Source organism: Bufo bufo, chromosome 8 (genome assembly GCF_905171765.1).
Source record: "Bufo bufo chromosome 8, aBufBuf1.1, whole genome shotgun sequence".
NCBI lineage: Eukaryota > Metazoa > Chordata > Amphibia > Anura > Bufonidae > Bufo > Bufo bufo.
Window position 1 is genome coordinate 49814031 of NC_053396.1, and position 72089 is coordinate 49886119.

Consider the following 72089-nt stretch of genomic DNA (forward strand, 5'->3'; position numbering starts at 1 on the left):
AGCAGAGTCTGGAACTTTTCCTTCCAGTCTCTAACCCTCTCTGAAAGACAAGGGGGAGTTTAGTGTTGGTGAGTCAGTCTAGCGCCTACCCCCTCCTGGGGAAAGGTTCTATGTTGGCTAGCAGAGAGATGCCTGCTCTGCTAGCTCCAGAGGCCCTGCCTCTAAAGTGCATTTTGGTTGCTTGTCCCCTCCTGGGCTTGCATTGCCTTAAAGGGAACTTGTCACCTGGATTTTGTGTATAGAGCTGAAGACATGGGTTGCTAGATGGCCACTAGCACATCCGCAATACCCAGTCCCCATAGCTCTGTGTGCTTTTATTGTGTAAAAAAAACTGATTTGATACATATGCAAATTAACCTGAGATTGAAAATATGACTCTTCTCTGGTCACACAAGTAAGATATGACTCTTTTATGTTATTTTGCATATGTATCAAATCGTTTTTTTACACAATAAAAGCACACAGAGCTATGGGGACTGGGTATTGCGGATGTGCTAGCGGCCATCTAGCAACCCATGTCCTCAGCTCTATACCCCAAATCCCGGTGACAGGTTCCCTTTAACCCCTTAAGGACTTAGGACGTACCGGTACACTATGTTTGCCGGACTCAGGGCGTATCGGTACATCCTAAGTTTAAAACTAGATTGCGGCGCTGCAGGCAGTGATCGGAAAAGGATGTCCGCTGAAATCATTCAGAGGGCATCCTGTCACAACGCCGGAGGGGGGTCCGGTGGTCCCCCCCCCCCCCCCGTGTCGGCGATCGCCGCAAACCGCAGGTCAATTCAGACCTGCGGTTTGCGGCTGTTACCTTATGCGACGGCGGTGATCGGAGGTGCCATCGGGTCCCCATGCGGCTGTAGGGGGGACCCGGTGGCATGGAAGGCAGTGCGATGCCTTCCTTAGGCATCTGCGCTGCCTTCCGGTGACGAGCCTGTGAGATCCAGCCCACTGGATCTCACAGGCCGGAAGATGTATGAGTAATAGACACAGTATTACTCATACAGCCAATGCATTCCAATACAGAAGTATTGGAATGCATTGTAAAAGGGATTAGACCCCCAAAAGTTGAAGTCCCAAAGTGGGACAAAAAATAAAAATAAAGTTGAAAAAATAAAGTTTTCCCCCCCAAAAATTAAAAGTTTCAAGTAAAAATAAACAAAAAACGTCATTTTCCCCAAATAAAGTTAAAAAAAAATTGGTAAAAAATAAGGGGGGAAAAAAAGTTGACATATTAGGTATCGCCGCATCCGTATCGACCGGATGTATGTCATCTCACATTATTCTGAGATGACATAAAATACATTAGATGACAGGTATACGCCGCGTCCGTATCGACCGGATCTATAAACATTTCACATGACCTAACCCCTCAGATGAACACCGTAAAAAATAAAAAATAAAAACTGTGCTAAATAAACAATTTTTTTGTCACCTTACATCACAAAAAGAACAACAGCAAGCGATCAAAAAGGCGTTTGCCCGCAAAAATAGTACCAATCTAACCGTCACCTCATCCTGCAAAAAATAAGCCCCTACCTGAGATAATCGCCCAAAAACTAAAAAAACTATGGCTCAGAATATGGAGACACTAAAACATAATTTTTTTTTGTTTCAAAAATGATATTATTGTGTAAAACTTACATAAATAAAAAAAAGTATACATATTAGGTATCGCCGCGTCCGTATCGACCGGCTCTATAAAAATATCACATGACCTAACCCCTCAGATAAACACCGTAAAAAAATTAAAATAAAAACTGTGCTAAATAAACCATTTTTTGTCACCTTACATCACAAAAAGTGTAATAGCAAGCGATCAAAAAGTCATATGCACCCCAAAATAGTGCCAATCAAACAGTCATCTCAAAATGAGACCCTATCGCCCAAAAACTGAAAAAACTATGGCTCTCAGAATATGGAGACACTAAAACATCATATTTTTTTTTATAGGTTATGTGTGTTCGGTGGCTCACCAATTGGGTACAATAAAATGGGTGCACACTTCACTGGACTCACCCGTCCCAAGAGAAGCGAAATTAAATTGGAATATGGAAGGGCACTCACTAAATGGGAAAAATTATAAAATTTATAAAATTGCATAGAAATATCCACTTGAACAATAAGATAAAACAATGATGATGATAAAATAATATAATATAATGGCACAACAATATCAAACACCAGACATGAAAACAAATGTATGCGCAATCTTAAATACGCTGCCTGATGATTGCACAAACCTAATGATACATGACCCGCTGAATAGGATCCAGACAAAAGCTGAATTAGAGGTCCACACTTTCCATAGAAAACAATAGTGTAACTGATAAATCCACAATTATATAATTGTCAGATGGTAGGGTATAGTTCACAGATTACACAGACCTGCTGTGTCCCATAAATAGAATCCAGATGGTAATAGGTGGACAGCAAAGATGGTTAATAGCAGGATCGTGTTAATATAGTGAGTTAGGGATATAGTTCCCCTCAATTCAGGTACACGGTATTAGCAGGGCCGGACTGGCCATAGGGCAGACCGGGCATTTGCCCACTGGGTCGGGCCGCCTGGTGGGCCGGGCCGAACACAATCAGCCGGGCCGCAGCAGCCGGGCAGGAGTGGAGATGAGCGCTTCCATTGTGGAACAGCGATACAGATGAATAGTGCCACATTATGGAGGGCACTATGGAGACGGGGAAGGAGCACTATGGGGGCATCTTCTGGGGGGACTAAATAGGAGTATTTTATACTGGCACAAATTATAAGGTCACTATGGGCACCTAAGCTCAACTGGTGGCACTAAGTGTTTTTTGTAGTGGCACACAGTACGGGTCATTGGAACACATGAGGGCACTCTGGGGACATTGGCTCTACTGGGGGCATTAAGAGGAGGTATTTCTTTTTTTACTGCCACACAACGGGGCATTTTTTGTACTGGTGCACATTATAAGGGGGGGGTTCTACTGTCAAACATTATAAAGAGAATTATTACTATCGGGGCATTATGGTGGGCTTTATTACAACTGGTGGACTATGGGAGCATTATTACTTGTGGGACACAATTACTGTTGGGGGCGCTGTAGGAGCACTATTACTACTAAATGCACTCTGGCAAAGAAATAATTACTATTGTTGGGACTTTGGGAGCACCATTACTTTGGGGGCACCCTGGCACAGCATCAGCTTAGCACAGTATAGTTTTGGGGAGCACAGCATCAGCTTAGCACAGTTCTTTTTGCAGTGCAGTTTTGGGGAGCACAGCTTCTCAGTATTGGGTGTGCATGATGGGATGTTAATTGGATGATGATGGAAAAGTAGGAAACTAAGATGTCTGTCAAACTCTGCAGAGACGTGAGATGGCTGAAAGAAATGATCACGGTGGTCTGGTCTGAATGGAGAAGATGAAGAAAGAGAACATCTACATCAGAGGAGACGTCACTGGATATAAGAGGTATGGGGCCCTGTATGAGGCTACTTTCACATCTGCGTTAGTGATCCTGGCAGGCTGTTCCAGCTGAGAATTCACTGGATCCGGCACTGCTGGATGCAGACAGAATGCCCGCCAGCCCCATTGACTATAATGGGGTACGGCAGAGATCCGGCCACAATCTGGGAAAAATGCAGAGAATCAGCGGGACATAAACCGCTGCATGCTGTGCTTTGTGTCCAGTCGATTCCTTGCATTTTCTGCCGGATTAGGTAGCCGGATCGTACTAAGACCCCTAATGTCACCTGGGGACCCCCAAAGAAGCTTGTGTGTTGGCTGAAGCCTTCCTATCTTACTGGTGGCTGGCCCTGCCTCTCAATTGTGCTTCCGATTTTGGCTCCGCCCTTAGACTGCAAGGGGGTGGGGCCTGTTGGGGGTCATGTGATTGGGCTGCTCAGTCAAAAATGCCCAGGCCTATTTTTTGTCCCAGTCCGGCCCTGCTTCCAGCTATCTACACTACAATGTTCATGGCTGACTGCTGTATGTGTCTGCTGGCTGAGGCTAGGTGTAGGTGTGTAATATATATATATATATATATATATATATATATACACACACACATGCTTACTGACTACACAGCAGCCTCCATATGCTTCCTACCACTCAGACACATGCTTGAAATTAAGGGAATTCAGTCCTTGCCCCTCATTGCCCTATTACGAATAGTGTATTTCTAATAGGGCAATAAGACACAGGGACTGAACCCTATATATATATATATATATATATATATATATATATAGATAGAGAGAGAGAGAGAGAGAGAGAATGAGTTATATCTCTCTCTCTCTCTCATATATATATATATATATTTATCAAACTGGTGTAAAGTAGAACTGGTTTAGTCGCCCATAGCAACCAGATTCCACCTTTTATTTTTCACAGCTACTTTGGAAAATGAAAGGTGGAATCTGATTGTTTACTATGGGCAATTAAGCCAGCTCTACTTTATACAATTTTTTCTTTTTTTTTTAACCGCTTCCTGCTCTGCTATGTAGATGTGGAGCACAGTGATCACCTTTTGGTGTCAGCTATATAGCTGATACATTGCTGAAACTGACAGGACTGGAACTAGCTCCAGTTCTGCCATTTTAACCCTTAAAGGGGTTGTCTCATCATGGACAATGGGGGCTTATCACTAGGATATGCCCCCATTGTCTTATAGGTGTGGGTCCCACTACAAAACGGAGCCCCGCAAGTGAAGGAAGGCGCACTGCGCATGCGCAGCTGCCATCCATTCATTTCCTATGGGGCCGGTACGCTCCCATTTACTTCTATGGGGAGCCGGCTTGGTGGTGGCCGGACCGGAGTCCTCCGGCTACCACCTTGCTGGGCTTTGTTCTCGATATAGGTTGGACCTGCACCTATAAGACAATGGGGGAATATCCTAGCGATATGCCCCCATTGTCTATGATGAGACAACCCCTTTAAGATACTGCGTGTGAACATTACAGACACAATGCACATAAAAGTATGCTATTCTTATTAGGTTAATGCAATTATTTGGGAGGGGTTTGCTATGGGGCCTTATAATTTCTATGTACGCCCCTGTTCGCTGCTCAAGTGCGCCATCGCCCATCCTCACGAAGGTCTGACTGGGGGGACCCTCAGCGCTCACTCTCCACTGCCATGACTGCTAGAGAGGGGGCAGGAGCAGTACCAGCTCTGTCACCAGTAATTTGAGTCTCCAGTGTCTGATGAGCACGCTTCTTCACCCGCCTACTGAAGAAACCAGCCAGCAGCAGCAGGACGTGGAGCAAAACCTGAACCAGCAGGTGGTGGCAAACTTGAACTGCACCCTGTCACCCCAGATCCAATCCCCTGGACTACTGGGCAACCAAATGTGAATTGTGGCCACAACTGGCTGAGTTTGGCTTGGATAAGCTTTCCTTTCCAGCCAGCAGTGTAACATCAGAGTGGGTGTTTAATGCAGCAGGGGGCATAGTTACCCCAAAGAGAACTCGCCTTTCAACAGGAAATGTTGACAGATTAACCTTTATAAAAATGGATCAGCCAGGATTTCCACACACCGATGCCTGATGTATAAGACTAGATCATTCTGGCAGTAATGTTCTGCTGCCACACTAGAATATTGTGAAAAATGACCCGTTACTTCTGGCCACGTGCTTCAGCAACTATTCTGATGCTGCCACCCGCCTGATGCCACACACCTACTGCCTCTGCTGCCATCTTCTCCTACTGCCACCATCTTGTGCTGTTACTGCCACTGCTGTTGCCCCCCACCTCATCACTCTGTGACTGGGTCACTGTGTTGTTTTCTCATGTTGTTACTGATGGGATATATGTGACTCCATTTTGTCTCATTTAGCCACGTGTATTACATTTGGTTAGTGCACTACAAAACCTCCCTTCCCCCTATGGAATGTGAGACACTTCCTTAAACTGTTTCAAGAAATCCATACATGCCTTAGTTTGAAAGTATGAACAGTCCAAGCCATATAAGGTCATCTGGCTCAAGTGTCTTCTAGCTCATGTGTATATACCTGATTGGTCAAATGCTGTTACTATGAGTCAGCTATTATGTTAATGCAGAGCTTATGTGTGACCATACTATTGGTCAAATACTAATGCTAACATATGATTGGATGTAAAGGAAGCTCAACCCCCTCTATTAAAACTGTTTGCCAGCTGTGAATAAACCAGAATGGGTTAGAACTACACACGGTTCAGTGTTATCTTCTTCATTCTCTCGGTACCGGTTAAGACTTAATTCAAGCTGATCACTGAAATCATGTGTCAGGGACACACCGTTAGGCAAGAGAGTAAATTTTCCTAACAGATTTTTTTGTCCTCTTGGACCTGGGGCACTGACCAAAATCCCATTCAAGTAAGTCGAACCATCTATTTATGATTTCAATGGATTGCGATGTCTGGGACACGCAAATGTTGATTATAAGAGGCTTAGTAAGTCCATATCGTTAAGAGATAGGATACAAGCTTGAATTAACTCTTATGTATATATAGTATAAGTATTTTAGAAGTATTAAGATTATCTGTCTGTGTGAGATGTTGGCCGGGTGGTAAGTTTACGGTCGCATCCCGCTTTGAAATCATTCTGTTTCTATTACTGCCAACATGTAAACTTTGTTGCACGGTCTAGTCCCACAAATTATTTCCTAGTTAACACATGAGTAGACAATTGGGCAAGATGTGAGAATTGACAGTTAAAATGTGAAACAGAATGTTATGCCCGGCTGGCAACAGGGATGAAAATCTGTAAAAATCTGTTAGAAGCTTACAGACTGGTTACATCAGAACTCCTGTGATTGTGAAGGGGGGCTATAGTGAGTGACAAGACACAGCAGAGTCAGGAAGTTAATTCATGGCAAGGGAAAAAGTGTCTCAGTGTTTGCAATTAGAAAGGGCTTGTGTTAAACGTTCAGAAATGAACTGGTTAAGTTTTGTTGCCCTAATAATCTGTGTGTGTTTAAATAGTGACGATTTATAGTCCTAGAATTAGAGATTACAGCACTAAAAGATGGATAGTTAATGCATAAGTGTATTGATAATTGAAGTTAGAGAAATGAAATGAGCAGCATTTCTTATTTCAAGATGGAGGATTTTGAATCCTATAGAGAGAACAAAGGTTGCCATGAGGCATCCCTCCCCCCCACCACATTCCAAAATGTCACTTGTAGTCCTACAAGAACTTCTTCTTGTTCTGTCTGGGATGTGTTTTCAGAGAGAGCCCCCTCCCATCTCACCCCCCTCCTCTGCTCAGGAATTTCATATGGGGGTTGAGGGGGGGAGGGGGGCTGCTAATTGGTAAATGCATCAGCAGAATGTGAAGATACTAACCTGTGTTATTTCTAAGATATTCCAGACAGGGCTCCAGTATTGGATTAGATCTTTCCCAATTGTATGTTCCGATGGTTTAAAATGTGCCTGCAGTGATGATGCTAATTGGAAGTGTCCACTCGTATCAATCTAAGGTTGCACCCATTCTAAGTCCTTATTCAGATATGAGTAAAAGTTTGAGGAACATGTGGTACAGCTGAACTTTTTGATGTATTGCTTTACTTCCCCTGTTTAAACACTCCTGAAATAAGAGACGCAAGACAAGAGGAAGTAGAAGGCGTAGTTATATAGAATAAGGGGCATGTGTATAACACTAAACAAAAAAACTACATGGCATATAAGATGATTTGTTAATTTTAACAAAATGACTGTATGATTAACATGTATATTGTTTTACAGTGACAGACCATCAGCAATTCTGGGTGTGGTATGAATATCTGCTTCCCGGAAAGTTGTGTTTGTCTGTGCTGCAAATTTTGGAATGTAACAAAGAGATTGTGTGATTGGGTGAAAGATACATGATTCAGTGGAATGTGAATGGGTGTGGCTCTGAGTTGTATGTACGTAGCAGAGCTGTGTGTGCAATTCATATTTTATGTGTAAGGGCGTGGTTATGAGCTGGTTTGTGAAGATGAGTACATGAAAATGTATATGAATGCGTATGGAATACGGTATTTGTTTTTAAATATGCGCATTAAGAATTTTATTTTATTTTCTTGGAAGTTTTTTGGTTTTTTATTGGTACCAACAGCATTGATCAAGCTGTACATTTTTATTTCAATGAAAAGTTTTTATGGGCCCTTTGTGTGTTCATGTCTGTATTGTCAGATCTGTTTGTTTCAATGTTTGCAGTTATGTGTTACATGTTCAGTGTTGTGCTTAACATCAGAGCTCTGTTCGTATGGACAGCTAAGATACTAATGGCAGAACAGAAGACAGACCAAAGCGTCCACCAAAAGGGGTGGATTAGGTGACTCAGAATGAGAGGAAGGAAATGTGAGCCCTCTATGGGAATAAATGGGGTACTGACAAGGACATACAGAACAGATTCCTTACCAGTAGAAACCATGGACAGGGAATACATCATGTCATGTATTTAGCATTATACTAGATTGCCCAGTCAGCCTATTAGGGAGAGATTTGTTCATTAAGCTTGACTTGCAGGTATCAGCAAAGAATCAGGACATAAGAGTACACTCAGGTCTCATTCCAGTCTCTACACCAGTGCCACTGATTCTTGCAAACATACAGGACCACCCAGAATAACATTAACCCTGCATTATGGTCCTCAAATGAATATGACACAGGATTCATAGATTGCACACATTACACAGCTACTGTGAAACCAGGTGTCATCTCAGTGTTCCAGAAACAATACCTGCTGTAAAAAAGAGAAACTTGATGGACTTAGGCCAATGATAAAGGAATTCCTACAAAAGGGAATCCTGGCAGAGGTGATTTCACCCTACAGCATGCCCGTGAATCCAGTGACAAAGGCAGATGGTACTACCCGCTTTGTACAGGATTTAAGGGCCATCAACAACATCATTGTGCCTATAACCCCTGTTGTACCTGATGTCACTTAATTATTATCTGCCATTCCAGCAGACACTGTTTGTTTCAGTGTGATAGATCTGAAAAATGCTTTCTTTTCTATCCCAGTTGATAAGATAACCAGACTACTTTTTGCTTTTTCCTTTGACAGACACCAACTGACCTGGTGCAGAAATGCCCCAGGGATATGCTGATTCACCTGTAGTGTACAGCATAGTCCTCCAAGCGATGTTAGAATCATGGTACATCCCCCCAAGGTTCTGTGCTGCTGCAATATGTCGATGATTTGTTACTGTGTAGCATGTTAGCGGAGGCCAGCATTCAGGATGGTTTATCACTGTTATAATGATTGTCAGGATGTGGTCACAAAGTGACACTTAAGAAAATGCAATGGTGTAAAATGCAGGTTGAATACTTGGGCTTTGTCCTCACAAAAGGTGAACGGAGAATCAGCGCAGAAAGAGTCCAGTCTATTGCGGGTTTGGTCGCCCCGCACACCAAGAAGGAAATGTTATCTTTCCTTGGTATGATAAACGGTAGACAATGGATTACTGATTGCTCCCACTATTGACAATGTTTTGAGGCAAGCCACTCTGGATGGAAATCCAGATTTGATTAAATGGTTTTCTGAAATGTACAATGCATTTGATTATTTGAAATGTTTACTCATGTCGAGCCCAGGGCTGGGCCTCCCTGACTATAATATGCCCTTCCACATGTTTGCACGCCAAAATTGTAAAACCATGGCGGGTGTACTGACACAAGAAAACGGAGGCAAGTTGCGTCCTTGTGTGTTTTTCTCAAAGGTAATGCCCACCTCTGTCCAGGGGATGCCGGCATGTCTGTGTTCTCTTGCAGCCTGTGCTATGATGGTAGAATTGATAAATTCTTTCACAATGTGACATTACACCATTTTGCACACCACTCATGATGTTATAGGCCTACTCAAGGACATCCGCACTCAACACAGCAGGCAGCTGAGCTCATTGCACTCACTAGAACATGTATTCTACATGCTGATAGACCTGTCACCATTCATACTGAGAGTAGGTACGCACATGGGGTAGTGTGGGACCATGGTATGATCTGGCAGAGGAGAGGATTCACGGCAGCAGATGGTAAGGATCATGTCTCACAGGGCAATGCGCTGGCAGTTAAGGTGGCGAAATGAGTGGCCAAAAGCAACCTCACAGGTTTGTATAACCATTGGGAGATGCCATGTTTGGCACCTCCAACCCCTGAGATGTTGCAAATGCTTACTGATCTTCAGTGGTATGCCACTGAACAGGAACAGCAAGACTGGTGTTATCCAGTATTGCAGAAAAATCCTGAGATAGGATTAGTCTGCGAAGAGGGGAAGTTATGTATTCCCCAACACAGTGCTTCCATCTTAATAGCACATTTCCACAGAGTAGGACATAAACAGCATTGAGATACTCATGGGTAGGCCTTTCCCCACACCATGGGCAAGACGCCCCCTGGTGGTGCAGGAAGGGGACTTGGACCTGATCAGAGAGAAGTACTAATCTGATCAAAGTCCTCAGTAAAACTGAAGAAAAAGTACCTTGTAAGTCTCCTTCTCTTTCACAGGAATCAACCCGTCCATTCCGGATAGGCGACCAGGTGATGATCAAGATCTTAAAGAAGGGAAAGGAACCAGGAAGTTTCACCTACGGACAACCCACCGAGGTAGTCGTGATCACCAGAACAGCAGTCCTCACTGAACAATCGCCCACGTGGATCCACGCCACAAGGATTAAGTTGGTGAAGAAAAGAGAGGTACTAACGGGGGCAGATAGCCCTGACCTCCAACGAGGCCCAGAGGTACTAACGGAGGCAGACAGCCTTGACCTCGAAGAAGATACAGAAGGGGTACTAACGGAGGCAGACAGCCTTGACCCCCAACGAGATGACGCAGTCGGGAAATTCCTCAAGATGGCTGAGATGTAGTGCCTTAATAATTGTAATTTTGTGTCTCCTACTTACTGTCCCATGGCTGTGGAACAGACAGATATACCTGAGAACAGAATGCAGAGGGGAAGACAGTCTATGCAAGACAAAGGAGAACTTATGGCTGTACCTGGCCAAAACTCTGAACTTAACTGACTTTTGTCTCCAAACCACTAATATTTTGGAGACATGTCTGGTAGCAGTCCCCACCCCAGTAGATGTATGGACGGAACTACTACGTTCCCAATGGAATGACGCAGATATGGAGGATCATGATGTTAAATATGGATATGTAAATCCTTATCATGCTTGTTATGACTGTCCTACATATGAGACTCTGCAAAGCAATATGATAGAAATAATTACAGGTCTTGTCACAGCAGCAGAAATATGTTATAACTTCACCTGTGATGAGACACTATTGCCTCCCTGCATACAAGCAAAAATGCAGAACAAGACTAAGCCAAATATTTGTGATAGAGATTTAGGTAGTTGTAAAAAGATAGTATCAGAAAAAAATATGCAATGTAATATTACAAAAACAGTACCATCCCTAGACAAACATGTACCTCTACCAACAGGATGGGTATTGGCCTGTGGGAATACTAGTTACACATACATACCGGCCAATATTACAGAGGGACCCTGTACAATAGCCAGGCTGACATTAGCAATGATACCACTATTCCCAGCAATGCAGACACGACACACGAGAGACACTTCCCTACAGTTACCAGAAAATTGTGATTATAATATGAATCTCCTCTCTAGATCAGAATATATGAGTTTAGGGGTATCTTTGATAGGAGTACCAGGGTTGGCCATATATAACCACAGGACAATATCAAAACTTGCCTGTTTTATGGTAAAACAGATAAATATCACTAGTGCAGTTCTGCAAGATATGCTGCTGGATATACAATCGTATGAAAAGGCTATCTTGCAGAATAGGGCAACTATTGACTATTTATTGTTCCAACATGGTGTAGGATGCTCAGCGTTCGCAGGGATGTATTGTTTCAATTTATTAGATCACTCCCGTGGAATAAAAGATAAAATAGGCCAATTAGAGGAGATGAGAAAACATATAAAACAGGATGTTGACCAAGGTTGGTGGGACTGGCTTTTTGGCTGAATACCTGACTTTGGTCAAATAAGGTATGTTTTAGGAGTGGCATTTGCCGTGGTCGCTGCAATAGTGGGTCTCTGCTGTTGTCTACAGTGTGTGCCCTCCTTTCTTACCATATGTCAAAAGGTGTCCGAAAGAGGGGTACACTCAACATCCCTCTATACTCCGGTAGAGGTAGAAGAGGTAAACCCAACCTCAACAAAGCCTGAGGATTATACTCCTGAAGGGTACATGGAATACCTAAAGGCTTATAAGCAAACCAAGGAAAAGCAGAGAAAGAACCATATAGTATATATATATATAAGGTTCTAAGAGGAGATTTGATGGGATATATGTGACTCCATTTTGTCTCATTTAGCCACGTGTATTACATTTGGTTAGTGCACTACAAAACCTCCCTTCCCCCTATGGAATGTGAGACACTTCCTTAAACTGTTTCAAGAAATCCATACATGCCTTAGTTTGAAAGTATGAACAGTCCAAGCCATATAAGGTCATCTGGCTCAAGTGTCTGCTAGCTCATGTGTATATACCTGATTGGTCAAATGCTGTTACTATGAGTCAGCTATTATGTTAATGCAGAGCTTATGTGTGACCATACTATTGGTCAAATACTAATGCTAACATATGATTGGATGTAAAGGAAGCTCAACCCCCTCTATTAAAACTGTTTGCCAGCTGTGAATAAACCAGAATGGGTTAGAACTACACATGGTTCAGTGTTATCTTCTTCATTCTCTCGGTACCGGTTAAGACTTAATTCAAGCTGATCACTGAAATCATGTGTCAGGGACACACCGTTAGGCAAGAGAGTAAATTTTCCTAACAGTTACCACCCTCACCAGTCTGTTCTGGGGACACTAGTGTCCTTGTTTGGCTTGCTGACATCACAGTGTATTTTCTCCATCAGAAGAACTGAAAAATGAAAAACACAACAGATCCTGTCTTTGGAGCATCTATAAGGCCTCTATCACACAGTCAGTATTTTGCATCAGGATTTGATCATGATTTGGAAGCCAAAAGCAGGAGTGGGTCCAAAACACAGAAGACATGGAAATATTTCCTTCACATGTCATCTCTGTTTTGGACCTACTCCTGTTTTTGCCTTAACAATACTGATCAAATACTGATGCAAAAAACGAATACTGACCATGTCATAGAGGACATTAAAGTCCTACATGCTGGACTTTTCCATCTGAGTAAAACTGATGTCAGATGCAAATTTAGCATTAGGCCTCTATCACACAGTCAGTATTTTGCATCAGGATTTGATAGACAAAAGCAGTCCAAAACACAGAAGACCTGCAAATATTTCTCTTCACGTGTCATCTCTGTTTTGAACCGACTCATTTTTGCCTTACCAATACTGATCAATTACTGACCAAATACTGACCGTGTGAAGGCAGATACTCAAAAGACAAGATACGTTTTTTTTTTAGGTTGTTCTTCTGGCGGATCAGATGAAGGGAAAAATAAACATTGATGGCCACTACTTGTATCAGTAGGTAACAGAACAGGTTCTCTAGCAATCTATATGGATGTTAGGCCTGGGCCTTCTGCCATAACTCCCTCACCTGTCTCACCTGTGATATCTCCAGCATATCCTGCCTCGCTGCCTGCTACTGTCTCCACCAGATGTGGCAGGTGCATGCCTGCCAGACATGTCCTCCAACCATGCTGCCTCTGTGCTCTATCCCATGCTGGCGTCCCATAGGGGCACGCACCCGCTGCTTCCTGTCATTTTTACTTCCAGGGGTGCGTTACAAGTTTAAATAGTAGCTTCCTCTTCTAGGAAGTTGCCTGAGCATTTAGTTACTATAATAATAGCAAAGGTGTTCTGTTCTGATCTCCTGTGTTAGACCAAGCCTGTTTGACCACTGTCTTTGCCTGTCACCTACTACTGGACCTGTCTGATCCTCTGTACCACGTTACTTTCTGATACCGGCTTTTGACCTTCTGATCATCATCATCATCATCATCATCATCATCTGCTGTCTTTACTCTAGTTTTCTGTGCAATATCACTTCACACCACCATGTCTGCTATTAGACTAACTGCAGTTCTAACCGCCACTTGAGCTATTGGAGCGTTACCTGTTGTCTGACTCAGTGAGTCAGCTGTCAACCATATTCACTAATCCTGTAGGTAGTGGTTCTGTTTCTCTGTTGTTGTGTTCTGTCCTGTCTCCTGTGAGAGTGCTGAATAATACCCTAGGGGTTAGTAGCTGCCATCCCTAGGCTGACACAGAGAATCCACACAATCTGGGCCAGATTTATCATTACTCTGACAGCTCACTCCACTTTAACATATGGCTAAAATCAGTTTTAGCCAAGTAAGATTTATGATCGGCCCTTTAAGACTGTAATAAATGTGGTTTGACGGTAGCAGTTTATCCGTCAGTAAGCAGCTTTACAAAAGTCGCACATCTTTACGAAAAAGTTGCACGTTTTTATGAAAAAGTCGCATGTTCTATTAAAAAGTCTCATAAGATAAGCATGGTCCTCACTGGAGTGAAATTGCGACTTTTAGTAACATAGTAACATAGTACATAAGGCCGAAAAAAGACATTTGTCCATCCAGTTCGGCCTGTTATCCTGCAAGTTGATCCAGAGGAAGGCAAAAAAAACCTGTGAGGTAGAAGCCAATTTTCCTCACTTTAGGGGAATAAAAAATTCCTTCCCGACTCCAATCAGGCAATCAGAATAACTCCCTGGATCAACGACCCCTCTCTAGTAGCTATAGCCTGTAATATTATTACACTCCAGAAATACATCCAGGCCCCTCTTGAATTCCTTTATTGTACTCACCATCACCACCTCCTCAGGCAGAGAGTTCCATAGTCTCACTGCTCTTACCGTAAAGAATCCTTTTTTATGTTTGTGTTTTTTGCGACTTTTTAAATAATCCCAATATTAAATCTGTCTAGAGATTCATTTACATAAGAAAACACGCCCACTTTCAGAAAACTGGCGAGCATAGTGCAGAGCAGAAAAAAGTCGCAAATTTGTGCGCAGTTTTAGCGTTTGGGACTTTTTTGGGGACTTTTTCACTCCATTATTCTGACCTGTGCTAATGATAAATCTGGCCCTCTCTGGTTTGACCAGCGGGTCAGTTCACACTGAAATCCCTGAGGTTAGGAGACCGGGACAAGAGACAACCAGGTTCATCCAAGAAACGGATGAACCAGTGTCTCCACAGGCCTAGCTGCAGGGAAAAGTGGATGACTGAATACAGCAACAGAGTCGGCAGGTAAGAACGCCAGAAACACACTTACCTGCAGCAGCCACCACGACTGTAACCAGGTGCCCACACACCAAATAGGACACCGTACAAACAACACAACACACAGGTATCCAGCACACCTGATACTGCCTGGGCCCCATACAGCAAGGTGCACGGCAGCCCCAGGCAGCACTTCATCCAGACTTATGGTTCACCCCTCCGTGAAACCAGCCCCCTTCCGGAGCTATCAACATACCGGGTGACGAATAGCATACATGCAGGGACCAACACCAACAACAGCCCAGACATGTAGCAACCAACAAGATGCTTCACACACCCAGAACATAAACCCACACCACACTTACAAAAAGTGAGGGTAAAGGTACATGGAGGGTACATAAGGGAGGACAATTTTATGTTCCATAAGGTGGCCCTCAAGGACTGGGCAGAAACACCCAGGCAAGGAGCAAAGCTCCAACACCAAGCAAGGCTGTAGAACAACTGCACCCAGCCAGCAAGCCACAGGTAAATATCAAGCCCGCGGCCACACCCAGGAAACACCTTAATCCCCACTAGCATGAATATTAACCCCTTGCTCACCAAACAGCAGGGAGGCAAACCTTAAAGGGGAAGTGCACATGTAAACTGGCAACAACATGTTACCACCGGCAACCAGACTGCACGGCAACCGCATCACGGTCAAACACCAATATGACCGTGACAGTGATTTTGTAGTAAAAAGATCACAGAGAGGAACGGAGCATTATCAATCATGTTAATGCTCCGTGTCTCTGCTGTCCGAAATGGGGTTTGGCATTCTTTCACACAGCGGAGTCCACGCACAGCATCCGCTCATGTGAAAGAGCCCTTACACGGCCCGAATATAGGGCAGATTATCAGGAACGAACCTTCCATGTGAACACTCATTCCTGACAATCTGCCTGTGTAAAGGTGCTGCCACTTACCCGATGAATGAGCAAAATGTTCATCGGGTGATCCCGTAGTTCCTGCAGGCACATCAATTATCGTTTCTGGGCAGCAGATCGTGCTGTCTAAACAGAGATCTGCTGCCCAGAAACAATGCAGCTGCATGAGGATGAGCGATCGCAATAGTTGTGACGGAGATCACTGCATGTAAACACAGCGGTCTCCTTCGCTGAACAAGCAACTGACTATTGGGAAGAAATGCTTGCTTTCCAACAATCGGCTGTTCATTGCAGCATCGAAAACCCGCCTTAAGGATAGGTCAACAGATGTTCAGTCTCAGAGAACTTCTTCAGGCTGTCTGTGCTGCAGACACTAGACATCTGGCATGTAAAATCAAGACTGGAAAAAATGGACAGATTGTGCTGTTTATAAAAGACCAAACCACAAATTTTACCACCAGCAAATATGGTAGTTCTCAAAAGTCTAGTGGATATAAAGGTTACCGTTAAGAAAATACATGCTGGGCCAATCCAAGCATTTTTTCTAATTGTTGACGTTATCCAAAAAATGGTTAGCCACCTGCTATCTCATGTACGTGGCTAGTTTTAGTCCTCAGTGCTGGTTCATTTGTCTATATGTAAATTTCCAATGCTGTTTGAAGCCTTTGTATTTTTTACTTTGTATCCTTCAGTTCCTGACCGAATAACCTGTGGTTTAGATTATGGTATTTGACTCAGATTTTTCCAAGTTTTTCTGGTTACAATTGGTAGTTCATCTGTTTATGACTCCTGGCTATCTGTTGGGCATATCCTGGAGACCACAACCTGGGAATTCTGGCAGAAAAGTACGTATCTCTCTCAGAAGTTTACAGGTAAATACCAGGACTTTGTAGACACTATACCCTAAATTCACCTGAGCAAACCCAATAATACAACTATCCCAAAAAAATATATACAAAGTACTTGTAAGGGAGTCTGCGGTTTCTGTTCCCTTGCGGGCAGATACGGTGGAGTGTCTGCATGGGCGCCGGAGGGGATCTCGGAGGCAGACTTGTCGGGCTGATGGCAATACGTTGCGGCCCGTCTTGCCTCCGGTGTCTCCTGCGGGTTCCATTCCGGGGTCCATGCTGGCGCAATCCCGTGTGGAGTCTGTTGGGCGTCCGCGTGCATGCCCGAGAGGGGTGATTCGCAAAGGAATGTGTGGCCGAGTGTGTGTGCATCTTATGCACTACGTCGGCCACTGGCAGGTAAAGCATCTGTGCACAAATTCAAAGTTGATTAGGGATTTGCTGCACAGGTGCTAGTGAGTAGGATCATTGCATGACCTATGAGGTTCTGACAAGCAGCACTCTGTGATTGGCCAGCAGGGGTTTAAAAGGTGATCTCCCTGGCTGATTAGTGCTCACTGTTGTCTCTACAACCTGGGAGTATGCTGGTTCAGAGTCACTAAGTTTGTTCCATGCATGAACGCTGTGTGTCTCCATCTAGTGAATGCCCCTGGAAACCTCGTCTCTGCTCTACATTTGCACCGTGTGTGGCCTCGGATCGGACTTTGAATACTTCAGTGTCTCATCCTTAGGTATTTGGTTTCATGGACTCTTCTGTATGAACTTTAGCCTGGTCTGGCTTTTCTCAGACGTTTTCCCACAGAGGTTATTATTTGGACTACGTTATTTCTGTATGATTTCTGGCTTGGACTTTACTGCTGTGTTTTCAATAAATCCACGTTTGTTCAGATCTTTGCCTGGTTACTTGGGGTTCTGCAGCATTACAGTACTGCTCATCATGATCAAGAAACTGTCCACAATTAAGAAAAAAAAACAGCTCCACCTAGCAAGTAATAAATGACAACCACAACAGAGAGCTACTGAGATCCATTTTAAACAACATAAAATGCAAATAAAGTGGTAAATATGCATCAGAGAAGCAAACAAGTATACAAATAATATTACTTAAATGAATTAAATATACTAATTCATGCAAAAATATCATTAGTTTAAAAACGAATCCAAAATAATCCACCAACAACAAGGAGCAGATGCTGGATTTACTACAAAGCCGGTGACTACCACCGATCTCCAGAAGGCAGATAGAACAGCATAAAATCATGCTAATGGTAAACAATACTACATCAACAATACAATTCACTAAAAATGGCTACTGTACCTCCCTGGTTTTATTAAAATACTTATAATGTTAATGATTCTTGTATGCTTGGCTAAAGAACCAGATCATATAATTTCTGTAATCAGTTATTGATTGATGAGCTACATTCTACACATAGGAAACAGCTTTGTAAAAGATGATAAAATATACATAGAAAATAAATCCACAATGTTCTCATGAGTAAGGTTAAATAAAATTAAACTTACTGCAAATTTGATCTGGATGTCCACACTGCTCCCTCCATCGCACCTTAATACTAATCTATAATCCTGATTAATTGCTTTAGAGTGCAGCTAATCTTAAGGAGGAGAACAGAGAACTCTGGGAAATGGAAACTTGGGTTTCCATACAGGCAAAGGAGTTACTGAAGCAGTGACCTAATTAGCTAGCCACAAACTCCTGAAACTAAACAAACACTGTGATTATCCTCCTATTGCAGCACTGCAGTATATTCCTTCAGTGTAAAGCCTCATGCAGACGTTAGTGGAACACGGTCCGTGAGATACCAGACTGGCATTGCAGGAGCGCACAGCGTCATAGCAACCAATGACGCTGTGCGTTCCTACAATGCCAGTCTAGTATCTCACAGACCGTGTTCCACGGACGTCTGCATGGGGCTTAAATCTGTGGTTTTATCTAGCAAAGCATGCACAACTCTCATATATCCCTCTTTCAGAGGAACATTCTCTACTCATGACAGTCTTTCTGGAGACCAAACTATAGATCCCAACTGAATAGTTCTGCTGTTCCAATTAGTGTCTGTGTTTTTTGTTTTTTTTTAACAATGAATTGTAAGTTAACCCATTAGTGACCAGCCTGCTTTGGGCCTTAATGATCTTTTTTTTTTTATAATGTTTAATTGTTGCATTCCAAGAGCTGTAGCTTTTTTTTTTTTTTTACTTTTTCGTCTATGTAGCAGTATGCCGATTTTTTTTTTTTGCCGGACAAGCTGTAGTATTTAATGGCGCCATTTTGGAGTACACATAACTCACCGATTAACATTTATTCTCTTTTGTGGGGATGGGAACAACACTGAGTTTTTACATTATACATTTTTCTACATTTTACTACTGTTTCACAAGAAAAACCCTATTTTAACCCCTTCCTGACCAGAGCCATACTAGTACAGCGTTGCGGGACGTGACTTCCTGACCAGCGCAGTACTAGTACGGCAGAACAAACACCTGGCCTCCGGGCATAATGGCTCAGTGACTGGGGTGCGATGGCTGCTCTGCACGGCAGGCAGCCATCTTGACTAAGGGCGGAGGGTTATATACCGGGCCCATCACAGCTCTGGCAGGTTTTCTAAGCGCCTGTCATCCCTGAGGTCAGGCAGGGGACACCTCCAGCCAATGACAGTGCTATAGCATCAGAGGAAACATGCTGCCATTCTAGCTAGTGACTGCAAGCAGAGAGGATCTGTGCCCCTCTGTCCTCTGTGCTGTAAACCCCAAAAAGTTTCCATTCTAGGGATACCTCATGTGGCAGGCGCAGCACTATGAAGCGCCTATTGTGCTGTGGCATTAGAATAATTCTGATATCTCTGACTTTTAGTCTAACCAGACTGTCTGTTACTCTGTAATTCCTCTAGCGCCGTTCTAAGGAAACAGTAGGTTTAAAGAGCACACCAAATGCTTGAAATAACTTCTTTATTAACTTCAACTTTTCTTCATATATAACACTGCCGCCTCCACAGCAGATAGTCCATGTACATAATACGTGTTGAAAAGATATCACAAAATGGCGGTATGCATAAGATGGTGGTTCAACTGTTCAATCTTGTCATTCAACATAAAATGGTGGATACATTTCTCTCTTGAGTATCTGTACTCTCACTTTAAGTTATTTAACCACTTCACATCCAGGCCAATTGCCCCCTTCCTGACCAGGCCTAATTTTGCAAATCTGACATATCTCACTTAATGTGGTAATCATTTTGGAACACTTTTACTTTCCATTTAGAGATTGTTTTCTCGTGAAAAATTGTACTTCATGATAGTCATAAATTTGAGTCAATATATTTCACCTTTATTTATGAAAATATCCCAAATTTACAAAAAAAAGAAAAATTCACAATTTTCAAAATTTTTATTTCTCTGCTTTTAACCCCTTAAGGACTCAGCCCCAGGGGCGTAGCTAAAAGCTCATGGGCCCTGGTGCAAGAGTTCAGCTTGGGCCCCCATCCCTCAGTGCTTGTTGGCAAGGGGCAGGGGAGCACATAGCCTTCCTGCTGCCTGAGGAAAACATTGAAATGGCACCCACTCATGACAAATTCTTAACCTAACCCCTTCCCTCCAGACAGAGGTGTAAATTGAGCAGTATGCACTTTCTATAATGCCAGTGTCTTATGTGGCACAAGGGTCTTTGGGCCCCCTCAGGCTCCTGGGCCCGGTAGCGACTGCTACCTCTGCACCCCCTATAGCTACACCCCTGCTCAGCCCTATTTCATCTTAATGACTTGGCCATTTTTTGCAAATCTGACCAGTGTCACTTTAAGTGCTGATAACTTTAAAACTCTTTGACTTATCCAGGCCATTCTGAGATTGTTTTTTCGTCACATATTGTACTTCATGACACTGGTAAAAAGAAGTAAAAAAAAAATCATTTTTATTTATAAAAAAATACCAAATTTACCAAAAATTTGTAAAAAAAATGCAAATTTCCAAGTTTAAATTTCTCTACTTCTATAATACATAGTAATACTTCCAAAAATAGTTATTACTTTACATTCCCCATATGTCTACTTCATGTTTGCATCATTTTGGGAATGATATTTTATTTTTTGGGGATGTTACAAGGCTTAGAAGTTTAGAAGCAAATCTTGAAATTTTTCAGACATTTTCAAAAACCCAATTTTTAGAGACCAGTTCAGGTCTGAAGTCACTTTGCGAGGCTTACATAATAGAAACCACCCAAAAATGACCCCATTCTAAAAACTACACCCCTCAAGGTATTCAAAACTGATTCTACAAATGTCATTAACCCTTTAGGTGTTCCACAAGAATTAATGGAAAATAGAGATACAATTTCAAAATTTAACTTTTTTGGCAGATTTTCCATTTTAATAATTTTTTTTTCAGTTACAAGGCAAGGGTTAACAGCCAAACCAAACTCAATATTTATGGCTCTGATTCTGTAGTTTACAGAAACACCCCATATGTGGTCGTAGACTGCTGTACGGGCACACGGCAGGGCGCAGAAGGAAAGGAATGCCATATGGTTTTTGGAAGGGATTATTTTGCTGGACTGTTTTTTTTTACACCATGTCCCATTTGAAGCCCCCCTGATGCACCCCTAGATAAGAAACTCCAAAAAAGTGCCCCCATTTTAGAAACTACGGGAAGTTTTGTTGGTACTAGTTTAGGGTACATATTATTTTTGGTTGCTCTATATTACACTTTTTGTGAGGCAAGATAACAAGAAATAGCTCTTTTGGCACCGTTTTTATTTTTTGTTATTTACAACATTCATCTGACAGGTTAGATCATGTTGTATTTTTATAGACCAAGTTATTACGGACGCGGCGATACCTAATATGTATACTTTTTTTATCAATGTAAGTTTTACATAAGGATTTCAATTTTGAAGCAAAAAAAAAATCATGTTTTAGTGTTTCCATAGTCTGAGAGCCATAGTTTTTTCAGTTTTTGGGCGATTACATTGGGTAGGGTATGATTTTTGCGGGATGAGATGACTGTTTTATTGGCTCTATTTTAGGGTGCGTGTGACTTTGAACGCTTGCTATTACACTTTTTGTGATGTAAGGTGACAAAAAATGGTTTATTTAGCACAGTTTTTATTTTTTATTTTTTACTGTGTTCATCTGAGGGGTTAGGTCATGTGATATTTTTATAGAGCCGGTCGATACGGACGCGGCGATACCTAATATGTATACTTTTTTTTCCCCTATTTATTACCAATTTTTTTAACTTTATTTGGGGAAAATGATGTTCTTGTTTATTTTCACTTGAAACTTTAAATTTTTTGGTTTATTTTTTCAACTATTTTTCACTAAATTTTTTGTCCCACTTTGGGACTTGAACTTTTGGGGGTTTAATCCTTTACAATGCATTCCAATACTTCTGTATTGGAATGCATTGGCTGTATGAGTAATACTGTGTGTATTACTCATACAGCTTCCGGCCTGTGAGATCCAGGGGGCTGGATCTCAGTGTATTACTCATACAGCTTCCGGCCTGTAAGATCCAGGGGGCTGGATCTCACAGGCTCGTCACCGGAAGGCAGCGCGATGCCTTCCTTAGGCATCGCGCTGCCTTCCATGCAATCGGATCCCCCCTACAGCCCCATGGGGACTTGATGGCACCGCCCGCCGCAGCAATAGGTAAAAGCCGCAAACCGCAGGTCTGAATTTAACTGCGGTTTGCGGCGATCGCTGACATGGGGGGGGGTCACGGGACCCCCCTGGGCATTTAGCCGAGGTGCCTGCTCAATGATTTGAGCAGGCACTGGCTTCCGATCACCGCCCGCCACGCGGCGGTGATCAAAAATACACAGGGCGTACAGGTACACTCTGTGTCCTTAAGTACCAGGACATAAGGGCGTACCGGTACGCCCTATGTCCTGACGAGGTTAAAGAGCACACCAAATGCTTCAAATAACTTCTTTATTAACTTAAACTTTTCTTCATATATAACACTGCTGCCTCCGCAGCAGATAGTCCATGTACAAAACACATGTTGAAAAGATATCACAAAATGGCGGTATGCATAAGATGGTGGTTCAACTGTTCAATCTTGTCATTCAACATAAAATGGTGGATATATTTCTCTCTTCAGTATCTGTACTGTCACTTTAAGTTATTTAAGCACTTTATGATCTCTCTGAGAGGTACAGTTGCAAGAAAAAGTATGTGAACCCTTTGGAATGATATGGATTTCTGCACAAATTGGTCATAAAATGTGATCTGATCTTCATCTAAGTCACAACAATAGACAATCACAGTCTGCTTAAACTAATAGACAAATAATTAAATGTTACTGTAACGGATCTCCTGACACCCAGAACTGCGTACCTCCGTTGATGGATGCTCCTAGTGCTTCCCGAGGACTCCAAGCACTCCACTCGACACCGATACCACCACAGGAACCAGGAACAGCTCTTACAAGAGCTAGGAGTTATAGCCAGGGGAGTATACACGTATAGCAATCCCCACACACATGAGACGAGGCTCTATGTTGAATGTAAAACAGCAACTCTTTATTGAACACACCAACATTGACTTATATACACCTTTTCCAACAAGGGTACCACCGCCTTGGACCTGGTTGGGAACTGAGGACATGACATAGCAGCCAATCCTTTACAGCTTTACGGTTTAAACACAAAAACTAACCCTATTCAACAAACACAATGGCATGGTCTGTGACGCAATTAACAAACACAATGGAATGGTCTATGACGCAATTAACAAAATACAATTACCAAAACACATTGGGCTCTGCCTGTGATACAATTACCAAACATAATGGGCTAACTTAATCACTCACAGGCAGAAAACACACATTTTTCCCAAAACACAGAAAACACCTCAAAATCCCACATATCCCCATAATGTATACATCAATGGATAGCTCTGATCTGGGTGAACAACATATCCAAAAATCACCCAGATCCGAGCAGGGGTTCCCGGATTCCATGGAAGTCACATTTGGCTGACCGCAAGCATGGCTTTCCTGCCCAAAACAGTTCCACAGATTTAGGCTGTGAGGCCAGTCTGTCTTCTCCTTCAAAGTTAGTATATGGGCCATAATCCTGAGGCAAGAAGCTGGCAAACAGGCCCCTCCAAAACCCAGTGGCGAGGTTAGTTTCGCCACACATCTCCCCCTCCCAGGGAAGACTAACCAGATACCTGACCTCACGCTGGTCGGTATCTGAGTTAGTCTGGCAGTCCACCCACAACCAAATACTGGACCTGTTGAATTTGGTAGCCTGTCTCTGTCCAGTGAGTCCACCAAGGTTATGTTGGTAACTGGTACTCCCGGTCTCTGTGTTGCTCCCTGGCTTGGAGTGGAGGTTGCTTTGTGGGCAGGGATCAGCGGTACTCTGCCCTGGTGCCAGCGCTACCACGGAAAAAGCCTGGTTGGAGCCTGGTTGTTGGAGGGGGAGACCGACTGTCTCCCCTTTGGATAAACAGCTCTGCTGCTGGAGGGGGAGACTGACTGTCTCCCCTTTGGCTAAACAGCCCTGTTGCTGGGGGACAGGACCGACTGTCCGTACCCCCTGCGCTGTAAGTGCAGAGACCATGGTCCCATCTGCACTGTTGTGGGGCTTACTGTCTCCCCCTGGTGCATTAAGCTGCCGCTGGGGAGAGGGGGTAACGAGCTCCTCTCCCATACATACTTCCAGCCTCTGGGAGGGCGATCGACCGTCTCCGATCCCAATTGTAAATCCACAGAATGGTGTCTCCTGTAGCTGTCCCACTGGCTGTGGGAACGATCCCACCGCTTGCCACCAATGTAACAGATCTCCTGACACCCCGACTGCGTACCTCCGTTGATGGATGCTCCTAGTGCTTCCCGAGGACTCCAAGCACTCCACTCAACAACTATACCACCACAGGAACCAGGAACAGCTCTTACAAGAGCTAGGAGTTATAGCCAGGAGAGTATACACGTATAGCATCCCCACACACATAAGACGAGGCTCTATGTTGAATGTAAAACAGGAACTCTTTATTGAACACACCAGCATTGACTTATATACACATTTTCCAACAAGGGTACCACCCCCGTGGACCTGGTTGGAAACTGAGGACATGACATAGCAGCCAATCCTTTACAGCTTTAGGGGGTGTTTTGGCACCGTTTTTATTTTATATTTTTAACGCTGTTCATCCGAGGGGTTTGGTCAAATGTTATTTTTATAGGGCAGCACCAATCAACACCCTGGACAGCGGCCATCAGCACCACGGCCAGCACCGCCTCTCCCAAATGCTCAGACTGTGATTGGTGGTGTGTAATCACACCACCTATCAGTCCTTTTTCGGTTCATCGGGTCACCGGAGACCCGAATGGACCGGAAACGCAGCAAACCGCAGGTCTGAATTGACCTGCGGTTTGCTGCGATCGCCGATACGGGGGGGGTCACATGACGAGATTACAGCGTCACGAGATTACAGCGCTCTAGCTTTGTGACATCTGCGAGCAAGGAGGAGATTCGGAGGCTGCTGGGCTCCTTCACGCTGGACTCATCTCAGGGACAGGACTCATCTAAGGTTAATTTGCATATCTATCAAATCGTTTTTTGACACAATAAAAACAGAGCTATGGGGACTGGATATTGCGGACGTGCTAGCGGCGATCTAGCAGCCCATGTCCTCAGCTCTATTCCCAAAATCCAGGTGACAGGTTCCCTTTAAGCCCGTTAGAATAGCAGGCGCTAAAACAGTAGTGCATAAACATTAGTAGGAACAGTCGATCTTAAATGTCAAGGGAACTTGACCACATTGGCTTTTTGTGTCGAATTACTCATTCAATTGATTTTAATCGTTTCAGCCCTAGTATATTGTTACCCATAGTCCTCTGTGTGATCTCTGGACACTGCCCTCCATACTGGAAAATAGACCTCTCAGAAACCAATTGACACACAGCGCTCCACACGCTGCCCACACCGGTCTGCTCTGAGTTTCCATATCGGGCACATCAAGTATGGTGAAGAACACTGCAGTAATGCATCCTGCTGCGCCGTGTGCTGATTCCTCCAAGCCAGAGGGCAGCAGGACTGACTGGGTTTAGCCATTGCTCTCTCATCCTCATTTTGTCTGTGAGGAGGCATGGTTACCGGCGCTCGCACGACCCATACGTGATCAGCGCCACACACGCCGGGCTCCAGCCATCAGCAGCACCCAGCCGTCCTCTGCTCGTCTGAGCACAGAAGCCAGTGAGGAACTAGCTTGCCTCGGCCCAGGTGTGGAAGTGTCCCTGGATCTGCCGCCAGGATCAATTGCCCTCCCCTCGGTGATGACTCAGTCACGGTCCCCGGCTGCTGGCAGGGTCCTCGGCGGCTGCCTCCAGTGAGCAGCCCGGATCATCGATGGCAGGTCAGACTGCTGAATAAGCCTTTAGCTGCGAGGCTTGGCCACACACAGGGGGTAGTGTCACACAGCCTGGGGCAGACTTCACCAGGAAGGGGCTGACAGGCACCAGGGAGCACCTACACTGTCATCCAGCAGAGCGGAGTTTGTAGTCTGTTTTGAAGGCAACATGTGTTCTGGAGTTACATAGAACTGCCAGTAAACTTACCCCACAAAACGAATGCAGCTGTACTTCATCTTTGTGGAAAATCAGATCCTGTAGGTTCCAGAAAAAAGTACAGTAATCCTGTCCTATACAATGCAGATGTCTGGAGGGGGAGAAGATTTCAGGGCTTTCTGGGAGAGATGGGGTAGATAGATTATAGCATGATGGACAACATGTATATATCTATCTACCCCATCTCTCCCTGGAAGCCCTGCATTCTTCTCCCCCTTCAGACATCTGCATTGTATAGGACCAGATTACTGTACATTTTTCTGGAACCTAAAGGATATGAATTTCTATGTCAAGTCCAAAAAGATGAAGCACAGCTGCTTTCGTTTTGTAAGATAAATTTACCGGCAGTTCTATGTAACTCGAGAACATATGTGCCTTCAAAACAGACTACAAACTCCACTCTGCTGGATGACAGTGTAGGTGCTCCCCGGTGCCTGTCAGCCCCTTTCTGGTGAAGTCTGCCCCAGGCTGTGTGCTGCTCTCTGGCTTGGAGGAATCAGCACATGGCGCGGCTGGCTGCGTTACCGCAGTGTTCTTCTCCAGACTTGATGTGCCCAATATGGAAGCAGACCGGTTTGGGCAGAGTGTGGAGCTAATGTTGTACTTAGTATTTGTTGTATTAGTTATTGTGGGCTGTACAAATTTAAAATACATTTGAAAAACAATTTTGTCAAAGGAAAAAATAGCATTTTGTATGCATGGGAGCACATTCCTGCTCTAGACGAAAAAACTGCTGCTGTCAGAGGTGTCTAAGTTTAATTTTGGTGTTGCACCGATCTGGTGAGGGCCCATTCCTAGGAACACATTCCTGCTACAAACAAAGAACCTGCTGCTGTCTGTCCCTACTGAGTTAGGCCGAGCTATGTGTAGGCCTTAGACTCGACCATTAACATGTACCTGCTGCTGCCTGTCCTGATCATGCTGAGTTGTGTAGGCCTTATACTCCACCATTACCTTTACCTGCTGCTGTCTGTCCTGATCTTGATAAGTTATGTGTCGGCCTTATCCTACAGCGTTACCATTTCCCTGCTGCTGTCTGTTCTGTTCCTGCTGAGTTAGGCCCAGCTATGTGTATGCCTTATACTACAGTGTTACCATTCCCCTGCTGCTGTCTGTTCTGTTCCTGCTCAGTTAGGCCCAGCTATGTGTATGCCTTACACTAAAACGTTACCATTTCCCTGCTGCTGTCTGTTCTGTTTCTGCTGAGTTAGGCCCAGCTATGTGTATGCCTTATACTACAGCGTTACCATTTCCCTTATGCTGTCTGTTCTGTTCCTGCTCAGTTAGGCCCAGATATGTGTATGTCTTACACTACAGCGTTACCATTTTCCAGATGCTGCTGTCTGTCCTGATATTACTGAGTTAGGCCCAGCTATGTGTATGCCTTATACTACAGTCAGGCCCGTCTTTAACGTGGGGCAAAAGGGGCAGCTCCTGGGGGGCTCAAGGCAGCTGCCTCTAGAGCCCCGCTGGCCACTGCCCACAAATTCAATGACATTAAGTGGCATGCCTAGGGCGGGGGTGGTCCACCCCGGGTGTCAGGCTGTCAGCTACACAGGAGGGTGCTGCCATGCCTGCCTGCCTGCGGGCACTCCAGGTAGTGAACTGTGAGAGAGTTAGAGCTGTGATTCTCTTAGGAGAAAGGACCTTAGATGACATCATCACCATGTGACCAGTAACATAGCGATATTATTGGTCACATGGCTATGAGGTAATCAAAGGTCCTTTCTTTCTACCAGGAGTGTTGCTGCAGCCTGCAGGAGAAGTTTTCCATAATTGTGGAGCTGTTTTTGTGAAGATCACATCAGGAAAAGGTGACAGGGGCTGTTATTCTAATATACTGTATGCTATAGGATGCTATACTGCATACTGTGGGGTGTTATACTACAGATGTAGCCGCGCTAGCGCTCATTGTTTTTGCATAGCGTTAATAACTAATCACGACTTCTCATCTTTCACTATGAATGAAAAAACTGCAGATGCAATACACAACAAGGCCAGTAAATGGCAGTGTGAACCTAAAGTACATAATGACACTACACTACACTATACCCGATCCTCCTCCGCAACTTTTCTCCACACATTCCTCCAGATATTCCCCACTCCTACTCCTTTCCTATTGAAAGGAATCACAGCCTATTTAGGTTAAGTTGATTGGCATAAGTTTTTACATTGTCAGATGAATGCAGCCCAGGCTTGCAGTCCGCTGTCTGACAGCAGGATTGCTCCCTGGGGAGGAGGAATGCTTGAAAGTGAATTCATACTTTCTTGTATTAAGCATCACTTCTATGCAGTTTTTTTCAGACCCAATGAGTAATGTGGGAAAATCGTAACAATGTTCCATTCAAAAATTGCTCATGTGCGATCCTAATGCCGGCTGAATGGTTCTCATCACGAGTCATGGACTGTGGGGATCAGAACCTTGTTAAATATGTACAGTGGATATAACAGTGGACCAACTAGAGCAGCTGAACTTTATTTGGGGTTAATCAGAGGCACTTTAAATGAGGGCAGTTGTATGCTGACTCCTATTTAACATGATTTTGAATGTGATTGCTTAATTCTGAACACAGCTACATCCCCAGTTATAAGAGGGTGTGCACACTTATGCAACCATATTATTTTATTTTTATATTTTTTCTTCCCTCTACCTAAAAGATTTCAGTTTGTTTTTCAATTGAGTGGTACAGTTTATAGGTCACATTAAAGGTGGACAAAGTTCTGAAATGATTTATCTTTGTCTCATTTTTTTACATCACAGAAACCTGACATTTTAACAGGGGTGTGTAGACTTTTTATATCCACTGTATATATATATAATGCCCCATTTCAGTATGGCCTGCGATCCAAGGCCACCCCCCCCTCCGCCTCTTCCCCCATTTTCAGGATGGTCGGAGCGGTTAGCAGAGTGTCAGCATACAGCTGACACTCTGCTTGAAACGGCGGACATCAGTGCTGGCACTAATGACAGCCATTTACCCCTTCCATGCCGCGGTCCATAGGGACCGCTGTATGGAAAGGGTTAACAGGGAGGGAGGTCCCTCCCTCCCCCATCGGGCGCTGCGCTGCCGTGGCAGCGTCCTGATGGTTACCATGGCAACCGGACGCCTTCACAGGCTTCCAGCTTGCCATGATATAGCTAGCCTAATCTGGCTAAGTGTAAAGTCACAATACACTGTAGTACACTATATAGTGTACTGTGGTGTATTATGGAGGTATCAAACCCACTGGATCTTCAAGAACCAATTGGGTCTGGGTAAAAGAAAAGTGAAAAAAAAAATATTAAAAAAAATATAATTTCCCTACTCTTTCAGGGAGGGAGCCTGGAGCAAGACACCCAGGGTCAACTTAAAAAAGAAACAATATCGCAAATGAGAAGGGCTCACCAAGACTGAGTGTAGCCTGCTGCGACCAACTACTGTAGCTATAGTGTTTTCAAAATAAATAATCAATGGCCAGCTCTCTTCTATATTCATCAACTATTTATTTAAAACTCCATATTAAACATAAGAAAAATAAGATTGTTTAAATATGTGTACTATGTAAAAAGTGTCAAAACACAGATTTACACAAATATATAATGGAGCGGTGTATACAGATATACAATAGAGCGGAAGATACAAAAATACAGGTGAAACTTGAAAAATTAGAATATCGTGCAAAGTTCACTTATTTCAGTAATGCAACTTAGAAGGTGAAACTAATATATGAGATAGACTTATTACATCTAAAGCGAGATATTTTAAGCCTTCTTGCAAAAGAAAAGGAGCGCCACATGGTTTTTGGAAGGCAGATTTTGCTGAACTGGCTTCTGGCTATTTGAAGCTCCCCTGATGCACCCTTACAGTAGAAACTCCCAAAAAGTGACCCCATTTTGGAAACTAGGGGATAAGTTGCATTTTTATTGGTACTATTGATTTTTAATTGCTCTATATTACGTTTTTTGAGAGGCAAGGTAACCAAAAAATGGCTGTTTAGGCACTGTTTTTATTTTACATTTTTTACAACATTCATCTGACAAGGTAGATCATGTGCTATTTTTATAGAGCAGGTTTTTACGGACGCAATGATATCAAATATGTCTACTTTCTTTGTTTTTCAGTTTTACATAATAAAGCATTTAAAAAAAAAAATTATGTTTTTGTGTCTCCATTTTGTTAACGCCATATTTTTTTATTTTTCTGCCGATCGTCTTGTGCAGGGGCTTGTTTTTTGCAGGAATAGTTGACGTTTTTATTGGTACCATTTTTGGGTACATAGGATTTTTTGATCATTCATTATAACACACTATGGGGCAAGGTAACAAATAAATTGGTTGTTTTAGCACAGTTTTTAGTTATTTTTACAGCGTTCACCTTAGGGGTTAGGTCATGTGACGTTTTTATAGAGCAGATCGTTACGAACGTTGAGATACCTAATATGTATACTTTTTCTTATTTTAAGTTTTACACAATAATAGCATTTTTGAAACCAAAAAAATTATGTTTTAGTGTCTCTATAGTCTGAGAGCTATAGCTTTTTTATTTTTTGACCAATTTTCTTAGTTAAGATCTAATTTTTTGCAGAATGAGGTAACAGTTTGTTACTATTTTGGGGACATATGCCTTTTTTGATCGCTTGGTGTTGCACTTTATGTGATGTTAGGTGCCCAAAAATTGCTTTTTGGGCACAGTTTTTTTTTTTTTACAGTGTTCACAAGAGGGATTAGGTCATGTGATATTTTTATAGAGCTGGTTGTTACGGACGCGGCGATACCTAATATGTATACTTTTTTTTTTTTATTTCACTTTAACACAATAATAGCATTTTTGAAACAAAAAAAGATGTTTTAATGTGTTCATGTTCTGAGAGCTATAGTTTTTTTTTATTTTTTAAGCGATGTTCTTATTTAGGGGCTCATTTTTTGCGGGATGAGGTGACGGTTTTATTGGTACTATTTTGTTGGACATATGCCTTCTTGATCACTTGGCGTTACCTACTTACTGAAGTGTGGTTCACACACAGTGACTCCATTTACGTCTGCCGTCCTGCTACCTGCTCTTCCTCTTCTTCCTTCAATTCTGCGGCACAGTATCTGAAGAAGGCCTGGGTGCCGAAACGTTATACGATATGAATATTGCCGTAAGTCAAATAAAAACCTGAAGCATCATAATTGCAAACAACACAAGTTGTAGTTTTGCACTTTTTGTGATGTAAGGTGACAAAAATGGCTTTATTTGACACAATTTTTATTTTTATTTTTTTATGGTGTTTATCAGACTGGGCGGATCATGTGATATGTTTATAGAGCTAACCGTCACGGACGCGGCAATACCAAATATGTCTATTTTATTTTATTTTTTCTATTTTTAACATTTTTTTTTATTCCTTACTTGGGGAATTATATATATTTTTTACATGTGAAACCTTTTTTTTATTTTACACTTTGTGTCCCCCATAAGGTCATACAAGACCTTTGGGGGACATTTAACTTCACTTTTTAAATTTTTTCCCACTATTGATTTCTCCTGTAACTGGGGCTGACATAGTAGCCCCGGTTACAGGGGAAATACACCCCCAGAGAGGCTGTACATCGGTATACTGCGCTGTACAGCCTCAGTGCAGGGCTGATTGAGGTCTGTAGAAGACCTGAGAGCTCCTGCACTCTCCCAGCATAGCGCTTCCTGCTCTGTATACACAGCGCTCTGTATATACAGCGATCTAGAAGGCAGGGACACCTGGGAACTGTCCCTGCCTTCTCTCTGGGTTGCCCTGCTGTCACTGACAGTGATGTATATGGAGCGCTGAGCTGATACGCCTTAGTCCATAGTTCATACAGTATATACCTAAATGTCGCAGTTGTAATTCCGCAACATTAGGCAGCAAAATGAGTAATCAATCCCAGCAGATACTTTCTTATTTCATCTATTTTGTCCATAGTGATAGTGCCAACATTACAATAAAAGATCGACACCTACTTTGAGTGAGTCCGCCATCCCGAGATATGTATGGGGTTGTATAGGGTTGTGCCCTCCCCCTCCAACTGCAGCATTGGAGCCCCCAGCGTGGCAGGCGTGTGTGCTGCGGTACCGTTGCTGTATTTAGATGGTTCGTCTGTGTTGGCTCCACTGCTGTGTTAGAATAGCTTGTCTGTATTAGATCCTATTGTAGCGATACTTCAAAGACCGCGGATTATCTCTAGAGTAAATGCTTGCCCTCTTCTTTTAAGTCCGGACCATATAAAAATGATGTAGTATATGATTTATATGGTCCGTACCTTTAAAGAAAAGGAATTACAGTACAACTGCGACATTTAGGACTAAACCTTAACATCTCTGCTGGGAACGAGTATCCAGCTGGTTGCTAAACTGTGTGGAGCCGTGGTTGTGAGGTCTTACAGTACTGTGTATATTAATACAAAGTGTGTGGAGCCGCAGGTCTGAGATCTAAATACATATAGGGACGAAGTACAGATCTATTGGCACATGCATCTAAATATACTATATGCAGATCTGGTGGACTCGGAAAATACTGAAATACTGGATATTCTGAATACTATACTGAAATCCTGAATATCAGCCCATTATAATAGGGTGTAATCAGTATACAGTATATACTGTACATACAGAGTCTCATAATTGTTATCTAGACATTACAGCTACCTGGCTAATATTATACGTAACTTTCTATATTATTGCATTTATCAGTATTTTTATTCTTCAAGAATATCAGATACACAATCAAATTATTGCATTCATCTGTATTTTTATCTTTTAAGTGTATATAGATTTTTTTTTATTACAATTTTTTATTTTATTTTTGTCTTTTTAGGTTTCATTTTTTATACTATATGTAACAGTGATGCCATGCATAGAGCAGTTCGGTGCTAAGCACTGCTACATCTCCAGTCCTGGGAGTAATGTACCCACGGTGATGCCCAGTGGCGGATTACAATAGGGACGTTCGGGTCGGCAGCCCCGGGCCCAGCGCCGCTGGGGGGCCCAACGCTGACCCGAACGCCCACATACTGCGGCGGGGCACGGGAGCGCATAGCTCCCTGTCCCCTCGCCGATCACCGCCATAGGCTTCAGGCCTTGTAGGCCTGAGGCCTATGCGGTAGTGAAATCCCGGCGCAGGCGTGCGTGATGACGTCATCATCGCGCGCCTGTGCCGGGACGCAGCACTGTGACGCGCCTGACTCATCCCGCCTCTGCGAGCAAGCGCCTGGCCCTGGACATAGGTGAGTATTTATCTTTCCATTTTTTGTTCATTTTTTATTTTTTTATTTCATGTGCCTACTTTTGGGGGGGGGGGGGGCAAATGGGGGCAGTGGTGGGGGCAAATTATTATGAGAGGAACTACACTATGGGGGGGCAAATTATTATGAGAGGGACTACACTATGTGGGGGCAAATTGCTATGTGGGGGCAAATTATTATGAGAGGGACTACACGATGTGGGGGCAAATTGCTGTGTGGGGGCAAATTATTATGAGAGGGACCACACTATGTGGGGGCAAATTGCTATGTGGGGGCAGTGTGGGGGCAAATTATTATGAGAGGGACTACACTATGTGGGGGCAAATTATTATGAGAGGGACTACACTATGTGGGGGCAAATTATTATGAGAGGGACTACACTATGTGGGGGCAAATTGCTGTGTGGGGGCAAATTATTATGAGAGGGACTACTCTATGTGGGGGCAAATTGCTATGTGGGGGCAGTGTGGGGGCAAATTATTATGAGAGGGACTACACTATGTGGGGGAAAATTGCTATGTGGGGGCAGTGTGGGGGCAAATTATTATGAGAGGGACTACACTATGTGGGGGCAAATTGCTATGTGGGGGCAAATTATTATGAGAGGGACTACACTATGTGGTGGCAAATTGCTATGTGGGGGCAAATTATTATGAGAGGGACTACACTATGTGGGGGCAAATTACTAGATGGGGCAGTGTGGGGGCAAATTGCTATGTGGAGGCAGTGTGGGGGCAAATTGCTATGTGGGGGCAGTGTGGGGGCAAATTGCTATGTGGGGGCAGTGTGGGGGCAAATTGCTATGTGGGGCAGTGTGGGGGCAAATTATTATGGGAGGGACTACTATGTGGGGGCAAATTTCTATATGGGGCAGGGTGGGGGAAACTATTGTGTGGGGGTAATTGCTATATGGGGACAGTGTGGGGTTATTTCTATGTGAGGACAGTGTGGGCAAATTGCTATGTGGGGACAAATTACTATATGGGGCAGTGTGGGGGCAAATTACTATGTGGGGGCAGTGTGGGGGAAACTATTGTGTGGGGGAAATTGCCATGTGGGGACAGTGTGGGGTAATTTCTGTGTGGGGAAATTACTACGGTATGTGGGGACAGTGTGGGGAAATTGCTATGTGGGGGCAAATTACTATGTGGGGGCAGTGTGGGGAAAACTATTGTGTGGGGGAACAGTGTGGGGAAATTGCTATGTGGGGGCAGTGTGGTGGAAATTGCAGTGTGGGGGAAATTACTGTGTGGGGGCAAATTACTATGGGGGGATTACTATGTGGGGGCAGTGTGGTGGAAATTACTATATGGGGGTGTTGCTATTGGGGAGGCACTGTAGGGGAAATTCTATTATTTCTGGGGACACTATACAGGGATTATTGCCTGGAGGACAATAGAGGGTGTTATTATTACTGGGGGCACTCTAGGGGACATTATAGCTGCTGTGGACACTATAGGAACATTTGGGGTAATTTATCAAACTGGTGTAACGCAGAACTGGCTTAGTTGCCCATAGCAGCCAATCAGATTCCACCTTTCATATTTGACAGCTCTTTTGGAAATCCAGTTCTACTTTACACCAGTTTGATAAATTACCCCAATTATGTCTATTAGGGTCACAATTTTTTCAGCAGTATAGTTCCTGGGGCATTGGGGAGCACAACGGGCACAGTATTGGGGGTGGCAGGATGACACTGTGGGGACACCAGGATGAGGAGGTTGATGGAAAAATTGAGAAATCTAACGTGTCTGTGTTACAAACTGTAGAGACGATGCGGCTGAAAGAATTTGCCATGGCGGTCTGGGTCAAATGGAGGAGAAGAGGAAAGAGAAGGTCTACATGACAGGAGATGTCACTGGATGTAAGAGGTATGTGGTGCTGTATTCTCCTCCATGTCTTTTTTATTACAATTATATGTATTTTAAATTTGGCGACCAAATTTTTCAGTTAAAGTCTTAATTATGGCAGACAGTACTTTGAAGGTAAATTTTTGGGGTTCCAATGATGCATGATGAATGCTTATCAGAGCTGCTTGTATGAAACGCTTATTCTTTTTGTGGTTATTCGAAATATTCGCTATTTGACATTTCAACATTGAGCACTATATTGGAACCCTGGATATTAACTCACCATACAGTAGTTGAACATGTGCAGTCGTTCAGCATTTTGATTTGTATATTGTGATTTTTTACTTATTACTATATGAATGCAGAATCTTAGATATGGACTGTCCTTCTCCCATACCATGTAGATTGTAAGCCCTCACGGGTAGGGTCCCCTCTCATTCTCTACCAGTTTGTAACTCGTTTATGATTAGTGCAATTGTCTGTATTATGTATGTATATCACTTTTCATACAGCGCTATGGAATGAATGGCGCTTTAATAAAAAATAATAATAATAATAATAATGGAAGTCCATTGTGAATCTATATCTGATACTCTGTGACATACAGGTTTATATTTTATATACCAATATACCAAACTCATCTCTATCCATATACTGTATTTATATTGTATATTTTTTTTATATATTTTCTTTTTTCATTTTTTAAGTTAATATTTTTATGATTTTTTTTTATACTGTATGTTTTATGTACAGATGCTTACGATCGGCCTTTGTCTCGTCTCATTATCACATTCTCAGGACATCCTGGAGATACTGTAAGCGGTCCTCGCTAAATGATATACAGTACCGCCATCTATTTTTGTCTGCCCCCTTCAGTCGTGAACAACTGCTGCTTTATACAGTACATGAAAAATCCTTGGGCACTGTGGCGAAACCGACCTCGCCACTGGGTTTTGGAGAGGACTGGCTGCTGGCCTCTTGCCCCAGGATTATGGGCCATATACTAACTTTTAAACCCCTGAACCGATTCAAGTGAATTTTGGATAGGTTTGTCCCCAAGTTATACTGTTTAAATTAATGTAAGTTATGTGTATGGCCAATGTAAACTCACAAAGTTGTAACAATCTATAATAATTGTAACTTGTCAGCTTGGGAGGAAAATGCTGGGTGTGTTTCTATTGTGCCATTGTCCCATTGTGTGTTTAAATGGTGATGTCTGTCCTGTTGTATCTACATGTGTATTGGCGATCTCCCTTTGTTCTGAGAGATAATTGGATTGCTCCTCAGGTTGTCTCCAGACAGAGGGGAGGAGACCATGATGCATTGTGGGGATATGTTGTCCTATGTCAGTCTTCATTCTGGTCCTCTGGGGGCGTGAACGATTGGTTGCTGTTGTATCATTGTATGTGTTGTAAATTACTGATTGGTTGTATTTCAAACCCCTGTGGGCAGTACTATGTTTGTGGTTTAAGAATAAAAGAGGCTGTACGTGAAGTACAGTCAGACCACTGCTTGACCCTCAAAACGGAGCCTTGTCTCGTTATTGGGGGGATTCACTGTATGCTGTTAGAAGACCGATTGCCAGGATTGTATGCTTTTCCTGTTCGTCTGCTAGCAGCTATTCGTGAGGTTCCAGTTTGGAGTGCTACTTTGTACCCAGTTCGGGAGTTGGTGTATCCTGCAGTAGCTGTGCCTGTCTCTCAGAAAGGGGCATATCGCCTAAACGGATTTTAACCCCTTGTCTGCGGAAACGGTCCGTTACAGGCACATTTCCATAAAATCTGATGTTTTTAAATGTACAAACAGGTCAGATTTCAGGCCAAGCCAATATAGAAGGATTTACACAGTGGTGTTGTGTATATATATATATATATACTGTATGTACACTCTGAACTTGAGCCATTCCAATATTTATATGTGCACATTATATTAAGTGCACAGATTTGTCCACCACAAGAACAGCTATCTGTGAAATTACAGTATATGAATGGCAGAACTTGAGCCGTTCCCACATATATATACAGGGAGTGCAGAATTATTAGGCAAGTTGTATTTTTGAGGATTAATTTTATTATTGAACAACAACCATGTTCTCAATAAACCCAAAAAACTCATTAATATCAAAGCTGAATATTTTTGGAAGTAGTTTTTAGTTTTAGCTATTTTAGGGGGATATCTGTGTGTGCAGGTGACTATTACTGTGCATAATTATTAGGCAACTTAACAAAAAACAAATATATACCCATTTCAATTATTTATTTTTACCAGTGAAACCAATATAACATCTCAACATTCACAAATATACATTTCTGACATTCAAAAACAAAACAAAAACAAATCAGTGACCAATATAGCCACCTTTCTTTGCAAGGACACTCAAAAGCCTGCCATCCATGGATTCTGTCAGTGTTTTGATCTGTTCACCATCAACATTGCGTGCAGCAGCAACCACAGCCTCCCAGACACTGTTCAGAGAGGTGTACTGTTTTCCCTCCTTGTAAATCTCACATTTGATGATGGACCACAGGTTCTCAATGGGGTTCAGATCAGGTGAACAAGGAGGCCATGTTATTAGATTTTCTTCTTTTATACCCTTTCTTGCCAGCCACGCTGTGGAGTACTTGGACGCGTGTGATGGAGCATTGTCCTGCATGAAAATCATGTTTTTCTTGAAGGATGCAGACTTCTTCCTGTACCACTGCTTGAAGAAGGTGTCTTCCAGAAACTGGCAGTAGGACTGGGAGTTGAGCTTGACTCCATCCTCAACCCGAAATGGCCCCACAAGCTCATCTTTGATGATACAAGCCCAAACCAGTACTCCACCTCCACCTTGCTGGCGTCTGAGTCGGACTGGAGCTCTCTGCCCTTTACCAATCCAGCCACGGGCCCATCCATCTGGCCCATCAAGACTCACTCTCATTTCATCAGTCCATAAAATCTTAGAAAAATCAGTCTTGAGATATTTCTTGGCCCAGTCTTGACGTTTCAGCTTGTGTGTCTTGTTCAGTGGTGGTCGTCTTTCAGCCTTTCTTACCTTGGCCATGTCTCTGAGTATTGCACACCTTGTGCTTTTGGGCACTCCAGTGATGTTGCAGCTCTGAAATATGGCCAAACTGGTGGCAAGTGGCATCTTGGCAGCTGCACGCTTGACTTTTCTCAGTTCATGGGCAGTTATTTTGCACCTTGGTTTTTCCACACGCTTCTTGCGACCCTGTTGACTATTTTGAATGAAACGCTTGATTGTTCGATGATCACGCTTCAGAAGCTTTGCAATTTTAAGAGTGCTGCATCCCTCTGCAAGATATCTCACTATTTTTGACTATTTTGAGCCTGTCAAGTCCTTCTTTTGACCCATTTTGCCAAAGGAAAGGAAGTTGCCTAATAATTATGCACACCTGATATAGGGTGTTGATGTCATTGACCACACCCCTTCTCATTACAGAGATGCACATCACCTAATATGCTTAATTGGTAGTAGGCTTTCGAGCCTATACAGCTTGGAGTAAGACAACATGCATAAAGAGGATGATGTGGTCAAAATACTCATTTGCCTAATAATTCTGTACAGGGTGTAGATATGCGCATTATATTATATTATTAACTGCACAGAATTGTCCACTACAATAAAGGCTAACAGCCAAGTTACATGAATGGCATATAGCCGGTCCTGTAAGTTGGCATATAGCCGTTCCTGTAAGTTGGCAGATAGCCATTCTTGTAGGGGACAATCCTGTGCTAATAATATAGTGCGCATACACTTATAATATAATGATATAGTGCACATATACATATAAGCGTTGATGGAGGAGGGGGCAGTGACATAACATATACAGTACTGTAATATCACCACTAGTTTTATTAGTCTACACATAACATATAATATCGCCACTAGGAAGATGAGTCTGTACATAACATAACAATAATATAAATAAATAAATACAATACATATATAATATAAATAAATACAATAAATACATAAATACCATAAATATATCTGTATCCTCCACTCTATTGTATATCTGTATACACCGCTCTATTATATATTTGTGTAAATCTGTGTTTAGACACTTTTTACATAGTACTTATTTAAACACATATTCCTTTTTTTGTCATTGGATTTAGTTTCAGACAATCTTATTTTTCTTATGTTTAATATGGAATATGGAGTTTTAAAATAAATAGTTGATGAATATAGAAGAGAGCTGGCCATTGATTATTTATTTAGAAAACACTATAGCTACAGTAGTTGGTCGCAGCAGGCTACACTCAGTCTTGGTGAGCCCTTCTCATTCGCGATATTGTTTCTTTTTTAAAGGGAACCTGTCATGTGGATATTTGATTATAATATAACTAATTATATACAATCATTAACTACTAAAAAGTACCTTAGATGTATTCACTTACTGGTGTGACAGATGGTTACCTCATAATATACACACAAAGATGCCACATGCCGCATGCTAATGAGCTGATTTATGTCCAGCGTGATGTCAGTGAGTCCAGCGTTTTTTTAATTCAGAGCTATAGCCACTCCCCTGCCCACCTTCTGCTGATTCAGATGGAAAATAACTGTCAATCAGCAGCAGGTAGGCGGGGAGAGTCAGGAGCTCATGAATATTCAGGACTCACCATTATGAGCTGGAGCTTTTCAATACAAGATGTTGGCAGATTGACTGGGTCAATAAAAGAAAGTGAATCAGAGAATCAGTCACTTATTTATGTTGCCCTTAGTTAGGACACCATAAAACTGGTGACAGGTTCCCTTTAAGTTTACCCTGGGTGTCCTGCTCCAGGCTCCCTCCCTGAAAGAGTATGGAAATTATATATTTTTTTATATTTTTCCCCCCACTTTTTTACATTTTTTTTTACCCAGACCCAATGGTTTCTTGAAGATCCAGTGGGTCTGATACCTCCATAATACACCACAGTACACTATATAGTGTACTGCAGTGTATTGTGACTTTACACTTTGCCATGGTATAGCTAGCCTGACCTGGCTATTTGGAAGCCTGTGAAGGCGTCTGGTTGCCATGGTAACCATCAGGACGCCCGATGGGGAAGGGAGCTCCCTCCCTGTTAACCCTTTCCATACAGAGGTCCCTATGGACCGCGGCATGGAAGGAGTAAATGGCTGACATTAGTGCCAGCACCGATGTCCACCGTTTCAAGCAGAGTGTCAGCTGTATGCTGACACTCTGCTAACCACTCCGGCCATCCTGAAAATGGGGGAAGGGAGGGAGGGGGAGCGTTGGATCGCGCTCCGGCTCGGCCATCCTGAAATGGGGCATTATATATATACATATTTAACAAGGTTTTATGATCCCCACAGTCACGAACTGTGGGGATCAGATCCATTCAGCCGGCATTAGGATTGCCGGCCTGGGACCGGAGATATGTTTAGTATACATCTATGTTATACTGTAGCTCTTAGATATTTTATTTATTGCCACTGAATAATGCCATATTTTTACTATTTCTTATTTTTTTATTTTAATTTATAATTTTTTTATGGCTCCTTTTATATATTTCTATTTTTCATTTTTATGTTCAACTACGGATAGCTTCAGATAGGGAAGTCACAGGGGCCATTCATTCATTATTTCATTACATACAAATACTACCATATGAAACTGCAGTTCCATGCGCCATCTGCTGGTTTTAAACTCAAATTGCACCCTGAATTTTCTTACTATTCTTTTTACGCGCTTCGTATCTAATAAACCAGGATATTGCTCTGCGCTCACGCGATTCCACTGTGATCACTAGCGCGGCTACATCTGTGGGGTACTATATACTGTGGGGCATTGTATACAGTGGGGTGCTATACTATATATTGCATACTGTGGGGTACTGTATACTATAGGGTGCTTTACTGTATATTGTCTGGTGCTGTATACTATAGGGTGCTATACTGCATACTGTAGGGTGCTGAATACTATAGGGTGCTATACTGCATACTGTGGGGTGCTGTATACTATAGGGTGCTATACTGAATACTGTGGGGTGCTGGGGTGTACTGCAACGCTAGGGTGAGCCGAGCCCCGGTCTCCTTGCTGAACTGCAGAGCGGTGCCCACTTCCAGCCCCGAAGTGTGTGTGTGTTGTGATGGAGGGCATGATTGCATGCTAGGGTGTGGGAAAGCGGGATCTAGGAGCCCAAGTAAATTCTTGCCCAGGGTCCAATCAGTATTAAAGACGGCCCTGACTAAAGTGCATTTCCCTGCTGCTGTCTGTTTTGTTCCTGCTCAGTTAGGCCCAGCTATGTGCATGCCTTACACTACAGCGTTACCATTTTCCAGGTGCTGCTGTCTGTCCTGATATTACTGAGTTAGGCCCAGCTATGAGTATGCCTTATACTACAGCGTTATCATTTTCCTGCTGCTGTCTGTTCTGTTCCTGCTCAGTTAGGCCCAACTATGTGTATATGCCTTACACTACAGCATTACCATTTTCCAGGTGCTGCTGCCTGTACTGATATTACTGAGTTAGGCCCAGCTATGTGTATGCCTTATACTACAGTGTTACAATTTCCCTGCTGCTGTCTGTCCTGTTCCTGCTCAGTTAGGCCCAGCTATGTGTATGCCTTACACTACAGCGTTACCACAGAGTTTGGTCGAGCTAAGTGTAGGCCTTATACTATACCTTTAACCTTTAACAATCACCTGCTGCTGCTGTCTGTCCTGATACTGCTGAGGACAACCAGCATGGACCACTTATTCGCCCTTGGACTTTATCAACTATCGAGTATTAGAATTCTCTTAAACTGGTGTGCATGCTTTATTTTTGCGCAAGTGCTCTGTTCATCATATAATGTGTGTGTATATATATATATATATATATATACACTGCTCAAAAAAATAAAGGGAACACAAAAATAACACATCCTAGATCTGAATTAATAAAATATTCTTCTGAAATACTTTGTTCTTTACATAGTTGAATGTGCTGACAACAAAATCACACAAAAATAAAAGGTCTGGATTTGGAGTCACACTCAAAATCAAAGTGGAAAAACACACTACAGGCTGAACCAACTTTGATGTAATGTCCTTAAAACAAGTCAAAATGAGGCTCAGTAGTGTGTGTGGCCTCCACGTGCCTGTATGACCTCCCTACAACGCCTGTGCATGCTCCTGATGAGGTGGCGGACGGTCTCCTGAGGGATCTCCTCCCAGACCTGGATTAAAGCATATGCCAACTCCTGGACAGTCTGTGGAGCAACGTGACGTTGGTGGATAGAGCGAGACATGATGTCCCAGATGTGCTCAATTGGATTCAGGTCTGGGGAACGGGCAGGCCAGTCCATAGCATCAATGCCTTCGTCTTGCAGAAACTGCTGACACACTCCAGCCACATGAGGTCTAGCATTGTCTTGCATTAGGAGGAACCCAGGGCCAACCGCACCAGCATATGGTCTCACAAGGGGTCTGAGGATCTCATCTCGGTACCTAATGGCAGTCAGGCTACCTCTGGCGAGCACATGGAGGGCTGTGCGGCCCTCCAAAGAAATGCCACCCCACACCATTACTGACTCAATGCCAAACCGGTCATGCTGGAGGATGTTGCAGGCAGCAGAACATTCTCCACGGCGTCTCCAGACTCTGTCACGTCTGTCACATGTGCTCAGTGTGAACCTGCTTTCATCTGTGAAGAGCACAGGGCGCCAGTGGCGAATTTGCCAATCTTGGTGTTCTCTGGCAAATGCCAAACGTCCTGCACGGTGTTGGGCTGTAAGCACAACCCCCACCTGTGGATGTCGGGCCCTCATATCACCCTCATGGAGTCTGTTTCTGACCGTTTGAGGAGACACATGCACATTTGTGGCCTGCTGGAGGTCATTTTGCAGGGCTCTGGCAGTGCTCCTCCTGTTCCTCCTTGCACAAAGGCGGAGGTAGCGGTCCTGCTGCTGGGTTGTTGCCCTCCTACGGCCTCCTCCACGTCTCCTGATGTACTGGCCTGTCTCCTGGTAGCGCCTCCATGCTCTGGACACTACGCTGACAGACACAGCAAACCTTCTTGCCACAGCTCGCATTGATGTGCCATCCTGGATAAGCTGCACTACCTGAGCCACTTGTGTGGGTTGTAGACTCCGTCTCATGCTACCACTAGAGTGAAAGCACCGCCAGCATTCAAAAGTGACCAAAACATCAGCCAGGAAGCATAGGAACTGAGAAGTAGTCTGGGGTCACCACCTGCAGAACCACTCCTTTATTGGGGGTGTCTTGCTAATTGCCTATAATTTCCACCTGTTGTTTATCCCATTTGCACAACAGCATGTGAAATTGATTGTCACTCAGTGTTGCTTCCTAAGTGGACAGTTTGATTTCACAGAAGTGTGATTGTCTTGGAGTTACATTGTGTTGTTTAAGTGTTCCCTTTATTTTTTTGAGCAGTGTGTATATATATATATATATATAAAGATTCATTTGAAAAAAATACAATCATGCGGTGTTACGCTTCATTCATCAAAATAAGTTTTTTAATTTATTTCATTTTATATATTATAATTTTGCTTTACTTGGGTTTTGGACGACCCTGGTGTGGTTCTTTCTAAAACTAGGTGGGGACCACATGTGGCTTCTATTGTCAAAAGGTCTTGTGCAGTTAACATTGTACAGGACTGATTGAGGAACCTAATTAAATTTGATTATTTTATTATTTTCTTGTTTGTTTTAATCAGGATTTAGGTTCGAACATGGTGTTATCTGTCGGCCTGAACAGGATGCCTAACTTCCATGTTGACCTCTCCACATGGTTGGGTGTGACTGGCGTTATACTCATCCGTGTGGTAATCTGGTTTTGGGAGTGGAGCGTTATTGCCACATGTATATATCTATATATATTTACATTTTATATGACATCTTGACAACTACATATGACTACATAGACAGGATGCGTTTGTGGTCAGCTTGCGTTCAATTTCAGGTGTGAACACGTGATCTGTTATCATGTGAACGCCTTATCTATGGACACTCGCGGCCTGTGTGTGTTCCTCCTTCGATGAGATCACGTTTCTTTATGTAATGCGGAAGCAATGCGCCGACATGCGGTGTTAAAGAAACGGGATGCTATATTGGATCCATGCTGGTTAGTTCTTGGCCCCCTCCATTATGTTTTTAATCGGTACACCTGATATTGTAATGACACAATTGGTTTTGGACATAATTTTTTTAAATGTAATTTAGATGAATTAAGCACATACAGTCCTGATCAAAAGTTTAATGGCAAAAAATCATATTTTACATTGTTGGATCTTAACAAGGTTCCAAGTAGAGCTTCAACATGCAACAAGAAGAAATGAGAGTGAGACCAATGTTTTTTTGAGCATTCAATTAATTGAAAATAACGATTAAACTGAAACAGGCTGTTTTTCAGCTGATCCAAATTTTAGGACCACATGCCTTTAAAGGGCCAAATCTATGCAAAGATGTGGATTTATTGTCATTTTCTGTCAGGTAGTCACACGTCGTGATTGCAAAGGCAAAAAAACTCTCCCTTTTTGAACGTGGTCGGGTTGTTGAACTGCATAAGCAGTGCGCCATCGCTGCTGAGGTGGGACGCAGCAAGACAGTCATTTGGAATTTCTTAAATGATCCTGAGGGTTATGGAACAAAAAAGTCAAGTGGAAGATCCAAAAAAATTTCATCAGCCCTGAGCCGGAGGATCAAATTGGCTGTCCGTCAAGACACTGGAAGATCCTCGAACCAAATTAAGGCCCTTAAATGTGCTGACTGCAGCCCCATAACGACATCTGAGACTGAAGGGCTTCAAAAACAAAAAACATCTTCAAAGACCTCGTCTCCTTGAACGCCACAGAACTGCTCGTTTGGACTTTGCAAGAGAGCACCAAACATTGGACATTCAAAGGTGGAGGAGAGTTTTAACCTTGATGGTCCTGATGGTTTCCAACTTTACTGGCATGACAAGCAGATCCCACCTGAGATGTTTTCTACGCGCCACAGTGGAGGGGGCGCCATAATGGTCTGGGGTGCTTTTTCCTTCAGTGGAACAATGGAGCTTCAGGAAGTGCAGGGGCGTCAAACTGCCGCTGGCTATGTCCAGATGTTGCAGAGAGCATTCCTCATGACTGAGGGCCCTCGTCTGTGTGGTAACGACTGGGTTTTTCAACAGGACAACACTACAGTACACATTGCCCGCAGGACAAGGGACTTCTTCCAGGAGAATAACATCACTCTTTTGGCCAATCCTGCGTGTTCCCCTGATCTAAATCCAATTAAGAACCTTTGGGGATGGATGGCAAGGGAAGTTTACAAAAATGGACAACAGTTCCAGACAGTAGATGGCCTTCGTGCATCAGTCTTCACCACTTGGAGAAATGTTCCCACTCACCTCATGGAAACGCTTGCATCAAGCATGCCGAAACAACTTTTGGAAGTGATAAACAATAACGGCGGTGCTATTTATTACTAAGTTCATGTTTAGAAGTTTGATTTCTGTTTTGGGGGGGGTTTAGTTTTTTTTTGGAGGTGCCTTAGGCTTATTGCACACGACAGTATATTTTCATGGTCCGCAAAACGGGGTCCCGTTTTTCCGTGACCGTTTTTTCGTCCGTGGGTCTTCCTTGATTTTTGGAGGATCCACGGACATGAAAAAAAAGTCGTTTTGGTGTCTGCCTGGCCGTGCGGAGCCAAACGGATCCGTCCTGAATTACAATGCAAGTCAATGGGGACGGATCCGTTTGACGTTGACACAATATGGTGCCATTTCAAACGGATCCGTCCCTATTGACTTTCAATGTAAAGTCTGGAGTCCTATACCATCGGATCGGAGTTTTCTCCAATCCGATGGTATATTTTAACTTGAAGCGTCCCCATCACCATGGGAACGCCTCTATGTTAGAATATACTGTCGGATATGAGTTAGATCGTGAAACCTCATTTCCGACAGTATATTCTAACACAGAGGCGTTCCCATGGTGATGGGGACGCTTCTAGTTAGAATATACTACAAACTGTGTACATGACTGCCCCCTGCTGCCTAGCAGCATCCGATCTCTTACAGGGGGCCGTGATCAGCACAATTAACCCCTCAGGTGCCGCACCTGAAGGGGTTAATTGTACTATCATATCCCCCTGTAAGAGATCAGGGCTGCCAGGCAGCAGGGGGCAGACCCCCCCCCCTCCCCAGTTTGAATATCATTGGTGGCCAGTGCGGCCCCCCCCCCTTCCTCCCTCTATTGTAATAATTCGTTGGTGGCACAGTGTGCGCCCCCCCCCCCTTCCTCCCTCTATTGTAATAATTCGTTGGTGGCACAGTGTGCGCCCCCCCCCCCCCCTTCCTCCCTCTATTGTAATAAATCGTTGGTGGCACAGTGTGCGCCCCCCCCCCCTTCCTCCCTCTATTGTAATAAATCGTTGGTGGCACAGTGTGCGCCCCCCATCGGCCCCCCCTCCCTCTATAGCATTAACAACATTGGTGGCCAGTGTGCGGCCTCCCATCTCCCCCCCCCCCCGATCATTATACTTACCTGGGAGCTGCGATGTCTGTGTCCGGCCGGGAGCTCCTCCTACTGGTAAGTGACAGTTCATTTAGCAATGCGGCGCACAGAACTGTCACTTACCAGTAGGTGGAGCTCCCGGCCGGACACTAACATCGCAGCAGCCACCAGCAGGTAAGTATGAATCTTCTACTACACTGCGTGCAGAATTATTAGGCAAATGAGTATTTTGACCACATCATCCTCTTTATGCATGTTGTCTTACTCCAAGCTGTATAGGCTCGAAAGCCTACTACTGTCACGGAACCATGAACCAGACGTACAACAAGAGATAAGTGAAAATAAGAAGGCTTTATTGAAAATAAAGCTGTAAAGCAAAAGTCCAAACGGATGGTGAAACCGAGCAGAGTCTTTGCGAAGCCAGAGGTCAGGAACCAGAAGGGTAGTCAGACGAAGCCAGGATCAGGAACCAGCAGGGTAGTCAGACGAAGCCAGGATCAGGAACCAGCAGGGTAGTCAGACGAAGCCAGGATCAGGAACCAGCAGGGTAGTCAGACGAAGCCAGGATCAGGAACCAGAAGCAGCAGCAGTCTTAGAAGCATGTGAACACAAGAGGACCAAGCAAGGAACTGAAGCCACAGACCTCCTATATATATGAGCTAGGCATCCAGCTCCTCCCAGGGGAAGGAGGAGCCGCAGGGTGGAAGGCTACAAGAAACCCAGGACCCAAGATGGCCGCCAGCACATGTCAAACGAAGGAGAGCAGCAAGCAGGTAAGACCATGACAGTACCTCCCCCTCAAGGGCCCCTCCTCCGCGGAGCACAAAACGGTTTCTGAGGGAAGCGTGCGTGGAAGGCTCGGAGCAAGGCAGGAGCATGGACATCTGCGGAGGGAACCCAGGAACGCTCCTCTGGACCATAACCACGCCAATGGACCAAAAACTGCAACCGACCGCGGACCAGGCGTGAGTCCAGGATATTGCTCACCTCATATTCCTCACGATTGCCCACTTGGACCGGACGAGGCCGAGGAACCGAGGAAGTGAAACGATTACACACCAGTGGTTTCAACAGGGAGACATGAAACACGTTGGAGATCCGCATGCCAGGAGGAAGCGCAAGGGCATAGGCTACCGGGTTTACCCTGCGAAGCACTCGGAAGGGACCAACAAAGCGAGGCGCCAGCTTGGGAGTGGGCACTCGAAGGTTGAGGTTGCGGGTGGACAACCATACACGGTCTCCGACCTGGTAGGAAGGAGCCGGCGCTCGTCTGCGATCAGCCTGGAATCTCTGGCGCTGCGCAGAGACCTCAAGGGACTTCTGGATCTGTACCCAAGAAGCACGTAGGACGGAAAGGTGATCCTCCACAGCCGGAATATCCTGGGGAGAGAATACCTCCGGTAACACGGCAGGTTGGAACCCATAATTGGCCATGAAGGGAGACGTCCCAGAGGAAGAGTTCACCGCCGTGTTCCTGGCAAACTCAGCCCAAGGCAGGAGGTCAACCCAATTGTCTTGGTGATCGGAGACATAGCAACGAAGGAATTGCTCCAAGGCCTGATTGGATCGTTCTGCGGCCCCATTGGACTGAGGGTGGTAGGCCGAGGAGAAGGAGAGATGAATCCCCAACTGGGAGCAAAAGGCGCGCCAGAACCTGGACACAAACTGACTCCCCCGATCCGACACAATCTCCTTAGGCAAACCGTGCAACCGGAAGACCTCCCTGGCAAAAATCGTGGCCAACTCTTGTGCAGAGGGTAACTTCTTGAGAGGAACACAGTGGCACATTTTGGAAAACCGATCCACAATCATGAGAATGACCGTATGGCCTCGGGATGCAGGGAGGTCCACAATGAAATCCATCCCCAGGTGTGACCATGGGCGCTCCCCGGTGGCTATGGGTTGCAGAAGGCCCAACGGAAGGTGCCGAGGGGACTTACTCTGGGCACAAACGGAGCATGCCGCTACATATGCGGCGATGTCGGAACGTAGGGAAGGCCACCAGAACAGACGTGAAACAGCCCAGGACAGCTGATTCTTTCCAGGATGCCCCGCGGTCTTGGAGTTATGGTAGGTTCGCAACAACCGAGTGCGCAACTCCTCAGGCACAAAACATCTGCCGTTGGGTCTCCCAGAGGGAGCACCAGATTGAGCCGCCAAAATCTGCTCACCCAGGGGAGAGGTCAGGCTGGTGCGAATGGCGGCCAGGATCTGATTCGGAGGTATGACCGAAGTCGGAATCGACTCCTCCCTGGACAGCTCGGAGTACTGCCGTGATAAGGCATCCGCCCTGATGTTCTTGGAACCGGGTAGGTAGGAGACCACGTAATTAAAACGTGACAAGAACAGAGCCCATCTGGCCTGACGTGGTGTCAATCTCTTGGCCTCAGAAAGGTAGGTCAGATTCTTGTGGTCCGTCAGGATGAGAACCGGAACCACCGAACCCTCGAGCAAGTGCCTCCATTCTTTAAGGGCCTGCACGATGGCCAATAACTCCCTGTCACCAATCTGATAGTTGCACTCCGCGGAAGACAGTTTCCGGGAGTAAAACCCACAAGGAAGCAGAGGACCCTCTGGTGTTCTACGCTGAGACAGAAGGGCGCCTACTCCCGTCTCAGACGCGTCCACCTCGAGGACAAAGGGCAACCCAGGGTTGGGATGCGACAGAATCGGAGCCGACACAAAGGCGGACTTTAGGGCCTCAAAAGCTCGGATGGCCTCGAGCGGCCAGACCTGGGAATTACTGCCCTTCCTGGTCAGATCCGTGAGAGGCTTGGCCAGCATGGAAAAGTCCCTGATGAACTTCCGATAATAATTGGCGAAGCCCAAAAAGCGCTGCAGGGAACGAAGACCACTGGGCTGGGGCCACTGTAAGACAGCCGAAACCTTCTCAGGATCCATGGAGAACCCCTCAGCGGAAATGATGTAACCTAAGAAGGTTACCTGGGATCGGTGAAATTCGGATTTCTCAAGCTTACCGAACAGCTTGTTCTCTCGTAACCGTTGCAACACTCGTCTGACATCCAGAATGTGGGCCTCCATGGATTCAGAATATACCAAGATGTCATCCAAATAGACTACCACACACTGCTGCAACAGGTCACGGAAAACATCGTTGATGAATTCCTGAAAGACTGCGGGCGCATTGCACAACCCAAAGGGCATAACCAAGGATTCGTAATGACCGGTCCTGGTGTTAAACGCGGTCTTCCACTCATCGCCCGCCTTGATCCTTACCAGGTTATATGCCGCCCTCAGGTCGAGTTTGGTAAAGACCGTGGCCCCTTTAAGGCGATCGAACAGCTCGGAAATCAAGGGTATCGGGTAAGCGTTCTTGATCGTGATGCGATTGAGACCCCTGTAATCGATGCAAGGCCTCAACTCACCGCCCTTCTTTTTCACAAAGAAAAATCCAGCCCCTGCCGGGGACGAAGATTTGCGAATGTGTCCGCGTGAAAGCGCCTCCCTCACGTACTCCTCCATGGCCTCATTCTCCGCTACCGACAGTGGATAGACTTTGCCACGAGGAGGAACGGCACCAGATTGTAACTCTATGGCACAATCGTATGGGCGGTGCGGAGGTAGGGCAACCGCGCGCACCTTATCGAATACATCCCGGTACTCCTCGTATTCAGGAGGCAACAGAGAGTCCGAGGAAGTACACAGCAACTTGACAGACCCATGGATGCAACTAGCCCCACACTGCGGTGACCACGAGAGGATCTCGACCGATCTCCAATCGAAAGTCGGATTATGCTTCTGGAGCCAGGGGTACCCCAAGACCACCGAGTAGTGTGGAGACGAAATAACCTGGAGGCAGACCGACTCTCTGTGAACGGCACCAATGGCTATCCCCACTGGAAGGGTCTCATGAGTCACGTGTGGCGGCAGAAGGGGTCTGCCATCTATCGCCTCAAGAGCCAGTGGGGAACCTCGAGCCTGCAGAGGAATGGAATTGGCGGCAGCGAACACACTATCAATGAACAAACCACCAGCACCAGAGTCCACCAACGCCTGGGTCGTCACCGAGCCCCCGACCCAGGAGAGGACAACAGTGATCAGTGGTTTGTCAACACGGGAAACCGGGGACAAGGAGACTCCACCCAAGATCTGCCCCCGACAGGATCTCAGGGTACGAGCGTTTCCCGGACGGTTCGGACATGCCAACCGAAAATGCCCACCGAGACCACAGTACATGCATCGGCCCTCGCGTCTCCGGAGTGCCCTCTCCCCCTCGGACAGGCGAGCAAACCCCAGCTGCATGGGTTCACCCCCAGACAAGTCATCCCCAGGAGGCGTGGGAGGAGAGGGAGGCACGGGTGGGACAGCAAACGTAGGCACCAATCTGTTAGAAGACCTCCGCAGGTTCTCCTTAAAGGAAGGTCTCTCCCTGAGTCTGGTGTCAATCAAAATCAGGAAAGAAATAAGAGACTCTAGCTCAACTGGTAGGTCCTTAGCTGCAACCTCATCCTTCAAGGCATCCGAGAGACCATGAGAGAAAGCAGCGACCAGAGCCTCATTATTCCAGCCCACCTCTGCTGCCAGGGTACGAAACTCAATGGCGTATTCAGCTACGGATCGTGAACCCTGTCTGATGGACATAAGGAGCTTCGCAGCAGAGGCAGCACGAGCCGGCACATCGAATACCTTCCGAAGAGAAGCAACAAAACCGGAAAACTCGGCAACCACCGGATTGTTGTTCTCCCATAAAGGGCTGGCCCAGGCCAAGGCCTTGTCCGAGAGCAGCGAGATCAAGAAGCCCACCTTTGATCTCTCAGTAGGAAAGGCATGTGGCAGCAACTCGAAATAAATGCCCACCTGGTTAAGGAAACCTCGGCACTGAGTTGGCTCTCCCCCAAAGCGCTGTGGAAGAGGGGCAGAACCGGTCATACCCCGAAACACCGCAGGCGCAACAACAGGTGTCGGGGTAGACTCTGGCGCAACAACCGGAGCGGCAGTAGGAGCGAGCCCAGGAGCGACAACCGACCCATCGGCAACGGGAGCGAAATGAGCCGTGCGTTCAAGCAGGGTTTGCAACGCCACAGCGAACCGACCCAACAGGTGATCCTGCTGATCAAGTCTGGCAACCAGCGTGGGTAGCGAGGATGGCCCTGTACCGTCAGAATTCATGGCTTGGTCCTAATGTCACGGAACCATGAACCAGACGTACAACAAGAGATAAGTGAAAATAAGAAGGCTTTATTGAAAATAAAGCTGTAAAGCAAAAGTCCAAACGGATGGTGAAACCGAGCAGAGTCTTTGCGAAGCCAGAGGTCAGGAACCAGAAGGGTAGTCAGACGAAGCCAGGATCAGGAACCAGCAGGGTAGTCAGACGAAGCCAGGATCAGGAACCAGCAGGGTAGTCAGACGAAGCCAGGATCAGGAACCAGCAGGGTAGTCAGACGAAGCCAGGATCAGGAACCAGAAGCAGCAGCAGTCTTAGAAGCATGTGAACACAAGAGGACCAAGCAAGGAACTGAAGCCACAGACCTCCTATATATATGAGCTAGGCATCCAGCTCCTCCCAGGGGAAGGAGGAGCCGCAGGGTGGAAGGCTACAAGAAACCCAGGACCCAAGATGGCCGCCAGCACATGTCAAACGAAGGAGAGCAGCAAGCAGGTAAGACCATGACAGTACCTCCCCCTCAAGGGCCCCTCCTCCGCGGAGCACAAAACGGTTTCTGAGGGAAGCGTGCGTGGAAGGCTCGGAGCAAGGCAGGAGCATGGACATCTGCGGAGGGAACCCAGGAACGCTCCTCTGGACCATAACCACGCCAATGGACCAAAAACTGCAACCGACCGCGGACCAGGCGTGAGTCCAGGATATTGCTCACCTCATATTCCTCACGATTGCCCACTTGGACCGGACGAGGCCGAGGAACCGAGGAAGTGAAACGATTACACACCAGTGGTTTCAACAGGGAGACATGAAACACGTTGGAGATCCGCATGCCAGGAGGAAGCGCAAGGGCATAGGCTACCGGGTTTACCCTGCGAAGCACTCGGAAGGGACCAACAAAGCGAGGCGCCAGCTTGGGAGTGGGCACTCGAAGGTTGAGGTTGCGGGTGGACAACCATACACGGTCTCCGACCTGGTAGGAAGGAGCCGGCGCTCGTCTGCGATCAGCCTGGAATCTCTGGCGCTGCGCAGAGACCTCAAGGGACTTCTGGATCTGTACCCAAGAAGCACGTAGGACGGAAAGGTGATCCTCCACAGCCGGAATATCCTGGGGAGAGAATACCTCCGGTAACACGGCAGGTTGGAACCCATAATTGGCCATGAAGGGAGACGTCCCAGAGGAAGAGTTCACCGCCGTGTTCCTGGCAAACTCAGCCCAAGGCAGGAGGTCAACCCAATTGTCTTGGTGATCGGAGACATAGCAACGAAGGAATTGCTCCAAGGCCTGATTGGATCGTTCTGCGGCCCCATTGGACTGAGGGTGGTAGGCCGAGGAGAAGGAGAGATGAATCCCCAACTGGGAGCAAAAGGCGCGCCAGAACCTGGACACAAACTGACTCCCCCGATCCGACACAATCTCCTTAGGCAAACCGTGCAACCGGAAGACCTCCCTGGCAAAAATCGTGGCCAACTCTTGTGCAGAGGGTAACTTCTTGAGAGGAACACAGTGGCACATTTTGGAAAACCGATCCACAATCAGGTGTGCACAATTATTAGGCAACTTCCTTTCCTTTGGCAAAATGGGTCAAAAGAAGGACTTGACAGGCTCAGAAAAGTCAAAAATAGTGAGATATCTTGCAGAGGGATGCAGCACTCTTAAAATTGCAAAGCTTCTGAAGCGTGATCATCGAACAATCAAGCGTTTCATTCAAAATAGTCAACAGGGTCGCAAGAAGCATGTGGAAAAACCAAGGAGCAGAATAACTGCCCATGAACTGAGAAAAGTCAAGCGTGCTGCTGCCAAGATGCCACTTGCCACCAGTTTGGCCATATTTCAGAGCTGCAACATCACTGGAGTGCCCAAAAGCACAAGGTGTGCAATACTCAGAGACATGGCCAAGGTAAGAAAGGCTGAAAGACGACCACCACTGAACAAGACACACAAGCTGAAACGTCAAGACTGGGCCAAGAAATATCTCAAGACTGATTTTTCTAAGGTTTTATGGACTGATGAAATGAGAGTGAGTCTTGATGGGCCAGATGGATGGGCCCGTGGCTGGATTGGTAAAGGGCAGAGAGCTCCAGTCTGACTCAGACGCCAGCAAGGTGGAGGTGGAGTACTGGTTTGGGCTGGTATCATCAAAGATGAGCTTGTGGGGCCTTTTCGGGTTGAGGATGGAGTCAAGCTCAACTCCCAGTCCTACTGCCAGTTTCTGGAAGACACCTTCTTCAAGCAGTGGTACAGGAAGAAGTCTGCATCCTTCAAGAAAAACATGATTTTCATGCAGGACAATGCTCCATCACACGCGTCCAAGTACTCCACAGCGTGGCTGGCAAGAAAGGGTATAAAAGAAGAAAATCTAATGACATGGCCTCCTTGTTCACCTGATCTGAACCCCATTGAGAACCTGTGGTCCATCATCAAATGTGAGATTTACAAGGAGGGAAAACAGTACACCTCTCTGAACAGTGTCTGGGAGGCTGTGGTTGCTGCTGCACACAATGTTGATGGTGAACAGATCAAAACACTGACAGAATCCATGGATGGCAGGCTTTTGAATGTCCTTGCAAAGAAAGGTGGCTATATTGGTCACTGATTTGTTTTTGTTTTGTTTTTGAATGTCAGAAATGTATATTTGTGAATGTTGAGATGTTATATTGGTTTCACTGGTAAAAATAAATAATTGAAATGGTATATATTTGTTTTTTCTTAAGTTGCCTAATAATTATGCACAGTAATAGTCACCTGCACACACAGATATCCCCCTAAAATAGCTAAAACTAAAAACAAACTAAAAACTACTTCCAAAAATATTCAGCTTTGATATTAATGAGTTTTTTAGGTTCATTGAGAACATGGTTGTTGTTCAATAATAAAATTAATCCTCAAAAATACAACTTGCCTAATAATTCTGCACTCCCTGTATTGTACTATTGCTAAGTAACCATGGCAACCAGGAACTCCGCTGCCACCAATGATGGGGGGGGGTTGAGATGGGAGGCCGCACACTGGCCACCAATGTTGTTAATGCTATAGAGGGAGGGGGGGCCGATGGGGGGCGCACACTGTGCCACCAACGAATTATTACAATAGAGGGAGGGAGGGGGGGGCGCACACTGTGCCACCAACGAATAATTACAATAGAGGGAGGGGGGGGGCCGCACTGGCCACCAACCTATTATTACAATAGAGGGGGGGGGGCCGCACTGGCCACCAATGATATTCAAACTGGGGAGGGGGGGAGGGTCTGCCCCCTGCTGCCTGGCACCCCTGATCTCTTACAGGGGGATATGATAGTACAATTAACCCCTTCAGGTGCCGCACCTGAAGGGGTTAATTGTGCTGATCACTGCCCCCTGTAAGAGATCGGGTGCTGCCAGGCAGCAGGGGGCAGTCTTGTACACAGTTTGTAGTGTATTCTAACTAGAAGCGTCCCCATCACCATGGGGACGCCTCTGTGTTAGAATATACTGTCGGTTCTGAGTTTTCACGAAGTGAAAACTCAGCTATGAAAAAGCTTTTATGCAGACGGATCTTCGGATCCGTCTGTATAAAAAGTAACCTACGGCCACGGATCACGGACACGGATGCCAATCTTGTGTGCATCCGTGTTCTTTCACGGACCCTTTGACTTGAATGGGTCCGTGAACCGTTGGCCGTGAAAAAAATAGGACAGGTCATATTTTTTTCACGGCCAGGAAACAAGGATCTCGGATGCGGCTGCAAAACGGTGCATTTTCCGTTTTTTCCACGGACCCATTGAAAGTCAATGGGTCCGCGAAAAAAAACCGAAAACGGCACAACGGCCACGGGTGCACACAACGGTCGTGTGAAAGAGGCCTAAGTCCTGACCAACAGGACACAAACTCTAATCTATAGACTGTGTTTGTGTGCGTGCGGTGTGTCGGGTATATAGTGTGCGGCAGGAAAATGGATTTGCAATGTGCATGTGAGAGATATTTCTATGCTGTCCATACATACATGCTACAGACATAGTGCTGTGGTGTCACAACAATACTTAGTGCACCAATCAGTAATATCTACTCAGACCTGATAAAATGTGAAGTTGTCTGTATTGTGAAAAAACATTTGCATCATAAGTGGCAAATTTTTTATAACACTCTATCTGCATATAAAGCGATTGTTCTGACATGTATGTGAAATGTAATCAAATACACTGCTGTAATGTCAAATTACTCACAGTGATCAGAAGTTCTTCCTCACTGTCACAAAAATAGCTTCCAACCATCTTTTCCAATCTACTCAAACTTCCGGTAGTTTGAAAACAGTTGCTAAACTAGGCATGCGCAGTAAGCGAATTTTACATAGCAATTTTTGCATTGAAAAAAAAATGACGATTATTCACCTATATATTCACGAAATATCGCGAAATCAAATATTGCGCCTGCCGCTCATCACTAGTGATATCAAATATGTCTATTTTAATTTTTTTAAATAACTGATTTGAGGGGAAATTTATTTTTTAATCTGAAACTTTTTTTTTTTTCAAAACACTATATTTTTCTTTTTTAAATTTATTTTACACTTTGTGTCCCCCATAAGGTCATACAAGACCTCTGGGGGACATGAACGCATAGCACCCGCATTGAATCCTGACCAATTCATTTCAATGTGTATGTGTACATGAGCATTTTTTTCACGCATCAGTTCTGCGTTGCGTGAAAAGCGCAGCATGTTCTATATTCTGCCTTTTTCACGCACCCCTGGCCCCATAGAAGTGAATGGGGGTTCAGTGAAAAACGCATTGCATCTGGAAGTGCGGATAAAATGCGTTTTTCACTGATGGTTGCTAAGAGATGTTGTTTGTAAATAGAGGAGGAGGTCCATATGGAGTAGGAGGTTGAGGAGGCGGTGGATTTGGCAGTGTAGGTGGAAGCGGCGGTGGAGGAGGTAGCCAACACGTTTTTTTAAATTAGGGTACACCCCAAAACATTGGGAAATATAACCTGTGTTAACCCCCTCCAGCCGGCAAAAACAAACGTTTAGACAATACACTGGCTGCAGGGCAGGCCAGCATCTCCAAGGCGTAAAGGGCAAGCTCAGGCCATGTGCCCAATTTGGAGACCCAGAAGTTGAAGGGGGCAGACCCCTCAGTCAGTACGTGTAGGCCTGTGCACACATACTGCTCAACCATGTCGCACGTCCCCGTAATGTCCACGATCCAATTGGATATCTTTATCAGCTTCCGATGTTCTTTTCTGCGCCTACCATGGTGATCACATGTAGCGAGGAATCAGGGTTCCAGGTCGGAGAGGGAGCCTGAGAAAGGGATACCACATCCAAGGGAGGTCAATGGATGAAATTAAATGTGATCGAGTGGAAATGTGGGACAAGTTGTTAAAGCGGAAGCATCCAAGCAAAGGAGGGGGCGCCAGGCATTTGCCCACTCCCGACTCGGGGAGGTAGTGACGATAAATAACAATACAGGTCTCTTAAGATGCCCTGTTATTGGAATGATTAATAAAAAAAATTACAGGGAATGTCACTGGGGTATTTTGGACTTGGAAACGATAGACAGGAGAGGCCCTGCTGCCGCTTTGTTGACTCTAGATAACTTCTGCCTGATTGTCCTTGTGACGTCCACGATCCAATTGGATATCTTCTCTATCAACTTTCGATGTTCTTTTCTGCGCCTACCATGGTGATCACGGGTAGCGGGGAATCAGGGTTCCACGCCGGAGAGGTAGCGTGAGAAAGGGATAACACATGCAATGGAGGTCAATGGCTGAAATGTGATCGAGCAGAAATGTGGGACAAGTTGTTAAAGCGGAAGGATCGAATGAAAAGGAGGGGGCACGCGTCAATAAAAGAAGAATTTTAGAAATTTAAGTCCCTGTCAACTATGTAGAGCAGGGGTTTTTCATCTGCAAAAATGGGTTAATGTCACCCACCAATGGAACAGACGATTTTTTAAAATTTTGGTCCCTGTTAACTATGAAGAGCAGGGGTTTATTCACTGCAAAACTGTGTTCAGGTCACCCACCAATTGAACAGACAATTTTACAAAAATTAGGTCCCTGTCACCTATGCAGAGCAGGGATTTGTATACGGCAAAATTGGTAAAATGGCACCTGACACATGAATTTGTGAAATGTATTTCCTTGTCCACTAGGTAGAGCAGGGGTATATCACAGCCAAAAATTGGTGAATGTCACCCAACAATGTAACAGACAAATTAGTGAAATGTATTTCCCTGTCCACTAGGTAGAGCAGGGGTATATCACAGCCAAAAATTGGGGAATTTTCCCCGACAATGTAACAGACGAATTAGTGAAATGTATTTCCCTGTCTACTAGGTAGAGCAGGAGTATATCACAGCCAAAAATTTGGGAATTTCACCCGACAATGTAACAGACAAATTAGTGAAATGTATTTCCCTGTCCTCAATGTACAGCAGGGGTATATCACAGCCAAAAATTTGGGAATGTCACCCGACAATGTAACAGACAAATTAGTGAAATGTATTTCCCTGTCCACTAGGTAGAGCAGGGGTATATCACAGCCAAAAATCTGGGACTGTCACCCAACAATGTAACAGGCAAATTTGTGAAAGGTATTTTCCTGTCCACAATGTAGAGCAGGGCTATATCACAGCCAAAAATTTGGGAATGTCAGTCAACAATGTAACAGACGAATTTGTGAAAGGTATTTCACTGTCCACAATGTAGAGCAGGGGTATATCACAGACAAAAATTTGGGATATGTCACCCAACAATGTATCAGACAAATTATTGAAATGACTTAAAATAAAATACGTAAAAAGTAAAAATAATAATCTTTATCTATGAGGTGGAGGTCCATATGAAGTAGGAGGTTGAGGAGGCGGTGGACGTCGCGGTGTAGGTGAAAGCGGCGGTGGAGGAGGTAGCCAACACTGGTTTTTGATTAAATTTTTTTTATTTTTGTTTAAATTAGGGTACACCCCAAAAGAGTGGGAAATATCATAAATACAACAATGAGCAATTGCTCTGGAGTATGGCTGGGTAAGGCCGGTATACATGTCTATTCTGCACAAGGTACGGACAAGTCCTGTAGGATCCATGCCTGGTTCATTTTAATGAACAAGAGCTTGTCCACATTGGCTGTAGACAGGCGGCTGCGCTTGTCTGTGATAACGCCCCCTGCCGTGCTAAACACACATTTAGACAATACACTGGCTGCCGAGCAGGCCAGCACCTCCAAGGCGTAAAGGGCAAGCTCAGGCCATGTGCCCATTTTGGAGACCCAGAAGTTGAAGGGGGCAGACCTGTCATTCAGTACGTGTAGGAGTGTACACACATACTGCTCCACCATGTTGCTGAAATGCTGCCTCCAGCTAAGACGTTCCATATCAGCTGGTGGTGCTGGTTGTTTTGGCGTGCTGACAAAGCTTTTCCACATTTCGGCCATGCTAACCCTGCCTTCTGAGGTGCTGGCGATGCCCCAGCTGCGTTGGCGACCTCTTCCTCATCCTCTGCCTTCGCCTTGTGCTTCCACAGTGCCCCTGCTGTCAGGTGGGAATGCCACCAGCAGCGCGTCTACCAGCGTGCGCTTGTACTCACGCATCTTATGATCACGCTCCAGTGATGGAATTAAGGACGGTACGTTGTCCTTGTAACGGGGATCCAGCAGCGTGGCCATCCAGTAATCAGCACAAGTTAGAATGTGGGCAACTCAGCGGTCGTTGTGGAGACACTGCAGCATGTAATCGCTCATAAGTGCCAGGCTGCCCAGAGGCAACGACAAGCTGTCCTCTGTGGGAGGTGTATCATCTGTGTCCTCAATATCCCCCCAGCCATGCACCAGTGATGGACATGAGCTGGTTTGGGTGCCACCCTGCTGTGAAAACTGTTCCTCCTCCTCATCCTCCACCTCATCATCCTCCAAAACTGTGCCCACAATTATGTACCTGGCGTTTGTGGGTGCAGGAACCGACCCTTGGAGCCACTTGTGAATGACTGGCCTGAAACCCTTGGAAATGATCCCTCTTCCTCCTCCTCTTTGTGGCCACCCGACGGTTTAGGGAGGGTGGGCAGGGACTGGTGGTCCCCCCCCTCCCTTCTTATTCCCCTGGTGGCGATACGATGAGGAGTTCCGTCGTCGCTTGGCGTTACATCCAGAGATGGGGTGGGAGGTAAAGGCGACGGATGTGTGGTTGAGATTAATGGTGGCGCAGAGGCCCCCTCCCTTTCCAGCGGCGGCCGCTGGTTCAGGGGGATCACCTTCCCATGGACCGGTGGCCGCCCGCCGCCCCGGGTCTTGCTGGTTGTTTAACGAGGGGAGCTGCAGGTTTGCCGGGTTGTGTAGATTCAAACATGAGTGCTCCGCCTGTGGCGGCCCTCACCCAGCTAGTAAGTGCACCCGCCCCGCAGTTAGGCCTGCCAAACAGTTTGAACAAGGGGGATATAAGGACCCCGGTGAGCGTGGCAGAGATGGGCCCCTGGTTAGACAGGTACCCCAATAAACAGGCTGCTGCTCAACTCCGGTTTGGTTTTTCCTTTGGGTTTTTTATCCCCTTTGTTCTTAACCGTTCTCCGGTTTTTTCGGATAACTTGAAGTCGGCTCGGGAGCTACCAGAGGTCCTTAGGGAAAAAGTCTATAAGGAGGTTTCATTGGGTAGGATTAAGGGTCCGTTTGATGAGTTACCGTTCCCTAATTTACGGTCTCCCCGCTTGGCGTGGTCCCTAAGAAAGAACCGGGTAAGTTCAGGTTGAGTCATCATTTGTCCCACCCCAAGGGTTCGTCAGTGAATGATGCCATTAGTCCGGAGGACGCTTCTGTGTCTTACGTCTCCTTTGACCGAGCGGTTGCGTTGGTCAGGGAGGCGGGCAAGGGTGCCCTCCTGGCCAAGTCGGATATTGAATCAGCTTTCCGTCTGCTCCCTGTTCACCCTGATTGTTTTCATTTACTAGGTTGCTGTGTAGACGGTAAGTTTTACTATGATACGTGTCTCCCTATGGGTTGCTCCATTTCATGTAATTATTTTGAGTTGTTTGGTTCTTTTCTGGAATGGGTCGTCCGTTATGAGTCGGGCTCTACATCGGTTTTACATTATTTGGATGACTTTCTTTTTGTTTCTCCAGGGTCCGGGGATGGTTGCTTGTTATTGCTGAATCTGTTTTTCACGTTATTGGAATTGTTCCCGAATATCGTGTCAGTAGAATTGTGGGGGTATAGGTTGGCCAATAAGCATGTTTCGTTTTGGACGGACAATTTGAGTGTGGTTTATGCTATCAACAGCTTGTCTTCCTCTTCCCTCCCGGTTCTGTCTTTGCTTCGTCATCTTGTACTTCGATGCCTCGAACATAATATCTATTTTAGGGCTCGTCATGTTCCAGGGGTTGATAACAAGATTGCTGATTCTCTTTCCCGTTTTCGTTGGCAGGATTTCAGGTCCTTTCTTCCGGGAGCGGATTTGGAGGGCAGGAAATGCCTGTCGTACCTGTGGGACCTGGTGGACCGGAGCTGATGTCGCTGGTCAGATCATCGGTTTCCCCGGCTACTTGGCAGGCGCATGGTAAGGCGTGGGCTGAGCGGTTGGGAATGGTGAATGACAGAGACGTGGTTTCCCGAGTCGACCTGCGCTTGGAGGTCACAACTGAGTGGTTATTGCGTTTGCGTGCTACGCGCGTTTCTGCAGCAGTCGCGCAACGACGCCTGGCTGGTGTCGCCTTTCATTTCAAATTGCGCGGCTGGGTGGATGTGACCAAGCAGTTTATTATTCGTCAGGCTCTGAAGGGTTGGAGGAAGAAGTTTGTATCACAGGAGAGTCGGAGACCGATCTCGTTTAACTTGCTAGGTAGGCTTCTTACCAGGCTTCCTGAAGTTTGCGCATCGCCATTTGAGACAGCATTATTCTCATGTAGTTTTAGCATAGCCTTCTTTGCGGCCCTACGGTTGGGCGAGTTGGTTGCCCCCTCTTGTAGCAAACCGGGTGGCCTTTCTTGTCAGGATGTGGTGTTAGGCAGTGATTCTTTGAGGATTCGGGTCAGTCGGTCTAAGACAGATCAGTTTGGTAGGGGTGCCTGGATTCCTTTATACCCGGTTTCGGGTATTACTTGCCCTGTCCGGTTGGTGGGTAGCTATAGTTTGGTTCGCCCGGCAAGCTGTAATTTCTTTGCGCACGCAGATGGTTCCCCCTTGACCAAATATCAGTTCACCAGGGTTTTGCGGTCTTGTTTGGAGTTAGTCGGGGTAAATCCCAGGGAATTCGGTACTCATTCATTCCGCATTGGGGCAGCTACGGAAGCGGCCAGGGCAGGTTTACCCGAATCGGAAGTTATGAGAATTGGCAGGTGGAAGTCCACTTGCTTTGCGAGGTATATTAGGCCGGACCTTCTGTTATAAAAAAAAAAAAAAAAAAGGTATATATATATATACAGTAAATGGAAAATGTTTTGTTAATATAGCTGTTTTAATTACAGGAGTCTTTTGGTTTTGTGTGGCGTCTGCTTGGTGCTAATTCTATTTTCTTGCAGGTCCAGGGCGTCCGGCCGTTTGGATTATTGGCCATTCATATATTTTCTGGGCGGCCCAGAGAGCTGATTGCCGTCCTGGTGGGAGATCCCTCAGCTTCCGGGAGGTGAATGTATCCTGGAGAGGAATCTGTGGTTTACGATGGGCGCAGCTCCTGTCCCAAGTGGTTGAAATTGGTTTGCAGGCCAATGGCCCGGTTATTCTGGTTCTACATGCAGGGGGAAACGATATAGTTTCTGTGCCTCTGGTGGAATTGTTGACCCTCATCAGGTCCGATTTGGAGCGTTTCCCTTCCTTTTTTCGTGAAGTGGTCCTGGTATGGTCCGAGGTTGTCCCTCGTGTTGTGTGGCAGGGTGGGGAGGCAGTTGAGAGGTGCAGGAGGACAGTTAATGCCCGTATCTCCCGCTTTGTTAGGTCCCGGGGTGGTGTGGTGGTCCGACACCGGTAGCTTGAAGGCGATAATCGCTCATTAATGAGGCCCGATAGGGTGCATCTGACAGATATCGGTTTGGATATTTTCCTTTCAGGTCTTCAGGATGGGGTGGAGCAGGCCATGTTTTTGTTGGGTGGTGGTTGGAGCCCCGTTTGAGGGCGGTTCTCCTCCGTGGCGGCAAGTTATTACATAGTAAAGGTGTTGGAGGAAAATGGGCGGATCCGCCCGCTGGGAGACCAGCGGCTGGCGGAGAGCACGGTTCAAGGTTTATGGTTCTGCCGTTTGAATAATTAAGCTGTGGCCGATTACCACCCAACAAAATAAAAGGGTTAAAAGATGAACGGTGTCAGTGTCATTATTGAAGGGTTTGGTGGGATTGGTATTCGGGGCCAGAGGAAGGACGGAGTTAATCCCTTACCCATTCCTGATGGTACCAACAATCTTGTGGCCACCCAACGGTTTAGGGAGGGTGGGCAGGGACTGGTGGTCCCCCCCCTCCCTTCTTATTCCCTCTTTTGTATGTTCTTCCTCAGCCCTGTTTGCTTAGGCAGTTAGGGGTTAATGTAGGGATCCGGTTTGGAGAGGAGGCGGGCGTCCAGCAGGGCATATATGTCATGTCCCGCCTCTCCTCTCCCTCTTTGAGCGGAAGCGCTTTGTCCCTCCCTCCCTCCCTCCCTTAAAAGTTGGCAGTTTGATTCTTCGTTTCAAATGGTGAGTTTATACGTGGTTCAGTGGAACTTTTATATAGGCAAAGTGCCTCGTTGGAATTTCTAAGTCACAGCTGGCGGCAAGTTATTACATAGTAAAGGTGTTGGAGGAAAATGGGCGGATCCGCCCGCTGGGAGACCAGCGGCTGGCGGAGAGCACGGTTTAAGGTTTATGGTTCTGCCGTTTGAATAATTAAGCTGTGGCCGATTACCACCCAACAAAATAAAAGGGTTAAAAGATGAACGGTGCCAGTGTCATTATTGAAGGGTTTGGTGGGATTGGTATTCGGGGCCAGAGGAAGGACGGAGTTAATCCCTTACCCATTCCTGATGATACCAACAGTCTCCTTCCGTCATCGCCTGAAACGTTTTTTCAAAAAGGGATAGAAGTGGGATAGTAACGCTGAGAACGGCATCATCGGCCATGTTGGTGGAGTACTCGAAACAACGCAACAAGGCACACAGGTCTCGCATGGAGGCCCACTCATTGGTGTCGAAGTGGTGCTGCTCTGCAGAGCGACTCACTCGTGCGTGCTGCAGCTGAAACTCCACTATTGCCTGCTGCTGCTCGCACAGTCTGGCCAGCATATGCAAGGTAGAGTTCCACCTTGTGGGCACGTCGCATATGAGGCGGTGAGCGGGAACGCCAAAGTTACGCTGCAGCACTGACAGGCGAGCAGCAGCAGGGTGAAAACGTCAAAAGCGAAGCACAGACAACCCGCACTTTCTGCAGCAGCTCTGACATATCGGTGTAGTTTTTAAGGAACCTCTGCACCACCAAATTCAGCACATGCGCCAGGCAAGGAATGTGCGTCAAACCGGCTAGGCCCAGAGCTGCTACGAGATTTCGCCCATTATCGCACACCACCAGGTCGGGTTCGAGGCTCACTGGCACCAACCACTTATCGGTCTTTTGCATAAGGCCCGTCCACAGCTCCTGCGCGGTGTGGGGTTTGTCCCCCAAACAAATACGTTTTAAAACTGCTTGCTGTCGTTTACCCCTGGCTGTGCTGAAGTTGGTGGTGAAGGTGTTACACTGACCAGATGAGGAGCCTGTAAAGGATGAGGAAGCGGAGTAAGAAGAGGAAGCAACAGGAGGCAAAGAGAAGCACCCTGCAATCCTTGTTGGTAGAAGGACATGTGCCAAACTGCTATCCGCCTCAGGCCCAGCCGCCACTGCATTTACCCAGTGTGCTGTTAGGGAGATATAACGTCCCTGACCGTGCTTACTGGTCCACGTATCCGTAGTTAGGTGGACCTTGCCACAGATGGCGTTGCACAGTGCACACCTGATTTTGTCCCCCACTTGGTTGTGCAGGGAAGGGATGGCTCGCCTGGAAAAGTAGTGGCGGCTGGGCACGACGTACTGTGGGACAGCCACCACCATAAGGCTTTTAAAACTTTCCGTCTCCACCAGACGGAATGACAGCATTTGAAAGGCCAGTAATTTTGAAGAGCTGGCATTCAGGGCCAGGGATCGAGGGGGGGTAGGGGGGTACTTCATCTTTCGCTTCAGTGTTTGGGAGATAGACAGCTGAATGCTACCAAGGGACATAGATGCTTGGTGACCCAGGTGGTGGCGTTGCTGGGAGATCTTCTGTTTGCAGGGTGGCAGGTGCCACTGTCACTCCAGAGAGGGATGAAGAGGCCGAGACTGCAGCAGAAGAGGAAGCAGGAGGAGCCAGAGACCTTTCTTTGTTTTCGAGGTGTCTACTCCACTGCAGCTCGTGTTTTGCACTTAGATGCCTGGTCATGCAGGTTGTGCTCAGGTTTAGAACGTTTATGCCTCGCTTCAGGCTCTGATTGCACAGCGTGCAAACCACTCGTGTCTTGTCGTCCACACATTTTCTGAAGAACTGTCATGCCAGGGAACTCCTTGGAGCTGTATTTGGTGTGCTGGGCAGTAGCAGGCTTACTATCTAGAGGACGGCCGCTCCACTTTTGCATCCTGCTCCCTCTTCTGCTGTGCTGGTGGCTCTGTGCGACCACCGCCTCTTCCTCCGAACTACACAGGTCACTCGCATGACCTTGATTCCATGTGGGGTCGAGGACCTCATCGTCCTCCACATCATCTTCCACCCAGTCTTCACCCCTGCCCTCATTGTCAATCTGCACACTGCAGAAAGCCACAGCAGTTGGCACCTGTGTTTCGTCATCATCTGAGACGTGCTGCGGTGGTCCTCCCATGTACTCATCCTGAAACATAAGTCGTTGGGCATCGGTGCACTCAATCTCTTCCACTTCTGGGGCAGGGCTATGTGGATGGCCCTGGGAAACCCTGCTAGCAGAGTCATCAAAAAGCAGAAGAGACTCCTTGACTTGAGGCTCAGACTGCTTGGCTAATTTGCAAGGGGGTGAGGTGAAAGACTGATGGCCATGGGCTGCAGGTGCCAACTCTGATCTTTCAGCAGAAGACTGGGTGGGAGACAATGTGAAACGGAACTGGAGGCACTGTCAGCCACCCAATCTACTATTGCCTGTACTTGTTCTGGCCTCACCATTCGTAGAGCCGCATTTGGCACTAGCAAATAACGATGAAGGTTCTGTCGCCTACTCGCACCTTAGGAAGGTGTTTCACTTGTGCGTGTAACTGCCACAGATTGACCACGTCCTCTCGCTGCAACAGGAGCTCCACCAGCAGCACCACGTTCCTTATTTGACGCTCTCCTCATTCTTTGCATTCACAAACCAAACTAACAGATGGTTTATGTCAGGTGACATTGTAACCGCCAATAGTCAACAATTAAATTCACTGAGAGAAAGGCAGTGCCGGTGTCAAAAAGAGGGAAAAAAATTATTGAGGTCACACAACAGTGTGACAGGCGAATCTTATACAATTACTTCACGGTCACAAAAAAATTTAATTTGTCAACCAACAATGTAACTGCAGTATTGACAGGGCCGGCGCCACCTGTAAGGCGACCTAGGCAGCCGCCTAGGGCGCAATTTAGCAGGGGGCGCCCGGCGCCGGAACCGTGCGGTTAAAAAAAAACAAAAAACGTTGGTTATATAACTTAAGTGGCGGCCGGCGGTGCTGCGCCGCCTGAGAGGCTGAGCGCTCTAAAGAATCCCGGCCTCAGATGGCACATGCCAGCACTGCAGCACAGCACTGAGCCGGCGGCCGGAGAATCAGAGATGATGATGTATGTCCGACTCCAGTTTCCAGACAGTCCAGAGAGGGCAGAGGCTGAGCCTCAGTGAAGCCGTGGGGGTGGGGGCGCACTGGCGCAGCAGACCAGAGATACTGACACCACTGTCTCTCTGGTTTGACTGAGTAACAAGCTTACCTTCAGGCCGCTGAGGGTGGAGCGGACGCGGAGCTCTGCCGACTTGGAGAAGGCTGGCCGGGTTGGTACTTACTTGGTAGCTGAAGCTCAAGGGCGCCCTGATGATCCTGATCTGAACTCTACGTTTACCGCCCCCCCCCCCGGCCCTGACCCCTCCCACCCTTGAGCATGTGACGCAGAGAGAGGGGTGGAGCGAAGGAGGAAGGGAAGGCCGCACACTGAGCAGCCAGCCACCACCAGCAATTTGCCTCCCAGTGCCTTCTGGGACAGAACAGTGGGCTCCTGGATTTGAGTGCAGCCTGCAGGTGCAGCTGCTTTATTCTTCCCCAGGGCAACATTAGTGAACCGTGTCCGTGTTTGTCTCCAGTCCCCAGAGCCAGACCAAGAGCCAGGCTGCAGCCAGAGACCAGATCATCTTATTGTCCTGGTGGTAAGTAGACAATGCAATATGTTTATTATTTACTGCATTTTTCGCTTCATAAGATGCACTTTTTCCCCCCCAAAAGTGGGGGGGAAATGGCCGCGCGTCTTATAAAGCGGATACTTCGCTGGCCACTATGCTGCACAGCGCGGCCAGCGAAGTATCAGTGTGGAGGGAGGAGGCGGGGACATTCATGGCGGGGCCTGGTGCAGTGACTCTACTCTAATACACCGGGCCCCGCAGCTGTTAAGTACATTCAATCCAAATGGGTCCGCAATTACTGTACTGTACTTACTGTAGTACCTTATGTATAGCATTAAGACGGCGCAGACCGGCAGCTCCCTCGGTCATGCACCGCCTGCTGCAGCTCCCTCCTCATGCGCCGCCTGCCCCGTCTGCCTGTTCAGTCATAAAGTGAGATAAGCAGGCAGGCGGCGCATGACTGAGGGAGCTGCCGGTCTGTGCCGTCTTAATGCTATACATAAGGTACTACAGTAAGTACAGTACAGTAATTGCGGACCCATTCGGATTGAATGTACTTAACAGCTGCGGCGGGGCCTGGTGTATTGGAGTAGAGTCACTGCACCGGGCCCCGCCATGAGTGTCTCCGCCTCCTCCCTTCACACTGATGCATCTGATGGGGGATCTGTAGATGACACTTATGGGGATCTGTGGATGACATAAGTGTCATCCACAGATTCTCCCATAACAGTGCGTCATCCACAGATCCTCACATAACAGGCTTGTTTCTTTAGCTATGGCTTAAGTTATGGTAGTTATTCTCCACCATTCTTAATAGGGGGCTTCATTACAACATATAACTCTCTTTTAATTTAAATGCTGAGAAAGGGGTGGAACATATGTGATGTCATGATATGGGCAGATCACCTGATAGAAGGGGGCGGCAATTTTTATCTTGCCTAGGGCGGCAAAAATCCTTGCACCGGCCCTGAGTATTGACTGGTTGTATTTGACTGTGAGAAATGTAGCAAAGGCCCCAAATGTAGTGTCTTGCACAAAATGGGTGTTTTTTTTAACCCAGAATATAACTGCAGTATATAACCCTTGTATTTGACTGTCAGAAATGCAGCAAAGGCCACAAAAGTAGTGTCTTGCACAAAATGTTTTTTTTTTCCAAACCTAAATATAACTGCATTATTTAAAGCTTGTCAATTCAGACCTGCGGTTTGCTGCGTTTCCGGGTTATTTGGGTCTCTGATGACCCAATAACCCGGAATAGGATGGTGATCGGTGGTGTGATAATGCACCACCAATCACCATCCTGTGATCCTGAGAGGTGATGGTGACATCATCTCTCAGGATTGCTTTTGATTGGCTGCAGGGCAGGCGGGAGGTTTAAGTTACTGCAGATCTCCTCTCCTCCTCCTTTCTGTGTCCGGGAGCGAGGAGAGAGGAGCCTGCATCCGATCTGTGCCCAGCAACCCCCATCTCTACCCAGCAACCCTCTTCTGACAGTCCACAGTGCCATCTGGCACTAAAAGGTACATAGGGACAGGTTAGGGAAATGTTAGGTTAGGCAGGGATATTCAGGGAAAGATTAGGGGGGGAAAAAAGTTTAACTGTTGCATCACCCTTATCGGCTGGCTGATCAGCGAGTTTGAATCTTTCTTTTTTTTTTTTGCCTTTTGCCACACTAAATAAAGTTTTCAACGCACGCACACACACACTCCCCTATGGCCCGCCAGATGTTCTCGGCCAAGGAGGCATACGTTCAGCTTGCCTCCGACTCCGAGAGCCCCAGTGAGGACGAGGATGACCCCACTTTTCTCTTGTCATCCGCGTCCTCATCATCTAGCGATGATGATGAGCCCCCAAGGCGGCGGAGACGCTGCCAGGCGGAGCAAGGGGACCGCCATGCCAGGGACCCTGTGGCCCACACTAGTACGAGCAGCTCTGGGGTTCGTACTAGCTTTCCGGCCCACCAGATAAGTCCACCTGAGCCCCCTACCGGTGAACTTGCATGGTGTACCCCAGAGGATTTTAAGCCTGTGATTCCTGATTTTGTTGGCCAACCAGGAATCCAGACTCCCACAGTGGGCTTCGCTGAATATGACTGTTTTAGTCTTTTTTTCAGTGACCATTTTGTGAATCGGATGGTGGAGCAAACGAACTTGTACGCCCAACAGTTCATTGCTCAACACCCGGGCTCCTTTTTGGCTAGGGCCGGTGGCTGGACTCCGGTCAGTGCAGCCAAGATGAGGACATTTTGGGGCCTCGTGCTGCACATGGGCCTAGTCAAAAAAAATTGTGTCGGGCTGTACTTGAGTGGGGACGTCCTGTACCACACCCCACTTTACAGTACGGCCATGACACGCTCGCGTTTTGAGGCCATTCGGAAATGCCTGCATTATGCAGATAATGCAGCATGTCCCCCCCAAGGTGATCCTGCCTATGAGCGCCTGTACAAAATCAGGCTGGTCATCGATCACTTTGAGGCCAAATTTTTGAGGCCTATGTACCTGGAAGGGAGGTCGCGGTTGATGAGTCTCTCATAGCTTTCAAGGGGAGACTCATTTTCCGCCAGTATGTTCCCTTCTAAGAGGGCAAGGTATGGCGTGAAGCTGTACAAACTTTGTGAGAGTACCTCTGGGTACACTTACAAGTTTCGTTTGTACGAGGGGCGAAATTCCCGTATTGAACCCCCAGAATGTCCCCCCACTCTGGGTGTTAGCGGGAAACTTGTGAGGGACCTTATGCACCCACTGCTAGATAAGGGTTACCACCTATACGTGGATAACTTTTATACTAGTATTGTCACGGCCTTTGGTTTGCGCTGTGACACTGTTGCCACACTTGTGGTTGCCCGCGGCAACTTGTTGCTGTGAGAGCATGCAGTGGCAGTGTCTCGGCCTTCTTGGTGATTGCCGGGACATGGTTGCCACGCATGCTGTTGCCGGTGGTAACACATGGATTAGTATGTTTGTGTGTGCACTTCCCCTTTAAGTGGCTTCCTTCCCTTGTCTGGTGTTGGAAGGGTTAACTCCCTTCCTAGTGTTTTGTTAACACTGGGTTTATGTGTGTGTGGGTGTGGCTGCTTGGGCTATTTAGCCTCTGCTGGATGCCTGAAGCTGGGGGGTACTCCAGCCATGGTGTATGCTGGAGCTATCCTCCTGGTCTTCATATTCCATCTATCCAGTGAGGGCCACCCTTGTGGTCATAGATGTTTTTATGGTGTCTCACGTTTATTGCAGCTATCGGTGTCCTGGGTTCCTGTGTGGTTGTGGTGTGTGCTGTGTCCTTTAATGTTGGTGTGGACACCAGCACTTGTGCACGAGTTCCAGTCAGTGTGTCTGTGGCAGGTAAGTGTGTTACTAGTCTCGCTTACCTGCCATCTCTATAGCTGTATGTGTTCCCCTCTCCTTGCAGCCTGGCCTCAGATAGAGACTCCTGTTCCTCCATGACTGGGATGAACAGGTTGTCTCTCCCCTGCTCGTAAGTGAGGGATTACCAAGGCGACTTAAGGTTTCTAGGAATCCTGAGTATGAGTCGTCCTACCATCGGGGTCCGCTCATACAGTGAGGAGTCAGGGAGAGGATTAGGGACGCAGTAGGAGGTGACCTGCTCACTTATTACTCTTTTTGGCCAGGCTGATCCCCTTTACCCTTTGACACTCCCCACCGTATCCCCTTGTTCCAGTCCCTCGCTGCCAGATCCACGTCCAATTGTGGGACCGTGCGGAAAAATCAACGCGGCCTCCCTACCCACCCCCTCCAGGTACCTATCCCCAGGGGTGAGACCCGTGTCCTTACCAGTGGAAACCTGTTGCTGGTCAGATATAAGGACAAGAGCGATGTCCTTGTACTGTCCACAATTCATGGTAAAGGCATCACTCCTGTCCCTGCGCGAGGTACCGCAGCAACGGTCCTCAAGCCCGAATGTATCGTCGACTACAATCGCTATATGGTAGGAGTTGATCTCTCTAATCAAGTCCTCAAGCCATATAATGCCATGCGCAAAACCCGGGCATGGTACAAAAAAGTTGCGGTCTACTTGGTACAGGTTGTCTTGTACAACTCTTTTGTGCTGTCCCAGAGTGCTGGCAGCTCAGGGAAATTCCTCCAGTTCTATGAGGCAGTCCTCAAGGCCCTGATTTTTTCTGACCGGGAAAGAGCAGGCCGGAGTACCTCGGGAACTGGAGGCACCCGGATCGTCCATGGCCAACACTTTCCAGTTGTGGTCCCCCATACTGGAAAGAAGGAACGGTCCCAAAAAAAGTGCAGAGTGTGTCACAGGGGGGGATACGGAAGAACACCACCACTCAGTGTGACACGTGCCCCGATCATCCGGGCCTCTGCATTGACGGTTGCTTCAGGGAGTACCACACATCCATGGAGTACTAAATTTATATTCCCCTTCCCCAATTTTAATTCCATTTAGCCACTGACAATCGAAAAAAAACTATGGTTCTCAGACTTGAGACACAAATTTATTTTTTTCAAAAATGATATTTTGTAAAACTAAAATAAATAAAAAAGTAGACATATTAGGTATCGTCACGTCCGAAAGAATCTGCTTTATAAAAATACCCCATGACCTAACCCATCAGATGAACACGGTCA